The following is a 64,368-nucleotide window of genomic DNA, read 5'->3' as shown; positions in this document are numbered from 1 at the left end:
GAAAAGTAACCAATAGCACCGGTTGGAGCTGCCCCACCAAATTTCTAGGATCACTAAATATCTTCCCTGGAAAGACTTTAAAAGTCAAACTGAGTGTGTGTGAAACAAGAAGAGCTTTGTTAGAGGGGATGGGGAAACCAGCACCCAGCTGGGGAGAGCTCAGCAATAACAGCTCACCTATCTGTAGTTATGAATAATAAGTAAACACCCAGTCCCGCCCCTTAGTGTCTCCAGCTGTGTCCTCTGATTCAGTTCCCCACCCACAACCACTGAACAGATGCCCTTTCAGCAGTGGTTTCCTCCACTGCTGCTCCCCACTCATAGTTTGGTGTCAGCTATTAGTCTCGTCCCAGAGCCTGGCATCAGACAGGACTGTCCCCTATTCTTTGAGAAATACCAGCTGGGCCAGCCCCCAGGCTCCACCACCCCACCCAGCTCTGGTGATTTCAGCCTCCTTTGCATGGGATAGGGGAGGGCTGCCCACCTTCTGCCGCTTTGGCAAAGGGCCACTTTGGTGCAGCCTCCCAATGAAGAGTTTTCTGACTGCAAATCTGACACCCCTCACCCCATGCCTCTGGAGATCACAGCACCATGATGGACATAAACTGCAGGAACCTGGCCAGGCACGAGTCATGGCCCCAGTTTAAAACCATCCTCACCCAGCCATGCAGGCAGGACGCGGACACCTGGACCTCGCTGTGCAGGGCTGGGCAGCTGGGACTCGGACCCTGGACCCTACCGAATGCAGCGGGGACTAGATTTTTTTAGCACATAACTGCACTGTAACTCTATGCTAATTGGGCCGCATGAGGCCCGCAGGTTGAGAACCACTGCGTTAGGGTGAGACACTGCTTGATTCAAATATTGCTTTGTCTAAGTTAGAATAGTATAAGGGCCCTACCGTCAATCAAACCCCGCCCCCGCCCCTTGACCCCTTAAGCCCCGCCCCTTGACCTCTTTGTCCCTCCCATCTATCAGCAGAAGTCCCGCCCTATGGGGGTATTACTTCTGGGGTCACGGTGCCACCTGACCGGAAGCAAGGTGTGTCATGTGACCCCTCTAAGAACTCCTCCTACCACCCTGTACCAATCAGGTGGGGTTTCGTCCTGATAGGACCGCCCTGAGAGGAGGTTTTGACCAATCACGGTGACTCCTGGGGTGGGGTGACCGGTCCGGAACTGGGTCATGTGACTCCTCTAAGAACTCCCCCCACCACCCTCTACCAATCAAGAGGGGTTTCATCCCAACAGGACGGCCCCGAGTGGAGATTTTGACCAACCAGGGTGACTTCCGGGTTGGGGTGACCCCTCCGGAAGTGGGTCATGTGACCCCACTAAGAACTCCTCCCAAGGCCCTCTGCCAATCAGAGTGCAGCACCATTACCCCATGAGTCCCAGCACCGGACAGAGGAGGTGGCCATCTCTTACCAAGTACACGTGTTTTCAAAATCACGGAAAGGCTGCTGAGAGGAAACATTGACTCCTTCACCACCGCCATGAGAACTTCGGACTTTGTTTTAGCCCCGAGGGTCTTTGACCATCCGCAGAGAAAGCGCTACATCAGCAACAGATCCGAGGAGGAGGAGGGAGCGACCGAGGGGAGCTCTTTGGCCCAGCCGTTGTTGGATACGCCGGAACTCGACCCCAAAACCGTCGTGAGACATCCCGATGAGCATGGCGGTCTCTCTTTGTCCAACCCCTCAGAGATGAAAGGTGATTGCGGCTCGGGGGAGTCACCAGTGGGCAAGGGGAATGGAAAAGATGGTGCTCAGGTAAAATGAATTATTAAGAAGCGACGGTTGAGGAGGGGTGGGTAATGGGTTAGGAACCAGGGGCTGTGTAAATTAAAAAACAAGCTGTGGGGGTGCTTACACGTTTTCTTTTCTGAAAATCTCTCAACAGCTTGACAATGCCTTTCTAGAGGACCCGGAGGCCCTTGACAGCGTTGCATCAAGCAGTGAAGATGAACCGGGCCCACCATGTTTTTGCTCAACACTGATACAAATTGTTGAAGAGAACTCTGAGGATGATGGCTATGAGGAGTTTAGGAGGCGGCTTGGTATAGAACTAACTGAGCCAGTGCCACGACGTGAGCGTAAAAAATTCATGCGGACTATTGTATGTGTTGCTGTTTATGCTGTCCTTAAACACTGCCTTAGGGAAAAGCTTTTTGAAGATTGTGAGGGCTGTGTCATAGGGTACGTCTATACTTACCTCCGGGTCCGGCGGTAAGCAATCGATCTTCTGGGATCGATCCCGGAAGTGCTCACCGTCGATGCCTGTACTCCTGCTCTGCGAGAGGAGTATGCAGAGTCGACGGGGGAGCCTGCCTGCCGCGTGTGGACCTGCGGTAAGTTCGAACTAAGATAGTTCGACTTCAGCTATAACGTAGCTGAAGTTGCGTATCTTAGTTGGAAGTGGGGGGTTAGTATGGACCAGCCCATAGATGCGCCAGGACAACGGCACCATGACTGTGTAACTTGGACTTCAGTGGATATAAACTGCAAGCTCCGGAGCCTGTGTGCTGAGCTGTGTTTGGAAAGCTTATTAAACACTGTTATTGCCATAGGTTATGCTATGCAATGTCTGTGCCTAACCCAAGAACATTTAGCGCAAGGGATGACTTTGATAAATCCTGTGCAATTCAGTGGAGATCCTGACCATGTTTTACAGAAAATGACCAAACCGGAAGATGTCTGCTTACAGCGTTATATTGACCGTCTAGTTCGCACAAAAAGTTACAGAACCCTGCTTAAGAAAAAGAATATTTGTAAGAAATCTAAAAGGATTAAGTTAGAGAATGGTGAGGGGACAAACATGCGATATAAAACTTGGTAGCTGTAAATTAAAAAAAAAAAAGGGGGGGGGGTTGTGGCTATCTGTGTTTTGTTAGAAGGCCTGCCTTTGGCCCTTAAGTGAGCTAAAAAGTTCTAATGAAGCATCTTGGTTTGTTTTCAAGGAGCTGTATGTTTTTTAAATAAAAATAAATAAATTGTTTGTGAGAATTAGCTCTTGTGTTTTTGTGTGTGTAAAAGAGACCCATTTATAGCAAAAAGCTGAAATGTATGTTGTGGTAGGGGGGAAAAAAATCCTAAAAATGTGCTTACAATAAAACAAACAGGGCTAGCTCAGACATGTGTTTGAGTACAATAGAGTTAATATGGAGACATACCTATCTCATAGAGCTGCCTTCACTAGCAGGACCAAATATTGATCTTGCCCTAGATCCTTAAGTGGTCCCCTCAAGGATTGAACTCACAACCCTAGGCTTAGCAGGCCAATGCTCAAACCACCAAGCTATCCTTAGTCTGTTAAACTGAATGGGTTTAACCACACACACCCCTCACTGAATAGCCAGGGTGACTGCAATTATTTACCCTTGTTGCTATAGGGTTATATTTGATGGGAACTCCACTGGCCATCACCTACAGTCCTCAGCTTAAACCTCTCCAACGCATCATCAGTGATCTACAACCCATCCTGGACAATGATCCCTCACTTTCATAGACCTTGGGAGGCAGGCCAGTCCTCGCGCACAGACAACCCGCCAACCTTAAGCATATTCTCACCAGCAACCACGCACTGCACCATAACAACTCTAACTCAGGAACCAACCTATGCAACAAACCTCGATGCCAACTCTGCCCACATATCTACACCAGCAACACCATCACAGGACCTAACCAGATCAGCTACATCATCACCGGCTCATTCACCTGTACGTCCACCAATGTTATATATGCCATCATATGCCAGCAATGCCCCTCTGCTATGTACATTGGCCAAACTGGACAGTCACTACGCAAGAGGATAAATGGACACAAGTCAGATATCAGGAATGGCAATATACAAAAACCTGTAGAAGAACACTTCAACCTCCCTGGCCACACAATAGCAGATGTAAAGGTAGCCATCGCAAAAAAACTTCAGGACCAGACTCCAAAGAGAAACTGCTGAGCTCCAGTTCATTTGCAAATTTGACACCATCAGATCAGGATTAAACAAAGACTGTGAATGGCTTTCCAACTACAGAAGCAGTTCCTCCTCCCTTGGTGTTCACACCTCAACTGCTAGCAGAGCACCTCACCCTCCCTGATTGAACTAACCTCGTTATCTCCATACTGATTTATACCTGCCTCTGGAGATTTCCATTACTTGCATCTGAAGAAGTGAGGTCCATGAAAGCTTATGCTCCCAATACTTCTGTTAGTCTTAAAGGTGCCACAGGCCCCTCTGTTGCTTTTTACAGATTCAGACAAACACAGCTACCCCTCTGATATTTGATGGGAGTGCACCCATAGTAACGGGGGATGGATGGTGAGTTCTGATTAATATGAAATGAAATAAAACCTCAGGAATTCCTAGATGCTATTGGACAGTTTAAATATAACCCCTGGGGTTGGTAGAGCACTATTGGACAGTTTAAAGGACCCAGGAGTTGGTAGAACGCTATTCGACTGTTTAAATATGGCCCAGGAGTTGGTTGAATGCTATGGGTCATTCTTTCTAGGAAACAACCCTACCACCAAACTTTAAGCATGAACGAAACATGTTTTAAAAAGCAACCAAGCCCCAAGACATTCATTGATATCTGCAAAGGCCCCCCACTTGGAGAATGGGTACTGTTTAATACTGTAAGAAAGCCACAAATGTATTTTAACTTGTCGGGGGGTGGGGGGGAGAAGAAGGAAAAAAAAAACCCTGTTGCGCAGACAACATGATTCCCCCACTCCAGATTACAAAAGGGTATGCTATGGGAGGGTTGCCTAAATCCTTAAGGATCTATTATTTCAGAGCTGTGGTGATTAAATTAATCTGTTAGCAACTGTGTTGAAGTCTGTTTGAAACAATGGGCCAAGATGGTATAAAAACCTCAGGTATGCTGGAGCTTGTCCTTTTCAACAGAAAACTTTCTTAGATAGCTGCTGGACTGCAAAAAGAGGTAAGACTTGCTGTCTTTAACTCTGAAACTATATATTATATAATGCCACTCTTTGCCCATGCTGTCTTAGTAAATAATGGTGCCTATGTTTATTGCAATGTGAGCTGTTTAACATGGAACCAGTAACTTTAAACTGCATTTCACCACCAGGCCAAGGTAAAAACTATTTTAACTATAGCTGTGCTCAATACTGTTGAATTAAAAAAAAGTATTACACAGGTTGTATAGGGATTTGGTGGTAATACTAACTAACATTTTTGCTTGTTCTTGAACCTGAAGGCCCAAACACACATGGGGGGAGGGAGGGAACAGAACAAGCATGTGCCTGCAACACTTTATCCCATAGTGAAAGGTAACTTTTTTGCAACTGGCTTTTAAATTAGGGTTACCATCCGTCCATATTTCCCCGGACATGTCCGGCTTTTATGTCTGTAAATAGCCGTCCGGGAGGAATTGGTAACAAGGTTAAAATGTCCAGGGGGTTTTTCTCCCTTGCCTCCCTCCCTCCCTCCCTCCTTCCATGCACAGTGCGGCTGCTGATTGGTTGGCTGGGCTGATTGAGCCGCTCCCATTGGCCTCCAGCAGCCAGAGCCCTCCCCTGCTCCCCCTCCCTCTGTCTGCAGCCCTGTGTAATGCACAAACCGACCCACCGGACAATATGTTTTGCCTACATGTGGAGCCAGAATGGTAAGGGGAGTCCGGGGGGGCAGTCAGGGAGCGGGGGAGTGTTGGATGGGTCCCCGGCCTCCACCTGCCACCCCCCCTCCACGCGTCCCCCCCCGTGCGCTCCCCCCTCCCTGCCTGCCTCTCTCTTACTGCTTGTACTGCCAGAGCCAGCAGTAACTGCTGTCTGCTGCCCCCGGGTCCTAGCATCCCCCATCCTCTAATGGGAAGACAGGCTGCCCTTACCCTGCCCTTCCACCCTAGCCCTGAGCCTCTCCAACGCCCCAAACCCCTCAGCCCCAGCCCTCATCCCCCCACACCCTAATCCTCTGCCCCAGCCCTGAGCCTCCTCCTGCATCATGAACCCCTGTGACGATGCGGTTCTGGCAGGACCCAACTGAGAGTGCCAATTCAGGACAAATTGCTAAAACAGGGCAGTCACAGCCCAAGGCTGGGATTTTTCCACCTCTAAGGCAAACCAAACCAGCCAGACTAAGAAGACTTCGGTCTCACCCCACTGGCTAACCACAAGTCTCACAAGCAATTCCCTTAGACACTCCAGTTTCCCAGTATCACCACCAGTGCCACTCGTTATGGGGATGAATGGTTATGAAAACCAATACCCCAGAGAAAGAAAAAGGTTCTCCTGATCCCATAGGACCAAGCCCCAGACCCAGGTCAATATACAAATCCGATCTTACCCACAAATCACGCTGTTGCCAATCCTTTAGAATCTAAAGGTTTATTTATAAAAGAAAAAAGATAGAGATGAGAGCTAGAATTGGTTAAATGGAATCAATTACATACAGTAATGGCAAAGTTCTTGGTTCAGGCTTGCAGCAGCGATAGAATAAACAGCAGGTTCAAATCAAGTCTCTGGAACATCCTCAGCTGGGACGGGTCATCAGTCCTTTGTTCAGCGTTTCAGTTGTAGCAAAGTCCTTCCAGAAGTAAGAAGCAGGATTGAAGACAAAAAGGAGATGAGGCATCAGCCTTTTTATAGTTTTTTCCAGGTGTAAGAACACCTCTTTGTTCTTACTGTAGAAAATTACAGCAAAATGGAGTCTGAAGTCACATGGGCAAGTTCCTGCATACTTTGCTGAGTTACAAGGCATCTCTCCATGGGTCAGTTGTATAGCTGATGGTCCTTAATGGGCCATCAAGTAGGCTAGACAGAGTTAACACCCACCTGTCTGGGAGGTTTCCCAGAAGCACAGCATAAGTTTGAAATACAGACAGTACAGAGCCAATATTTATAACTTCAACTACAAAATGATACACATCTAGGCAGCATAATCATAACCAGCAAACCATAACCTTGTCTTAGACACCTCATTTGACCCCCCATTTATACAAGATTTGGTGCCACTAAGGGACCTTGGTTGCAACCATGTTCTATATGGTCCCAGATTATATCAATAATGTCACAACCCCTCATCCCCAGCCCCAGCCAGAGCCCTCATCCCCCCACACCCTAATCCTCTGCTCCATCCCTGAGCCCCCTCCTGCATCATGAACCCCTCATCCTCAGACCCACAGCCCTCACCCTTGCATCCCCTCCTATCCCCAAACTCCCTCCCAAATCCCCTCCCCCCCTTCCCACACACCCCCTCCTGCCCTCAGACTCCCTCCCAAATCCTGCACCCCCTCCCTTTGCACCGCCTCTCACCCCCAAACTCTATCCCAGAGCCTGCACCCCTCACTCCCTCCTGCACACCCACCCCCAGCCCAGGACCTGCACCCCAGACCTCCTCCCCCCACCCAACCCCCCTCCCAGAGCCTTACGCAGGTGGGGGGGTGTTCTGGGAACCACCAAAATTTCTACAACCCTGCCACCCATGTAAGTGGATAAGGGTCGGGGCAGTCAGGGGACAGGTAGGGTTCTAGGGGGGCAGTTAGAGTGGGGGGTTCTCAGCAGGGGGCAGTCAGGGGACAAGAAGCAGGGGGGTTGGGGTTCTGAGGGGGGCAGGGGGTGGGAAGTGGGAGGGAGTGGATGGGGGTGGGGCAGGGCTTCCCCCCCGTGTCCTCTTTTTTTGATTGTGGAAATATGGTAACCTTATTTTAAATTCATGTGGGTTTTTGAAAAGTATATGGCTGCAAACTTGGTTTGGTGTGTTTTATAAAGCTGCTATTTTGCGTGTGTGTGAGAGAGAGGGGCCTGTGCAAGGCATAGGTTTTTTTTTTTTTTTTTTTTTTTTTAAGGTACTTGGTTTGTTTCAAACTAACAGGGTTTTTTAATGTGCATAATGTGATGTGTTTTTAAAAATGGGGTTTGAGGCAATTGGGGAGGGGGAATGCTACTAACTAACACAAAGGCCCTAAACACACATGGCTGGGAGACAGAACAACCATGTGGCTTTTAAATGCATGTGGGTTTATTGAAAAGTATTTGGTTGCAAACTGTGGGTTTTAAACTGCTGGTATGTGTGTTTCAAAAGAACAAGGGTTTCTGTGCAAAATGGATTTTAAAAGCAGTTTTGGTTTTTATTCTGCAAAATGAGATGTATTTAAAAACCTGTTTATTGTACAGCCTGAAATGGATTATTTTGTTGCAAAACTATGACTTTTTAAATAGAAAAACACCCTAATGAATGAATAGATATAGATATATCGATAGATATAGATGTAAGCAGAGTCAGGATAAGCTCTACCCTGACATCTGGTGGTGAATTATGGCGAGGGTGGAAAAGAACTTCAGGGGCTAATCTTATTTGCATAGGCACACCCACCCGCCTAGCCTGGGACAACAACAACTGAAAGTGGTTACTTTGGCTGGTGTGGGATTACCAGTTTCTCTGTTATTGGGGCAGGAAGAATAAAGTGTTGTTACCCTGATTCTGTGAATCAAGGCCAGTGGAACTGTTGTATGACAGAGGGAGTCACCAGTAACTAAGTAGCACTCGCTAGACAAGGGGCATGGGTTACAAAACCCAGTGAATTGAGAGAGGTATGTGTACCTGGTGGTATGTCTGCCTCCCCCCTTTAAGGGCCTGGCACACTAATTGTACTACCCCCCTCCCCTCTCTGTTGAATAGGAGAGCTAAGTTTGCTTCCATTAGGAGTCTAGCTAGAAGTTGCTGAACTGAATTCACTTTGGGTTAATGATGCATCAGCACTGGGGCATCCTGTGTGTGCTTCCCCCCCACCCCTGATTTCTGCCCAGGCTGGGGAAAGGGGTAAAACTCTGCAGATAAGCTTTTGAATTCTGGAGCGGCACTGACCAGGGACAGAGACTTTGGGGTTGTTGGACTTTGGGGTGATTGGACTTAAGACCCTGAGGGGAAAAGGACACTGCCAAACTTACTTGAAGGTGGGTCTTTTGCTCATGGTTTGTGTTATGAATCCTGTTTGTGGTGTTTCTCCAACATAATGCCACATTGTTTCCTTCCTTTATTAAAAGGCTTTTGCTACACTCAGACTCCATGCTTGTGAGAGGGGAAGTATTGCCTCCTAGAGGCGCCCAGGGGGGTGGTATGTAATTGTCCCAGGTCACTGGGTGGGGGCTCGAGCCAGTTTTGCATTGCGTTATTGAAACGGAACTCCTAGATATTGAACCCGGCCCTTGTTGCTGCCAACTCAGAGGGGCAGAAGGGTTTATATATATATATATATATATATATATATATATAATATTATATAATATATATATGTTTTATATAATAATGTTGTTTGCTCCACAGTACAGTCAAAACATGAGAGATCCTTAGACCAGAGGGAAAACAAGCTCAAAAGAAAAAGGAAAGAGACAGCTGAAAAGGAAAATTCACCATCATCAGTGACTGATGGATGGATGAAGCCCAGTAAATATATTTTGCTTATTGGTTTGGTTGTTCTATGAGGTTTTGTATTTTAAGTAAATACATAGGTGTGGGTGAGAAAGATGGTAAAGTTCAGTTTTGTAAACTGTTGTTGTTTTTTTCCCCCTCATAGGCCTGGGCAACTTTTCTGACAATGCTGTAGTCAGAGCTACAAGAACACCTCCTCCAGAACTGCCAAAGAACCAGGAATCTGCTTTGAGACCTTTAACAACGCAAAACAGCACAAGAGTGCAGCTGAAGCATCCGGGCAGTCCAAACCTCATATACGTCAAACCCAAGGACAAAACAAAAGACTCTGGTAAAAAACAACCATGCCACCACAACTCCAGTTCCTCAGAGGCCACCACCACACCAAGCCCTGCGGAAACTGTGAGCGAAAATACCCACATTCACAAACCCAGAGCATGCGCTCTAGGGGCTGCGTATAAAAAAACAAGGACTAAAAGCTTCTGCAATGATGAGATATCGCAATCACACAACCAGAACTCCAGTTCCTCAGCAGCCACCACCACACCAAGCCCTGAGGAAACTGTGAGCAAAAATGCCCATATTCACAAACCCGGAGCATGAGCTCTAGGGATTGTGAATAAAAAAACCAAGAACTGACAAACCATTCTCCCAAAATCATAAGCTTGTCACAGCTCCCCCATATTCTAGTATTTGGGAAGAGTTTGATGCTTCCCTCAGAAAAGTGATGGATGCTGTATCCTCAGGGAGTCTAAAATAATGGGATTCTAGAAAGAAATGGGAAAAATATGATGCTTTGTTCAGAATCATGCTGAAAGACAGGAGGGCTGGAAAGGGTGGCTCTGAACAGGCATGACTAGTTGTGGAAAGGGGCCTGGGTAAAAGGGGCACCCTCCAGGGTACACATCAGCTCATGTGTAAACAAAAAGGGGGGACAGTGCTTGGGGGATAAACAGATAGCTGCCAAAAAGTTCCAGGCCAGGGTCATTGTAAAAATTTTAAAAAGGGCTAAAGAGGTAATGAGGGGGAAAAAACAGAGATGCCCCCTACTGGAGGCTCTCAAACTGGCTTGTCTGAAAATGGGGAGTCGGAATCAGACTCTGGTTTAGCAAACTCCCCAGAGGGCTCTCTAGATGGGTCCCGTTCTACTCCCAATGACCCTCATGAAGGCACCTCAGAGTCTGACCCTCAAATAGCATCTGATGTAGAAGATGCCACTAATGATCCCATAGAGGAACCCCCAAGTAACCCCAAAAATGCCGAGGTGTATATGGAGAGAGTGAGAAGTTGGCAATGTGAATTATCTAGATTTGGGGGGTCGGTGTATTGTGAGGAATTTCGTTTTGTCAATCTTGAGCAAATAAATTCAGCTCAGCAGGTTGTTGAAGCCATACACAGGGGAATGCAGTTAGTGCTCAATGACGTTAACGATGACATCATAACTGATGATTATGTTCAGTTACGTTTAGAGAGCCGTAATTTAACTAACCCTTTGTTTTCGGTCAGAAGAACTAGGGATGATGTCTGCTGAGGATTTCTTAAATCAGACCTGAAAGCCGCTACAGAGCAATAGAGAGTTGCATGTCGATGGGACATTGCGCCTTGTTATGACAGTTGTAAAAAACAGGGGTGGGGGTGCTCGTAGAGTTTTAAATTCTATCCTTAGTAGTTAAATTAGTCATAAAAAGAGACAATGTTTAGTAGACCTGACTTACACCGGTACCAAACTGGGTTTTGTGGATGGGCTCTTGGCCGTCATGTCTAATCGTAAACCTACGGACGCGGAATTGTTAGCGGAGGCGAGAAAGTTGCATGAGAAACTGGGGTGGTCCGATCAAAAAAGGGTTATGCTCAGTGACGTAGCAAAGTTTGAACAGCATTTAGGAGTTAACATACAGGTGGTGCTGTATACATCGAAAGGTGGCTGGGTTTTTTTTAAAACGGGGGGCACAGTGTACCCCAAGACTTATTTTATCCTGTTGCACGATGAGCATTACTATGGGGTTCTGGATGTAAAAAAGTTGTTCGGAGTGAAAAATTATTGTGAGTTTTGCCACACGGTGAGTTTTGCCACGACCACTCTTGCAGGTATCATTGTCGCCTCTGCTTGAGCATAATGTGCTCATACAGCGTGGGCATGCAGCTGCGGTGTCCTAGCTGTAGACTGTATTGTCGGTCCAAAGAGTGTTTAGACAGACATATTGACTGTGCATCAAAAAACCAAGTTGAATGCCTGTCTAAAACTTTGTGCAATAAGTGTCAGTCTTACGTGGACAAGCGGCATAGGTGTAAAGGGAGGCGGTGTAAGCAGTGTCAGGGTTTGATCGTTGGTGATGTAGACAGTCACCTCTGTTTTATGGACAACCTTAGAAAGCCCGAATCTTCAGAAAAGTATATTTTTTATGATTTCGAATGCACGCAGGAGACCGGGTTGCACAGTCCCAATTACATTTTTTGCTATGTCCCTAAAGCCAGAAAACTCCTGGTAATTTAAGGGCGATGAGTGTCTTTCTGTGTTTGCCAATAAAGGTCTTAACAAAGAATTTCGGGACTACACATTCCTAGCACACAATTCTAAAAGTTATGATGCGTACTTCATTGTTAGACAGTTACTGAAGGAAAAGATGTGCCTAGAACTGGTCACTCAGGGTAGTAAACTAACGTGCGTGGAAGTTAAGGCCCTGGGCATTCATTTTATAGACTCTTTAAACTTCTTGCCCATGAAGCTTAGCAAGCTACCGCAGGCGATGGGGTTTGAAGGGTGCAAAGCGTATTTTCCACATTTTTTTTAACATGTTAGAAAATCAAAATTACGTGGGGCCTATGCCCGGTATGGAGCACTATGGTGTAGAAAGCATGATGCCCAGAGAAAAAGCAGAGTTTCTCGACTGGTATCGGGACCACAGCTCTGAGGCATTTGACTTGCAGAAAGAGCTCGCATATTACTGTCAGCAGGATGACAAAATTTTGAGACAGGCCTGTATCCTATACAGAAAAGAGATTATGAAAATGACGGAGAAGGGAGATGTAGTAGAGAGAGAACCTGGTAAATTCACCGAGATAAAACTGTGTATAGATCTATTCCAGTACATAACACTGGCATCTGTCTGCATGGCTATGTACAGGTTTATGTTTTTGGAGCCTAACACGGTAGCTCGTCTCCCTCCAGACAACTATCACAGGCAGAAAAAGAGATATTCGACCCCATCTAGTCAGTGGCTGTTGTATATCTCTCATAAAAAAAATATACAAATACGGCATGCTTTACAGGGTGGGGAACTACAGGTAGGCCCCAACTTTTTAGACGGTTATGCCGATGTTGATGGGGTACGCACAGCCTTTGAGTTTAACGGGTGTTTTTTCCACGGCTGTGTCACCTGTTTTTGTGAAAAAGCACAAAACCCTATGACGGGGACATCTTTTGGGTTTCTTTATTACAAGATGCAGCTCAAGACCAACTATCTGAAACGACTTGGTTTTGTAGTGAGGACTCGTTGGGAGCACGAGTGAGAGGTGATGAAAGAAACAGACAGGGAGCTTGCAGCCTTTTTAAACCGAGCCCAGTTACCCCAGGCTCTCATGCCTAGGGAATGCTCTTTTTGGGGGGAGGACAAATGCTATCCACCTATATTACAAGCCTAATCCCGGGGAAGAAATCCATTATTATGATTTTACCAGCCTGTACCCTTTCGTAAACAAAACCAAAGAATACCCTATCGGACACCCCAATATAGTTTATGACAAATTTGGACCCCTTGCAAATTATTTTGGAATCGCAAAAGTTAAAGTGTACCCTCCGCGAGGCTTCTTTTTCCCATTGTTACCTGTCAGAGTGGGTGGCAAGCTTATGTGCCCACTATGCCGAACCTGTGCGGAAACCGAGCACATGCACCCAAACTGACGAGGAGCAGGCCATCCTGGGGACTTGGTGCACAGTGGAATTGAACGCGGCCATAGCGAAGGGGTACACAGTGGCTAAAATCTATGAAATCTGGCATTTTAATGAAAAATCTGATAAATTCTTTTCAGAGTACATAAAATTACACCTCCACCAGAATCAAGAGGCTTCAGGGTATCCCAGTTGGTGCACAGATGAGGAAAAACAAAATAAGTACATTAGCGATTTCTATCAGAAAGAAGGCGTGCGTTTACGCCAACATGAGATCAGATGAAACCCTGATAAACGCCAAATCGCTAAACTGTTTTTAAATTCTCTGTGGGGTAAATTCGGCCAAAGAACCAACCTACCCAACACCAGCATCGTGAGAGACCCTGACGAACTCTTGCAGTACCTGTTTTCCCCCAATTATGAGGTTTCATCCTGCGAGTTTATCGATAATGAAACAGCATGCGTGTCTTGGAAGCATGCAAAAGAACGGTACTCTGTCTCTGTCAATACCAATATTTTCATAGCCTGTTTCACCACCACTTATGCCCGCTTAGAAATTATACAGCCTCCTAAACGGTTTGCAAGAGCGGTGCCCTGTACCGCGACACTGACTCGGTGATATTTGTGAAAAGGGAGGTTGACTGGAATTCCCCTCTGGGGGATTATTTAGGGGACCTCACGAGCGAGATCCCGCCAGATCAACACATCACCTAGTTTGTGTCGGCAGGCCCGAAAACCTATGGGTATAAGCTGTTTGGTGGAAAGGCCTGTATGAAAGTCAAAGGTATTACCCTAAACGTAGCAAACTGTGAAAAGATCAACTTTGACAGTTTGAAAGATCTAGTCCTGGACTATTGCACGGGTCTGCAAGAAAACACCTCAAAAAAGATAGAGGTGCAGCAGCCCTCTATCGTAAGAAACAAAAACCAGTGGCAAATAAAGACAAAAACCCTTTAAAAAAAAGTGGTTTACAACAAGAGGATCCTAGGAGAAGGTTTTAAAACCCTGCCCTACAGCTTTTGGGAAAAAAATGGATACGAGGTGGAAGCACCCCTTTTCTGCAATTCTCGTGGGGCCTAGCAACTGCGGGAAAAGTTACTTTATAAAAAACATGTTGGATAATGCCAAACAAACACTGTCTGTTATGCCTGAGAATATCATGTAGTGTTACAAAAACAACAAGGAGTCTGGTGGCACCTTAAAGACTAACAGATTTATTTGGACATAAGCTTTCGTGAGTAAAAACCTCACTTCAGTTGTTGGAACCTCTGTATAAAGAACTGCTCTGTAAATATCCCTTTATCAATTTTGTGGAGGGGCTGCCTGATGCTTTTGACAATGACAGTTTGTTTCCTACTAATAAAGTAAATATGATTATTGTAGATGATCTGATGAACTCTGCTTGTGAAAGCAATGAAATCGAGAAAGCCTTTACCAAGTACGTGTATCACAGAAACCTGAGCATTATGTATATAGTTCAAAACGTATTTTGTCAGGGAAAAAAGAGTCGCACGATTAACCTAAACACAAAGTACATTGTTCTTTTCAAAAAACCCAGGGATAAATTACAAATTGCTACGCTCACTCAGCAAATGTACCCTGGTAAAGCTCAATTCTTTCTAGAAGCTTTTGAGGATGCTACCAAAAGACCTTATGGCTACCTGGTGGTGGATTTAAATGCTTCCACACCAGAAGCTTATAGACTAAGAACTGGTCTTTTCCCTCCAGACTGGCCAGCGGTTTATACTTTAAAAAGAACAACAGCCGGGTATAAAAAGAGATGACTTATTGGCAGACCCCTTTTTAACAGCCGGGGCTGCTGACCGAAAACGTGTCTAGCTGCGTGAAGAGAAACCTGGGCCTTTTAAAATTACTTAGCAAATTGTCCCCACAGCAAAGGAGGGCTATACTGTGTTCGGCCTCTGACGATCTAGTAGCGGCCATCTCAGAAATAGCGCTCAATACCTTAAAAGGAAGCGTACCTTTAACACAGAATCAAGTGCGTGTGCTGAAAAAGAAACGCACACTTATAAAAACTGTGTAATAAAAGGGTTTCACTTAAAAGAAAAAAGCATCTGGTGAACCAGTCTGGGGGGTTTATCGGACCTCTGTTAAGTTTTGCTATCCCTCTGATAATGGGGCTTTTAACTAATCGATAATGGAGTATGCAGAAAAAATGTTCCTGGTGCCCAGCCACCAGTTGGAGCAATTAAGGGCTCCCCCTCCGGCAGAGGAAAATATCAGAACAACTGCAACTCGCTTACTGGATGCTGAAATGAAGTCTGTTCTTCAAAGAACTGACTTGACTGAATACGAAAAGGCTAAACTTTACGGCGCCATGCTTCAAAGGTACCTAATGTACGTGAAGCAGAGCGATGAGGATAAAGGGAAAATAAGTTTGTTTCTACCAGAACAGGAACAAAGTGTGACTGCCAAACCCCCAGAAACACCAAAGAACTCAGACTCTGTTGCTCAGGAGGTGGTGGATAACGTGAATAAGTGTTATAAGAAAAATGCAATAGTATTGCTAAATAAACTGGGCCAGGATAAAAATCTCTCTTCATGGAACGATAAAGGGTCTTTTGTGTACAAAGGCTCTGTGGTTAATGGTTCTAACATGCTCGACTTAGTCAGGGCCGTCACCCAGACTCGCTCTGTTCCTAGCAGACATGTACCTAAAGGATGGGATGTATTTATGAATGCCATGGCGGAACTGAACATACCATCTTCCGTCATGGGTAATGCGGCCAACAGAGATCTTTTGGAACACCTCAAGGCCTCGACTGCTGACACCGGGGTGGATCGAGAAACCGTGACCCCTTTTTTGCCATCTAAAAAACGAAAATTGGCTAAAAGAGTTGAATGGCTCAGTGTGTAATGTTTTTCACATTCTAATTTAAAAAAAAAAAACTGGTATTTTTTTGTTTAAATAAAAAAATTCCATACTTTTTCTCAATTGGTCATTGTTTTGTTTTGTTTTTAAAAAAAACACCAAACATCAATTGTCTTTAAACCCCTCACCTGGGGTGCTTTATTGGGTAACATGGCTATGAAAATCATTGCAAGATACACATGTCTGGGCTTGTTAAAACATGCTTTGAGCAAGGCTAGGCATGCCCAAGAATTTAAATTTATTTTTTACAAAATTCATCACCATCCGATCATTTTGCACTAAGTCATTAGAATACAATTTTAAAATCCGGTCAAAAGATAAACCCTTGCTACAATGATGTAAAAAAAACATACAGTGATAGCTGCAGACGACGGAGTGGCGGTCTTGTAATTGTCTATTGTGAAACACCATGTCTGTGGCATTTTTGTTTAAAAATTTCATAATGCTTTTAGGAAACAACACACTGTTCGGGGGGTGCCCATAGGATTCAAAAACCTCTCCACTGTTACACTCCACCAGATACAAGGCAAGCCAGTGTTCACCCGGTTGGTTGTGTGGATGCGTGTTCACTACCAAACCTAGGGGTCTCTGATACAGCTTGCCTCCAGGGAGCCAATCACAAGGGAATACATCTAAGTGTAACCCTTCTGCCAGGCCAAGTTGATAGCAGCAAGGGCTGGGTTCAGTACATAGGGGTCCCTTCCCAACAGCATGGCACAGAACCAGCTCGAGCCCTCACCCAGTGACCTGGGAAAATCTTACACACACCCCTGGGCGCCTAGAAGAGGCAATACTTCCCCTCTCACAAGCACAGAGCCTTGGTGTAGCAGAAAATGTTTAATAACATGAGGTAAATGACATAGCATTTAATTGGGAAAACACCACAACTAGAGTTCATAGACCAAACGATGAGTGAAGACCCACCCCAGCAGATTGGGCCGTGTCCTTTCCCGTTGGTTCTTGAAACCAGCAACCCAAGAATCACCAAAGTCCCAAAAGTCCAACAACCCCAAAGTCTCTTGGGTCCAGCAACCCAAGAATCACCAAAGTCCCAAAAGTCCAACAACCCCAAAGTATCTTGGGTCCAGCAACCCAAGAATCACCAAAGTCCCAAAAGTCCAACAACCCCCCATAGTCTCTGTCCCTGGTCAGTGCAGCCCCAGAGTTTGGGGGGGGGGGTGCACAGGGTGTTAAGGGGCACCTTACGTGATCCGAGGCTGACCGGCTGCCTCTCTGTGGGGTTCCGCCGCAGACTTCACCACAAGCCGCTCCACTCCACCAGCTGTCCCGTGAGCCGCTCCTGCCGTCCCAGAAACTGCTCTGCCAGCTGCTCCGCTTTGCTCTGCTCCACTCACTGACCTGTGAGCCGCTCAGCTCCGCTCCACTTCAACCGTCCCTTGGGCCGCTCTAACCATCCCCACAAGGCTCCACTCTGCTAGCTGCTCCTCCAGCTGCTGTGCTCTGCTCACCGACCTGTGAGCCACTCGGGTCCACTCTGCTAGCTGCTCCACCAGCCGCTTAACAATATAGCTTCAGGCTTCCCCACTAGTTAACACAGCCTCAATGATCTCAGCTCTTAGTAACTTTAGCTCTTTTGTGATTTCAGCTAGTAGTAGGGGAGCCCCAATGCTGGTGCACTATTGGCCCACTATGAACTCAGCTCAGCAGTCTCTAACTAGACTTCTAATAGAATCAAAGTTAGCTCTGACATCCAACCGTGGAGAGAGAGAAGGAAGAGCAAGAGCAGCAGCAATAATTGGGGTTTCAGGCTCACAAAAGGCACCCACACCCCCAGACACAAATATCTGCCCCCACCTCTCTCAATTCACTAGGTTTTGTAACCCATGCCCCTTGTCAAGCAAGTGCTACTTAGGTAATGGTGAGTCCTTCTGTCATACAACAGTTCCACTGGCCTTGATTCACAGAATCAGGGTAACAAAACTTTATTCTCCCTGCCCCAATAACAGAGAAACTGGGGATCCCACACTAGCCGAAGAAACCACTTTCAGTTGCTGTTGTTTCATGCCAGGCGAGTGGGTGTGCCAATGCAAACGAGATCAGCCCCTGGAGTTCTTTTCCACACTCACCATAATTCACCACCAGATGTCAGGGTAGAGCTCATCCTGACTCTGCTTACATAAGAAATTCTTTTTTGTGTAAGGGTCCGTTGATAAGACACGTGAGAGCTGCACGGTGTCCATGTTCACATGTAGTCAAACAGAGCGTTTCTCCTCTGATTAATCTCTATGACATTGTCAAAAAGCTCATACACAATCATATTGATGGTAACCGTTAAAGCCTTCCCAAAAAGTATTTCTGCTCTCAGGTGCCTGGTTTTAATCAGGGAATAGTGATTGGCGCATTCCTGGTGTGACGAACTGGGACTGTTCTTGCTGGGGTGTGGGAATGCTGACAGGGGAGTGTGACTAGGATGGTCTGCATCGGAGGATGGGAGTCGGCCTGAGGGAACATACCTGAGCTTGTAACATGAGAACCCAGGAGGGGGTGGGAGGTCAGGTGACTCCGGGGCCCGGGAAACTGAACAAAGGCTGTGGGAGGGGTCGCTGAAAGCAGAGGGCTGGAAGCAGGCTGGAGAGATGGCTGGGAGGCAGAGATGGCTCTGACCCCCCAAGGGGGGTGGGCTGGCATGCCCTGGGACCCCAAGCTGGACCTAACTGAGGGGGGCCCTGTTGTCTGTGCCTGCAAGACCTGTCTTGGACTGTATTCCTGTCATCCAAATAAACCTTCTGCTTTACTGGCTGGCTGAGAGTCATGGTGAATCGCAGGAAGCCGGGGGTGCAGGGCCCTGAGTCCCCCAATACTCCGTGACACCTGGTCAGGAGACAGGTCAAAGGCAAACAAGGTGTAACCCTGTGCAAACTCCTCACGGTCGATTAACAGAGAACAATCTTTCATGTGTTTACCAGCCATCTGTACCAAATTCATGTATTCTCTCACACAGCATCCTGCCTTGAAGTTCGGTTGCAGAGGCTTGGTCGGTATCTGTTCACCATCCACATACAAGGCCACAAAATTAATATCGTAATGTTTAAAATGAAAGGGATTTTTAGCATAACTTCCGCTAAAGGCATCGTTATCCACAAACCCTAAGACAAGCATTTTGGGTAACTGTCCCAAGAACAGGTTCTCCTGTTTACTGACCCTGCTGCCCGCGGGGATGGTGAACACTTTCATTCCCACACGGTCCATGGGGTATTTAACATTAGCGGTGAGCAGGGCCTCCGCATGCCCCAGACGGACGCCCGGGGCCACCCGTACTTTCTTCACAAAAAGGGACGCTGATACAATGCGCAGTTTAAAGCCTTCAGCCGCACTGCCCATTAAACAGAAAGCATCTTTACTGCGTGTCAGTTTAATTTTCACATCCACTCCGTTTAACAAAAAGTTTTTTTTGAAAAAACAGGCCACTGTGTAGATGGCCCAGCAGCTCTACCGTTCTGCTCTGGGCCGTCGGCTTTGCACGCCTCACAAACCCTAGATTCCCTCCATCCAACTCTGTTTCTTCATGTTGTCCAGCAGTATCTTTGTAAAACAGGCCAGCGGAAAATTGCGTGGCGAGGGTGTCGTCACTGTAATTGAGCACCGATTCTATAAAGGCCCTGTAAGGGTAACAGTCGTTGCTTTGGCTTATGAGGCGGTCTCCCAGCATAACATCAGAGCTCCATATGAAGACACAAGTGACATAAGCAGTACATTAATAGAATTACAGAACCCCGCCACCCGGAGAGGAATAACCATAATAAATGAGCATACCCCAAAGTAACAGGCACATCTGGTAACAATGCTCTCCTTCAGCGGATACCATCACACCGAGATCCATGGGCCCCATCACACTGTTCAGAGCCCCCTGTACTTTCAGGATTGTCCCAGGCTAGGGATCTGGAGATAGCAAAGCAGCTGCTGCTGATTAATTTCATACAATTTTACAGCTCAGTGCCATGTTGGCTATGGTTAAAATAGAAAAGGCTTCTGTTTAAAACCAATTTTTCTAAGTGCTCTGAAATCCCCATGCTTCCTTGGATAGTCTTGAAATTTGGGGTGCCTCCTGCGGGTCTGATATAGGGTTACCAACCCACATTTGAGACCATTTGAACAAGAGGTTCCTGAACTACAGCCACCTGCCATCTGAAAAAACAGCTTTTCTTCAAGTTCACATCTTTTACCAAATATTTTTGTGCACACATGTCCAGGGCCAGTGCTACCATTTAGGCAAACTAGGCGGTTGCCTAGGGCGCCAAGATTTGGAGGTGCCAAAAAGCAGTGCCCCCAATTTTTTTTACATCATTCCTACGTCCCCTCCCCGAGTGTGTGGTCGCTGCTCCACTTCTCCCACCTCCCAGGCTTGCAGCACCAATCAGCTGTTTGGTGCCGCAAGCCTGGGCGGGGAGGAGAATTAGACTGGGGGGCGGCGTGCTCGGGGAGGAGGCAGAGCAGAGGTGAGCTGCGGTGGGGAGCTGGTGCATGGCTCCCCGGGGGGTAGCTGCCGCAAGGGGGGTGCCTCAGGGTGGGGGGCAGAGCTGCCTCGGGGGGGGGCGCCTCAGGTTGGAGAGGGGGTAGGGAGCTGCCGCAGGGTTTGGGGGGGCACAAAGTGTAAGTTTCGCCTAGGGCATGAAACTTCCTTCCACCGGCTCTGCACCTGCCTTCAAAAATGCTAATGCCTTAATGGGATGGGAAGGAGAGAGTGAGGTGGAAATTCTGGTGGGAAGACAGGGGATGGGGGCTGTAAGTTGCAGGAGATGGTGGAGGAGGGGAAATGTAATTACACATGTATTATACATGTAATAAATAGCCACCAAGTTTTTGGGTCATAGGCCAACTACATGCTCCAAACATTACAAAGCACGAGCATTATCCCCATTCCACTGTTACCAAGTGTGCGTGGTGAAGGGGGGGAAGCAATGCCCCGATACACCCATAACACACCTACTCACACTCTATCGTTGCACTGTATTGAACAGGGACTCCCTACCCTTACCCTGAACACAAACACCAAGGGCTGGTCTACACTACAGAGGTAGATTGAGCCACTGAAAAATCCCCACTCCGAAAGGATGTAGTTACACCGCCCTAAGACCCCATGCAGACAAAACTAGGAGAGCGTAAGAACTGTCGCTGCAGCGTTTTCAGTGTAGACACGGCTTGATCCTGCTCCACATCACATCTGCTCAATTTCACAATCCCTTCAACCTCATCCCCCTGAGGTACATGATGCCATCTAACACTACACTGTCATTTACCTTTCATTCGTGCCCACCTCACTGATGACAATCCCCCTGGCAAGAAGACCCCATGCCCCATTAGTGACACAACGTGCACAACTCAGTGTTATAATGAGGTGAAATGGATCTCTCAGGATACCCGGGCACCTTTCCTTTGATCACACACCTGGTGGCAGAAAGAGACTCTCTGTGCCAAGTGGAACAGCCCCCTGAAACCACCTTGTCTCAGTTACAGCTCTGCTGAGTTGCTCCAACTAACCCCTCCCCCATTCAATAGAGCGACACCTAACACGCTGAGGACAGCTGGAGCCCAGGGGCTCTTGGCAGCTCCAGGGGCAGAGTTAAGGACCATTGGCAGGCACCTTAACTCCTCATTGCTTGGTTTTCAGATGGGAGAGTTTTGCTGGGCTCGACATTGTAGAAGGGTGCGCAGAAACTCTGAGCAATCTTAACTCCACGGTTTGCCAGTGACTTAGCACTGACTGCCTGGCATACAAGGGAGCAGGAGATGTGTTCACAACTCTGCTACAGCTTGGAACAAAGTCACAGCATGCGTGGGAGATGACTGTGTTTGTGAGAACCCGAGACTCAGCATCCCAGGAAGTCACACGGGAACACAGAGACAAAAGGAAGGAGACCCAAGACAGATCCCACAGAGCTGGGGGTATTGAGGCAGTTGTTGCTGCCAACACAACCTCTGCCTTCAGCTCAGCTTTGCCAAGCCAACCTGAGGATTCTCTGATGCTGGATTCCAGCTGAATAATAAATGTGACACCATGTTGCTGCAGATACAGATTGCATTGATCCCGACAGGTAACAAATTGTGACAGCCCCATGCCAAGGAGTTTCCATCTTGTCATAGGTAGAAACCTGCCCAGCCCAGACCCCATGGCTGCGCCCCAATGCTGATAGGGACGAGGTGAGATCCCGGCCACGGGCATGGGTATAACGAGGAAAGAGTGTCCCAGGGCACACAACCCTTGGGGGACAGGACTGGGAGAGACACAGTGTTGAGGCAAAGACGAAGCCAAGGAGAGGGGCCCAGACTGAGGGCTCCCAACACAACCCTCAATCAAAGCAATAGACAGAGCAAGCTAGGAAGGAGTTGCAGTGGGAGAGCCCAGGGCTGGGACAGCAGGAGCTGTGGGTCGGAATCAGGATAGAGGGGCACCAGCAGAACTGGTTTGCCTATGTCCCACTCCTGGCTGTGCTCATGTTTCCTCAGAATTCTACTCCGCTGGCCCCAGGAAATCATCTCATCTCTCCCTGCCCATGGAAGGAGTGCCTTGTAACTGCAGGGACGTGGCTGTCCCCAGCTCCGGGCCAGGCACAGACTCTGTTAATGGTTCATTCACTCAGGGATAAGAGGCTGGAGCAGCCCCTGGCAGAGAGACTGTCCAGGTAAGTGGGAGATACTGGGGCCACCTGAGTCCTGCACAGACCAGCCCTGGCATGCTAGGGCCACAGAGACATGGATAGGACAAACTGGGAGGAGTGGTAGATACGCTGGAGGGTAGGGATAGGATACAGAGGGACCTAGACAAATTATAGGATTGGGCTAAAAGAAAAGAAATCTGATGAGGTTCAACAAGGACAAGGGCAGAGTCCTGCACTTAGGACAAAAGAATCCCATGCACTGCTGCAGATTAGGGACCGAGTGGCTAGGCAGCATTTCTGCAGAAAAGGACCCAGGGGTTACAGTGGATGAGAAGCTGGATTTGAGTCAACAGTGTGCCCTTGTTGCCAGGAAGGCTAACAGCATTTTGAGCTGTATAAGTAGGAGCGTTGCCAGCAGATCAAGGGACGTGATCATTCCCCTCTATTCAGCATTGGTGAGTACTGTGTCCAGTTTTGGGACCCACCCTACAAGAAGGATGTGGAAAAATAGAAAAGAGTCCAGCGGAGGGCAACAAAAATGATTAGGGGGCTAGAGCACATGATTTAGGAGGAGAGGCTAAAGGTACTGGGATTATTTAATCTGCAGAAGAGAAGAAATGAGGGGGGATTTGATAGCTGCTTTCAAGTACCTGAATGGGGGTTCCAAAGAGGATTGATCTAGGCTGTTCTCAGTGGTACCAGATGACAGAACAAGGAGTAATGGTCTCAAGTTACAGTGGGGAAGGTTTAGGTTGGATATTAGGAAAAACGTTTTCACTAGGAGGGTGGTGAAGCACTGGAATGGGTTACCTAGGGAAGTGGTAGAATCTCCTTCCTTAGAGGTTTTTAAGGTCAGGCTTGACAAAGCCCTGGCTGGGATGATTTAGTTGGTGTTGGTCCTGCTTTGAGCAAGGGGGTTGGACTAGATGACCTGCTGAGGTCTCTTCCAACCCCTATATTCTATGATTCTATGATTCTATTGTAGGATCTATGGTGAAGAATGGGGAAGCACCCAGACTGGTATGTTATTGCAAGGTCTTGACTTTCACAAACACAGCTTAGCAAATTGTGGGAAAAAATGTTGTGAAGCTTTGTTGTGTCTTACAAGAGATATTGGACTCAGCTGAGGTACCACTCAGCTGACTCCTGCCACTCCTTGAGCTCTGGGAACACTTTTGCAAATTCTCATCAAAAGTGATTTTTAGATTGAAAAGCTGAAACATTAACTGCAAGGAAGTGCTGATACTTAGGAGGAGAGGAAAATCCATAGGAAATGCTGCACTGAGAATATAACCGTTGGGGTGGTTATTGTAGGGTCTCTGGTGGGTACAGGTGTTGTAACCAGAGTGGTTTGTTATTGTAGGTCTACCCACAGCATTTGTTATTTTGGCAGGGCTGGAAGGTTTCAGACACCCCTCATGTCACCAGGGAGGTGGGGCTAGTGGGGAAGATCACAAGAAACTGATGGGTCTCTCGCCCACAGGGTATCCCCAGTGCCATCCCTGCTGGAATCTGCCGAGGGCCCATCCACACCACAGATGCTGATCCTGAGCTGCTCCGCCAAGCTGCAGCTGCTGGAGGAGACACTACAGAGGCGCTTCCCCGATACATTGCTGGTGACAAGGACCCATCTTTTTTGCCATGTGCCACTTCCTGGGACGGGGATGGGAGCAGGGCACAAAGTTCTCTCTCCCCAGAGTGATGAGGTGGAGATTGGGCTGGCTGAGGGCAAGCCTTAACCCCTGGGTCAAGGGCTAGCTGGGGGGGCAGGCCCCTCCCACAGGTGCTGGCTGCTCTCCCAGCCGCCCCTCCCCATTCACATCTCCTGTCTCCCAAACTCCAAACCCAGCAAATTCCTACTGCTCACCCAGTGTAGCTGGCGGGACCTCCCCAGCCTGTCACAGGGCAAATTGGCTCCATATCAAACAGTTACAGCACAGGCAGGCTCTGTGCCAGCCAGTCACTGCATGGACAGGCTCCGTGCCAGCCAATCAAAGACCTGGGTAGCTCTGGCTCCCTCCATGATTCCATGCCATCACATGGCTCAAGTGTGTGGGGGGGTCACCAGCCCCTTTGTCCCCCCTCCTCGCTCAGGGTCTCCCCTGCAATACCAGGCCAGGACCCACAAATGAGTCAGACCCCTAAATCAGGAGAGTAAACCTGGGGTGGTGGTTAGAGATAGGCCCCACCCCGGCCCTCGTCCCTCAGACTCCCTTCCCCATATCTCTCCCCTCCACATCCCTGCCCCCTCCTTGCCCCTCACCCCAACCCCTAGCATCCCCCACATCCCCCACTCGCTCCCCAATCGCCTCTCCTTGCTGCTCCTCACATTCCCCCACCCCCCATCTCTGGTACCCAGAGTCTGGGGCACCCATCTTCCCTGGCCTCAGCTCCCTGAAATCATTGACTTGACTAAGGGCAGCCTGTGGTGTCAGCTAGGTTACCATACGTCCTCTTTTTCCCGGACATGTCCGGCTTTTTGGCACTCAAACCCCCGTCCGGGGGGAATTGCCAAAAAGCCGAACATGTCCGGGAAAATGGCGGCTCTGCTCCTCCCCTGACTCTTCGGCTCTGTTTAAGAGCCGAGCTGCCCGAGCGCTACCGGCTTCAGGCAGCCCCCTTACCTCCGGACCCCAGCCGCCGGCTGGGCACTTCCCCTCCCGGGCTCCGGCGGCGCAGGGTCCGGAGGCATGGGGGCTGCCCGAAGCCGGTAGCGCTGGGGCAGCTCGGCTCTTAAACAGAGCCGAAGAGTCAGGGGAGGAGCAGAGCCTCCGGCCGCGGCCATTATGATCATCTAGTCTGACCTCCTGCATGATGCAGGCCACAAAGCCATCCCAACCCTTTCCCTTGACTCTGCTGTTGAAGTCCCCAAATCCTGTGGTTTAGAGACTTCAAGTAGCAGAGAATCCTCCAGCTAGTGACCTCTGCCCCATGCTGCGGAGGAAGGCGAAAAACCTCCAGGGCCTCTGCCAATCTACCCTGGAGGAAAATTCCTTCCCGACCCCAAATATGGCGATCAGTAGAACCCCGAGCATGTAGACAAGATTCTCCAGCCAGACCCTCATTGGCCATTGATACTATTTACCAGCGATGGCACGCTGTTCATTTGACTAAAATCATGTTATCCCATTAAACCATTCCCTCCATAAACTTATCTAGCTTAATCTTAAAACCAGACAGGTCCTTCGTCCCCACCGTTTCCCTCGGAAGGCTGTTCCAATATTTCACCCCTCTGACGGTCAGAAACCTTCGTCTAATTTCAAGCCTAAACTTCCCCATGGCCAGTTTATATCCATTCGTTCTCGTGTCCACATTAGTACTGAGCTGAAATAATTCCTCTCCTTCCCTGGTATTTATTCTTCTGATATATTTAAAGAGAGCAATCATATCCCCCCTCAGCCTTCGTTTGGTTAGGCTAAACAACCCGAGCTCCTCGAGTCTCCTTTCATCCGACAGGTTTTCCATTCCTCTGATCATCCTAGTGGCCCTTCTCTGTACCCGTTCCAGTTTGAGTTCATCCTTTTTAAACATGGGAGACCAGAACTGCACACAGTACTCCAAATGAGGTCTCACCAGTGCCTTGTACAACGGAAGCAGCACCTCCTTATCCCTACTAGATATACCTCGCCTAATGCATCCCAAGACCGCATTGGCTTTTTTCACTGCCACGTCACATTGTCGACTCATAGTCATCCTGCGGTCTACCAGGACTCCGAGGTCTTTCTCCTCCTCTGTTACTTCTAACTGATGCGTCCCCAGCTTGTAACTAAAATTGTTGTTAGTCATCCCTAAATGCATCACCTTACACTTTTCACTATTAAATTTCATCCTATTTCTGTTACTCCAATTTACAAGGTCATTCAAGTCTCCCTCCAGAATATCCCGATCCTCCTCCAAATTGGCAATACCTCCCAACTTTGTGTCACCCGCAAACTTTATCAGCCCACTCCTACAATTGGTTCCGAGGTCAGTAATAAATAGATTAAATGAAATCAGTCCCAAAACTGAACCATGAGGAACTCCACTAGTGACCTCCCTCCAACCTGACAGTTCACCTTTCAATACGACCCGCTGCAGTCTCCCCATTAACCAGTTCCTTATCCACCTCTGGATTTTCATATCGATCCCCATCTTTTCCAATTTAACCAATAATTGCTCGTGCGGTACAGTATCAAACGCTTTACTGAAATCAAGGTATATTAGATCCACCGCATTTCCCTTATCTAATAAGTCTGTTACTTTCTCAAAGAAGGAGATCAGATTGGTTTGGCACGATCTGCCTTTGGTAAAACCATGTTGTAATTTGTCGCAATTGCCATTGACCTCAAGGTCCTTAACTACTTTCTCCTTCAGAATTTTCTCCAGGACCTTGCACACTACAGATGTTAAACTGACAGGCCTGTAGTTACCCGGGTCACTTTTTTTCCCTTTCTTGAAAATAGGAACCACATTAGCTATTCTCCAGTCCAACGGTACCACCCCCGAGTTTAAAGATTCATTAAAAATTATCGCTAAGGGGCCTGCTATTTCTCGTGCCAGTTCCTTCAATATTCTTGGATGAAGATCATCCGGTCCGCCCGACTTAGTCCTGTTAAGGTGTTCAAGTTTGGTTTCTACCTCGGATATGGTAATTCCCCCTCCTGTATCCCCTTCTGTCACGCTACCAATATTCCTAATCCCTTCATTGGCCTCATTGAACACCGATGCAAAATATTCATTTAGATATTGTGCCATGCCTAGATTATCCTTAATCTCCACTCCAGCTATAGTCTTCAGCGGTCCCACTTCTTCTTTCTTTGCTTTCTTCCTATTTATATGGCTATAAAACCTCTTACTATTGGTTTTAATTCCCCTCGCAAGGTCCAACTCTACATGGCTTTTGGCCTTTCTCACTCCATCTCTACATGCTCTGACCTCAATAAGGTAAGTTTCCTTACTGATCCCTCCCCTCTTCCACTCTTTGTACGCTTTCTGTTTTTTCCTAATCGCCCCTTTGAGATGGTCGCTCATCCAGCTCGGTCTAAATCTCTTGCTTACTAACCGTTTTCCCTTTTTCGGGATACAGGCCTCCGACAGCTCCTGCAGCTTTAACTTAAAATAATCCCAGGCATCTTCTGCCTTTAGATCCATTAATATGTTTGCCCAATCCACTTCCCTTACCAGTCCTCTTAATTTATTAAAATTAGCCTTTTTAAAATTGTAAACCCTAGTCTTCGATTTAATTCTGTTAATCCTTCCATTTAGTTTAAACCGAATTAGCTCATGATCACTTGAGCCAAGGTTGTCCCCCACAACCATTTCCTCAACGAGGTCCTCACTACTCACCAAAACCAAATCCAAAATGGCCTCCCCCCTCGTCGGTTCAGCTACTACTTGATGAAGGAATTGATCAGCAAGCACATCTAGGAACATCTGAGCTCTATTATTGCTACTAGCATTTGTTCCCCAATCTATATCTGGGAAGTTAAAGTCCCCCATAATTACACAGTTCTTATTAGTATTTACTTCCCTAAACACATTAAATAGTTCTTTATCCATATCCTGGGTAGATCCCGGCGGTCTATAGCACACCCCAAGCACTATCCCAGGGGAGGCTCTAGTAGTTCTTTTACCCAGTGTGAGTATTGCCCAGACGGACTCTGTCTTATCCATTCCATCAGTTATTATTTCTTTACAGCTTACCTCATTATTGACATACAATGCCACCCCCCCACCTTTACCTTTGTTCCGGTCGTTCCTAAACAGCACATACCCTTCCATACCTGTACTCCAGTCATGACTACCGTTCCACCACGTTTCAGTTATTCCTACGATATCCGGTTTCATTTCTCGGACCAGGAGCTCCAATTCCTCCATTTTGTTACCTAGGCTTCTCGCATTGGTGTATAAACATCCTAATGTATGCCGTTTAGCCTGTCTCCCATTAGTTATGCAATTTGTTATGGACCCCTTACTGTTCATCCCCCCTCTCCTTCTTATGTCCAATCCAATCCCCCCGGCTATATCTCTTCTTATCTCATCACTCACCTTTTCAATGTTGGAATCTGGCGTGGAGATTAACTGTACATCTCCCAACCGTCTCCCCCAACTTCCTAGTTTAAAGCTCTTTTGATGAGATGAGCCAGCCTCCCTCCCAGAAGTCTATTTCCTTCCCTACTCAGGTGAAGTCCATCCCGTGAGAACAGCTGTCTGTCCCCGAAAGCCTCCCAGTGGCCATACATCCCAAAGCCCTCCTTATAGCACCACTCCCTTAGCCAACTATTTATCCTCACAATCCTGTCAGCCCTTTGCTGCCCTTCTCTAGGAACAGGCAGAATCCCACTAAAGATGATCTGAGCCTCGATTTCCTTGAGCGTCTTCCCCAGCCTGGCATAATCTCCCTTGATTCTCTCTAACGAGAACCTAGCCGTGTCATTCATTCCTACATGAAGGATTATCAAGGGGTTCTTACCTGCTCCTTTTAGTATCCTTTTCAACCGCAGGTCCACATCCCGGATCTTTGCGCCCGGTAGACAGCACACCCTTCTGTTCTCTGGGTCCGCCCTGGTCACAGGCCTGTCTAACCTCCTCAGTAAGGAGTCCCCAATCACGTAAACCTGCCGTCGCCTGGCGACAGTGCGATCTACTAATCTATCCTCTCTTCCCTCTAGTCGAAACCCGTGTCCGTTCCTATTTTCCCTCATACTCCCCCTTGTGCCATCCTGTATCCTTCCGGGCCCAGATTTGGTGCTGTCTCCTTCAACTCCTCCCCTCTCTCTATTGGACTAGCCGCTCTTCTCTTCTTCCTCACCCTCCCACCTTCAGTTACCACCTGCTGCCCCCCTCCTTGTTATCCAAACACCCAAACCTGTTCCTGAGTTCTATTTCCCCTTCACTAGCCCTCCTTTTCCTTGGCCTGCTTCTCACGGTCACATGCTTCCACTGCCCTTGTTCTCCCCCTAAAATTCCCCCCTCACAGTCCTCAGCCTCTGCTTCCACCTGCACCCCTGAGCATTCCCCTTCTGCCCCTCCTTGCCTTTCCTCCATTAGCTGCTCGAACCCCCTTCTAAACTCCACCAGGGTATCTACCTGCATCTCCAACCCCTTAATCTTTTCTTCCAGTAACTGTATTAGGCGGCACTTCATGCAAACATACCTCTGTTCAGGCTCACCCGCTAGAACCATATACATACCGCAGCTTCCACATGCAATCATCTGTATTCTGTCCACTGCTCCTTGGCTCATGGCTGCTGCAGTCTCTGCACACAGCACCTGGGGACACAGAGCACACAACACACCGCGCCCTCCTGCCTCCCCTTCCGCCTCCCCCTGTAAATTCCCACTCAAACTCCCCTGTTAGCATCCCTGTTTGCCGGCTCCTGTGCCGCTGCCTGGCTGGGCGGCCGCTTTTATAGGCCCCCTACTCAGCCAAGCTCCGCCCCCTAATCAGGGCTCGGCGTCCCTCCCAGCACCCTGTGGAGGGTCCTCTTTTTTTATTTGCTGGATATGGTAACCCTAGTGTCAGCCCCATTGACAGAGATGGGAGAGGGAGGCCATGTTGGAGAAGGGCAAAAACTTCATCTAATGTGCAGACGATCACGAGATGCTGAAACCCCCCAATAAATACTGGGTGGCTCCAAACAGAGTTGTGGGAGTGGGAATTGCTGCCCCTCCCCCAGCTCTGACCCCCACCACCTGCATGTCTCTGGCAGGTCTATGGCACTGTGAAGACCATAAACCGGGGGAACCCAGCTGTGCAGGAGGTTCTGGTGGATTCATGGCCCGAATTCAAAGTCTTCCTCACCCGGCCGGGCAGAGAGGTGACGCCCCGCAGCCACCACACTGCACCTGGGAAACTGGATGGCTCCGAAGGATGTAGAATGGGACCCGAGGCCTTTCCTTACTAGGGGACCCCAGGACGGGGGCCAGATTGGCCCAGGGAGGAGACAGGGACTGGGATTCGGGGCCCTTCCTCTTCAGGGGACCACAGGGTGGAGCCAAGCTGGCTTGGGGGCTGGGAATGGGACACACAGCCCTTCCCTTCTAGGGGGGCCCAGGGCAGGGATCAGGCTGGCTCGGGGGAGAGAGGGCAGGCAGATCAGTCATTCCATTGGGAATTCTCCAGTCTTGGCTGTATGTCTCCCCCTACAGGTGGCATCGGATGACTCTGATTTCTATACCAACACATACATGGTGTATTATCGGGACCTAGGTGCCTACCGGACCCTGCTGGCCAGTGCGGGTGCTGTCAACTGGGGACAGACCTTCCGCATCCTTGGTAACATTTGCCCCAAAGCATCTGGGAATGTTGCACAGCAACTGAACATATATGTCCTGTCTGGGCCAAATTCCAGGATCCCGCCCTACAATGCCAGCCCCAAAGCTCTCTGCTCCCCTCAGGCTGCAAGACTGCTCCCATGAGCCCTATGCAGGGCAAGAATATATGGGGTAGCCCCTTGCCAGTGCTGGGCTGGGGTCAGCTCACCTGACCACACCCTCTTCCCTGAGGGCTGGGGCTGGGGGTTTGGAAACTCAGACTCCTGCCCCTTTCGCCAGGCTAGGCACCCCACACGTATGGGCCCTTTTGTCACCACCATTCAGTCCCTTTCCCCACTGCTCATAGCCCATCACTGCCCCTGCAGGGCTCCAGGATGGAGTGTATGAAGTCTCCAAGGACATCGCTGAGGCTAAGAGGATCAAGCTGGAGGTTTTCCGCTACTTCACCTGTTTTCACCCAGATCCCAGCTCCATGCCTGAGATCCGGTCAGTGTCTGCCTGTCTGTCACTGGGCCCCACAGTAGGTGTGGTAAGGAAGGAGGCAGCCTAAGAGGTGGGGGCATTGGCCAACCTGGCACTGGGATTAGGGTGACCAGACAGCAAGCATGAAAAATTGGGATGGGGGTGGGGGGTAATAGGCACCTATATAAGACAAAGCCCCAAATATCAGAACTGTCCCTATAAAATCAGGACATCTGGTCACCCTAACCGGGATGCCAAAGATCTGGCCGACTATTCCTTATGCAGGGCCAAGGGCATTGGGATCCTGTTGCCACCAGCAGAATCTCAGTGGGATTGTCACTGAGCCCGACCTCCTTCAGGGACCCTGCAGGGACTGCGAATCGTAGCCATCGGGTGGGGCCAGCCACGGGGAGGGAGGTCCCGCTTCAGCTCCTGCACAGGGCCCCCACCCTCTGCCAGGAAACCCTGATGCAAAAGGATTCTGTGTCACCAATGGGGCCTCATCCATGGCCCCTGGGGACCAGGCACTCCTTCAATCAGCCATCAGACCTGGCAAGGCTTGGGCAGTGAGACACCGTGCTCCCCCAATCCCTGCACCACATCTCACCTGGTCCAGGATGGAGAGGAACCTTCCCTGCCCACCACCTGTTCAGGCCTGGGCTTTTCACCCAGAGAGGGGCAGATACCCCGGGGGCACTTTAGGGATGGGGAATGAGACACTCTGTTCTAATGAGAAGAGATATTAGACAGATATTAGACAGCTTCGCCACCGTATTGGTAAGAGGGAAAAGACCCTGTATCCCATTCCCCACCCCCTGAGCCAGCGGATCCCCCTGTTCTGGGCCAGATCAGAGCTAGCGCCCCATAGGGGGAAAGGCCCTGTTTCCCATTTCCCATCCCCCAAGCAAGGCAGCTTCCTCACCTCTCCCCTTGACTCCATCATCCCCCTCTCCTGAGTCCCACAAGTTTGGCTAGGTCTGGAGCCCATCTTACAATGACCTTCATGGGAATCCCCCCCTGCCCTGGGGGGGAAGCCCAGTCTGATTGACTGCCTCTCCCACACCCCTGCTGGGGGAAGAGCATCCAATCAGAGCTGCTGCAGTAAGTCCTTTCTCCTCCCTCTCCCTGAGGTAACATGACACCTTCACATGGGATGGATAGGGGAAGAGGGAGCAGAATTTGTTCAGTATCTCAGGGTGGTTCCACTCCCTCCTTCCCTGCCCCTCTTGTGAGCAATGGGACAGCATGGTGTCCCTGTTCACCCCTTCCCTGGGACACACAGCCTGGGAAGGGCAGAGGGGAGCCTGCTGCAGCCCCCACAGGGCTGGGAGGGGTGGGAGAACACCCGGAGGTGCAGAGGGGAAGCTGGGAGGGGGTTGGTGCGGGGCTGGAGACAGAGTTGATGCGTGCCTGTGTGGTGGCAAAACTGATGGGGCAGACTGATTTGCTGGGCAGCAGATGGACAGATATGGGGATAGGAGCTTCTGCAGTGATGCCCATCTCACCCTAATAAATCTGGGAGTGTTGGCAATACTGATCATGTCACATCCAGGGGTTGGGGACCAGGGAAGTTCAGCTGTCAAGGGAGACCAGCAATCACAGTGTCATAGTTTTAAAAAACCTCATGATCTTAAGGCCATCTCATAAGTCTGAAGTGTCACTCTCATCACTGACCTTTGGGGCTTGGCCCTGCTGCTCTCAGCTCCCTCCAGGCTGGACCCGGACATGAGGGTCTCGTCCCTGGATGTCTCCCACGCCGACCTGCTGAATGAGACATGGGTCTTTGGGGGGAACAAGAAAAGCAAGAAGTACCTGGCCAGCTTGATCCGCCACTTCCCCAGTGTCTGCCTGCTGGATGCTGCTGGTCACCCGGTCAGCTGGATTGCTTCAGACCTGTTTGGTGCCATGGGGCCTGGCTACACTCTGCCCCAGCACCGGGGATGCTGACTAATTTGATAGCCAAGCGGTTGCATGCACTAGGCTATCCCAGCTACGGCTATGTGGCCGTGGAGAACTACCCCATGCAGAGGTTGCAGGAGAGGCAGGGCTTCCAGCGCCAGCCCAGCCTGTGCTACTTCATTCTTCAAAACACAGCACTGGCAAAAGCCCCCACATTAACCCCCAGCCCAGCACTAGGCACAGCCCCTGTGTGAGTCCACAACCAGGGTAGGGGAGTCTGGGGATCATTGTTGGCCAAGTGGAATCAGTAACATCTCCCAGCTCTAGCCTCAAATGGGGCTTGCTCCCCCCCCCCACCCCCACGGGCCTTGCCCTCCCCCACAGCCCTATACCCACCTTTAGAGGGTCTGTCCTACTCTCCCAAGCCCATAACTTGCCCCCCTTGATGGATCCTACCACCGCAGACCCATACACTCAGCACCCTTGTCTCACTTCCCCTACACTATCCCATCCCATTTTCTCTTCCAGACACTCCAGCAATAGCTCAATGATCTTCCACCCAATCTAGCTACATGCTCACCTGCCTCCTGCATCCACTCTGCTCCTCCTCCTCTGCTTTCCCTGGGACATCCTGCTCAGCGTATTGTATCTCTAACTCCTCCACAGCCAGTGTGTCACCCTCCCCTGACCCTACCAGAGACATCTTCCCCGGATATCTCTATCCCCCACTTCCCTGGGGCTTGTCATGTCTTTTGCTGTTGCACCCTGCTCTCATCAGCTCTTTTCCCATCTCCTGGACAATACAAGCCAGGGCAGCTTTTAGCGGGGCAGGAGGGGCTGGGAAATAAGCCCCCATTCAGCAACATCTTCTTGAGCACAGCGTGCCTGGCATGATGCTTCTAACCCATGATGGATCTGGCTGTTCCCCATTGATACTAACCAGCCCGAGAGTGTTCCCATGCCAAGGACTCCCTCAAGGGCCAGTCTGTCTCAGTAACTCAAGGGTTAAATACCTCCCGGGGATCTTGATTATCCTCAATCCAAACTTCACTATCCCCAAGGACTCCCGGCCTGAGGTCACATCCAAAAGCAATCCAGATGTGTTAAATTCAGTACCACACAGCCAAGACACCCAAATCCCCTTAACTCCACCCACCGGCATTGACCGATTGCAGGAAGTGTTTCTGGCTTCCTGATCCCAGCTGCAATTAAACTGATTGTTGAAGACACCTTTGAGTATTTCCCCTTTGCAGTGGCAATCCCTGGCATGGCTGGGACCATGCGGGCGAGGGGGAAGGTAGAAATACAACTAGGGCCACACAACTGTTTCCCATTTTTCAACCCACTTTTCAAATGAAACTTTCCCAAAAAAGATTCTGCTCATTCCCAGTGTCGGCTTTGTGTCCAGGCATTGAGGGCCTGAAAACCAAAGTGTTCTGGGTGCGTAATCCAGTCTGCGGAGTGCTGTCCACAAGAACAAGGGTCAGGTCAAATATCTAGAGCTTCCTTTGGAAAACTAACCAATAGCACCAGTTGGAGCCGCCCCACCAAATTTCTAGGATCACTAAATATCTTCCCTGGGGAGATATTAAGAGGCAAACTGAGAGTGTGTGACACAAGAAGAGCTTTGTTAGCAGGGATGGGGAAACCAGCAGCCAGCTGGGGAGAGCTCAGCAATAACAGCTCACCTATCTGTAGTTATGAATAATAAGTAAACACCCAGTCCTGCCCCTTAGGGTATGTCTACACTACGAAAGTAGTTCAATTTTACTTAAAGCGAATTTGTGGAACCGATATTACAAAGTCGAACGTGTGTATCCACACTAAGGACAGTAATTCGACTTTGTGAGTCCACACTAACGGGGCAAGTGTCGACATTGGAAGTGGTGCACTGCGGGCAGCTATCCCACAGTTCCCGCAGTCCCCGCTGCCCATTGGAATTCTGGGTCGATCCCCCAATGCCTGCTGGGGTAAAAAATGTGTCGAGGGTGGTTTTGGGTAACTGTCATCATTCAACCGTCACTCCCGCCCTCCCTCCGTGAAAGCGCTGGCAGGCAATCAGTTCGCGCACTTTTCTGGTGATTGACAGCGCGGACACCACAGCACCGCGAGCATGGAGCCTGCTGCGATCATCGCTGCAGTTATGGCCGTTGTCAACACCTCGCACCTTATCATCCACCTTTTTCAGAAGCAGATGCTGAGAAATCGGGCAAAGAGGCTACGGCAGCGCGGTGAGGACATTAAGTCTGAGAGGGGCACAGACCTCTCACAAAGCACGGGACCCCGCGCCATGAACATCATGGTGGCAATGGGTCATGTTGATGCTGTGGATCGGCGATTCTGGGCCCGGGAAACAAGTACAGACTGGTGGGACCGCATAGTGCTGCAGGTCTGGGATGAATCACAGTGGCTGCGAAACTTTCGGATGCGTAAGGGAACTTTCCTGGAACTTTGTGAGTTGCTGTCCCCTGCCCTGAAGCGCAAGGACACCTGGATGCGAGCAGCCCTGACTGTCCAGAAGTGAATGGCCATAGCCCTCTGGAAGCTTGCAACGCCAGACAGCTACCGGTCAGTAGCGAACCAATTTGGAGTGGGCAAATCTACCGTGGGGGTTGCTGTGATGCAAGTAGCCAACGCAATCGTTGAGCTACTGCTCTCAAAGGTAGTGACCCTGGGAAACGTGCAGGTGATCATAGATGGCTTCGCTGCGATGGGATTCCCAAACTTCGGTGGGGCTATAGATGGAACTCACATCCCTATCCTGGGATCGGCCCACCAGGCCAGCCAGTACATTAACTGAAAGGGCTACTTTTCAATGGTGCTGCAAGCACTGGTGGACCATAGGGGACGTTTTACCAACATCAACGTCGGATGGCGGGCAAGGTTCATGATGCTCGCATTTTCAGGAACTCTGGTCTGTTTAGATGGCTGCAGGAAGGTATTTACTTCCCAGACCACAAAATGACTGTTGGGGATGTGGAGATGCCTATAGTGATCCTCGGGGACCCAGCCTACACACTAATGCCCTGGCTCATGAAGCACTATACAGGCGCCCTGGACAGTGAAAAAGAACTCTTCAACTACCAGCTGAGCAAGTGCAGAATGGTGGTGTAGTGTGTTTTTGGACATCTGAAGGGGAGATGGAGAAGCTTACTGACTTGCTCTGATCTCAGCGAAACCAATATCCCCATTGTTATTGCAGCTTGCTGTGTGCTCCACAATCTCTATGAGAGCAAGGGGGAGATGTTTATGGCGGGGTGGGAGGTTGAGGCAAATTGCCTGGCTGCTGATTACATCCAGCCAGACAGCGGGCGATTAGAAGAGCCCAGTGGGACGCACTGTGCATTCGGGAAGCTTTGAAAGCTAGGTTCCAGAGTGAGCAGGGTAACCTGTGACTATTAAGTTTGTTTAAACAGAAGCTGAACCTGCCCCCCTTTCTTTACCCAGTTAATGTTGACTATCCTCTCCAGTTACCAACCCCCTTCCCCCTCTTCCAACACACCTTTAAAAATCAAATAAATGAAACTTTGTTCATTAACACCGTTTTCTTTATTAAGGATTTCATGGTAAACTGTTGAAACTGGGATGCAGACTGTGGTGGGGAGCGGGTGTAGTGATGGAAAGGACACTTCTAAACTCGAGGAATGACAGGCTCCTGCTCCTAGAGCAGTCCGCAGTGGTGGACTGGTTGTTTCAACGGAGGCTGCCACCCCTCCTTTTCGGGACTCTGTGTGTGGGGGCTATGTGACTTTGTGGCGGGGGAGGACGGTTACAGATCCCCTGCTGCATGGCTCTGTCATCCAGGCTAAGGACCGCTGCATAAGATCTGTAACCGCCCTCCCCCGCCACAAACTCACATAGCCCCCCCACACAGAACATGAAAACCACCTCCCAGACTGACCAGGGTGCCTAGTGACTGCAATGTGTGTGTGACCTTCTGCTGAACCTGCCCCCGTGTCTGTACCCTGGTAAAGGTGACTGTGCTCTCCAATTACCAACCCCCTTCCCCCCTTCAAACACACTCTTCTCTAAAAGAACATGACGGAAACAGTAATTAACGGAAACTTATTTTTTATTAACAACTACATAGTTAGGGGATGAAACTGGGACGGGGGCTTGGGTGAGGTGCTTTTGGAGTGAAGGAAAGGACTTATCAAATCTTTGGGAATGAGAGCCTTCTGCTACTTGAGCAGTCTGCAGGGGTGGAGTGACTGTTTTCACAGCCCCTGCCGCCCCTCCTTCTTGGGACTTTGGGTGAGGGGGGGATGGGACTTTGTGGCGGGGGAGGGTGGTTAGAGATAGAATGCAGCGGGGCTCTGTCCTCCTGCCTCCGGTCCTGCAGAACATCTACAAGGTGCCGGAGCATGTCCGTTTGCTCCCTCATTAGTCCAAGAAGCGTTTGAGTCGCCTGCTGGTCTTCCTGCCGCCACCTGTCCTCCCATTTGCTGTGTGATCGCTAGTATTGCGATATGTTCTCCCTCCACTGGGTCTGCTGTGCCGCCTTGGCTCGGGAGCAGCCCATAAGTTCTAAGAACATCTCGTCCTGTGTCCTTTTCTTTCGTCGCCTGATCTGCGCCAGCCTCTGGGAGGGGGATGCTAGGGTAGCTCGGGAGACACTCGCAGCTGTGGGATGGGAAAAAGGGAGTGAATTCCTCACAAAGATACAGTTTTGCAAACAATGAATATAGTCTTTCTCTATGAACAAGACCATGCACAGTACCTATCACATGTGCACTCAGTACAAGGTCGAATTTTTGGCCTTCCCATTGAGTGCCTGGGGTCTTGCTGTACAGATCACACAAGCGGGGCCGGACAACGGAATTCGGCTAGCAGGAGGACATGGTAAGCCGTAGACTTTTGGCCGCTTAAAGCTTAATTTATACCAGTGCCCTCCTTTCATGTTCCAAGCAACACTCCTAGCGTTGGCCAGTTCCTGCTGCCGGCAATCCGACCAGCATGAACTCTGCCCCTGTCCCACCCACCTCGCGGCTTTCCCCGGGAAAGATCCCTGCATGCTGCCCCTGTCCCGCCTCCACCACGTGGCTATAAACCGCCAGTTACAGTTATGTAAAGGAACAGGCAATCAGTCCCAATACTAACATTCTCCTAATTCAAAGCAGGTCACCATGAGTGATATCACTTTGATGAGGATTTTGGAAACAGAGAAAGACCGCATGCTGCGTGAATGCCAGCAAACACCAGGGCCGTATGCCACCATGCTTTGCGAGGCAATGATCCTGGAGTACTTGCTGCTAGCCTGGCACGGAAAAGTTTCCTACAATGGAGGACACAATAAGGCCACTCTCCCCAGGAACCTGATGCAAAGGCTTTCACAATACCTCCAGGAGAGCTTCGTGGAGATGTCCCAGGAGGATTTCTAGCACATACCAGCCTCATGGGGGGGAGGGCTACCAAATTCAGACTCCATTTTGGTCAGTATCAGGGGATTTTAAAAATTGTAAACTTCATGGTTCCAGATATTTGAATCTGAAATTTCACGGTGTTGAAATCATGGGGGTTCCCGACCCAAAATGCAGCTGTGGGGCCAGGTTGCAAGGCTATTCTAGAGGGGGTCCCAGCATTGCCACCCTTAGTTCTGAGCACTGCTGGCAGCAGCACTGCCTTCAGAGCTGGGTGGCCGGAGAGCAGCAGCTGCTGGCCGGGAGCCCAGCTCTGAAGGCAGCGTTGCCACAGCAGCAGCACAGAAGTGAGGGTGGCATAGTATGAGAGGGGTCATCACTTTTTTGGGTGAGGAAGGGCTGATCTTAGGGGTGGGCAACAGCCCATGGTGTCATGGTCAGGGAGGTGATATGCTCCCTGTCACAGAGTCCCCGGGCGATGCTCTGGAACTGCTCCCCACAAAGCCAGTCAGGACTTTGGGGAGCCTCCTCTCCCTCGGAGCAGACCGTCTTAAGGGCAAGAAGCTCACACAGCTTCACCTCCTGGGTCTTTCCTGGGAGCATTCAGCATATGCCCCTCCGTGCGCTTCCCACAGCAAGTCCGCCCAGGTGTGGTCCTGGGGAATGATTAGGGGTCTGGAGCACATGACTTATGAGGAGAGGCTGAGGGAACTGGGATTGTTTAGTCTCCAGAAGAGAAGAATGAGGGGGGATTTGATAGCAGCCTTCAACTACCTGAAGGGGGGTTCCAAAGAGGATGGAGCTCGGCTGTTCTCAGTGGTGGCAGATGACAGAACAAGGAGCAATGGTCTCAAGTTGCAGTGGGGGAGGTCCAGGTTGGATATTAGGAAACACTATTTCACTAGGAGGGTGGTGAAGCACTGGAATGCGTTACCTAGGGAGATGGTGGAGTCTCCTTCCTTGGAGGTTTTTAAGCCCTGGTTTGACAAAGCCCTGGCTGGGATGATTTAGTTGGGAATTGGTCCTGCTTTGAGCAGGGGGTTGGACTAGATGACCTCTTAAGGTCCCTTCCAACCCTGATATTCTATGATTCTAGCTGCAGTCTGCTCTCTGGTCAGGATGCCAGGGTAGAGACACAAGTATTCAGCAGGGAGCCCAGCTGCAAGCCCTAATCAGGGCTGGCTCAGAGGAACACGCTGAGCTGAGTGCTGACAGCTGAACTGAGCCACAGAAGGGCTATATAAACCCTGAACAAACCTCAGAGAAGGCTTGACTGGGAGGAGACAGGAAGGTAGTATTACTGTCACCTTACCAAAGGGGGAAGCCTTTGGGACAGGAGACCCTGGGGAGGGTCTGGGAGGAGCACTAGCTGTGGGGAGACGGGGGAAATGCACGAATGTTGTAAATAAAGAGTCGATACTTGGGTGATCCAGCACAAGACGGCATGGAAGGCTCTTTATTATACCAGCCTAAACACAGGGTGCAGGCATAAAAGTGGGAGAGCCAGCAAAGAACCCTGTGACTCTCCCCCTACATTCAGCCATCCCAAAGTTCCTTAAACCTCTGAGTGCTGGGACTGGAGCCAGGGAGGGACAGGGCTGGGGGCTCCCAGGCTGGGGGCTCCTACCACATACTGAGCTCCAGCTGCTACTCCCAGTCAGGCTGGGGAAGGACGGGTCTTCCTCTTCCCCTGCTTGGGCCGCACCCTGGACCAGGTCAGACCCATCTCTAGGATTATCTGTTGGTGGCAGGAAGCTCTGTGACTCTCTGCTCATAAGGCAGCACTGCCGCCAGCAGCTGCATGAAACTATGTGGAAATTCCATGACTCCCCTACAATAGCCAGATTTCCTGGGGTAGACCAGCTTTCACAGTCTCTAATGCATTTTTCACAGCCTCCTGGGGTGGAACTTACCCTAAGTCCTATAAACATAACACCCTGCAACGCAGCTCCCCTTTGCTGCCCCCTTCCTTAGCTTGTAGACATCCTACCAACTGTAACAATCTCCCAACCAATAAAGCTATATGCCAGCCACAGCACACACGCCAGTATCAATGTGGTTCAATGACTATAAGTTCATATCCAACCCTCAGGATAAGTCTGAGAACAGACCATTCTTGCTGTTACAACCTGAGTCTGTCAAAGGGTTTTTCATCTTATTATTTGAGGGACTGGGGGAAATGTAATTGCAGGATGGCAGAAGACTCAGAAGGAGCTCAAACTATTAACAAATAAATAAATGCCATATGTGAATGTTTGCTGGGAGGGGGAATTAGGAGGCGGGGGGAATAGGGGTAAAGGGGATTGGGGCTGCAGCAAAGGGAGGGGGATTATGAGGAGATCAGAGGGGTTGGGGGTTCAGGTGAGGGATATTGGGTTCAGGTGATGTGATGGCAGGAGGGAGGCTGAGTGGGTGTCAGTCACGCCCACATTCTTCCCTCCCATATGTGCCCTGGGATCGGGCAGTACTGTCCCTCTGAGGGTGGCTGGAGGCATAATGTGAGCAGAATCTGGGGTTCTCCCCCTTTAGGGGGCTCTGAAGTCCTCTCCTTGCCCCTGTGCATGTGCTGGGATTTGGGGGGACCATCTCTCTGAGGGTGTCTGAGCCCATCTTCCTGCCCCTTGGTGTGTGCCAAGATTTGGGGGTCCACACCCCTTTATATGGTGTCTGGCCCCTCTAATGGCTTCCCCTCCTGTGTGCTGGGATCTCGGGACCCTGCCCCACTAGGGGATATCTGACATTCTTTCCCTGCCCCGCATGGGAGCCGGCATCTAGGGAAGCCCTGTCCCTCTGGCGGGGAGCTGTGTGCAGCCATCCCAGGAGCATGCACCAAAACCACACCACTAGATCCGGATGAGGAACTAAGAACAAGAAATCTTGGTGCATAACACAAGCTCCCAAGCACTGACCAGGGGAGTGGGGCTGAGAACACCCACTGAGATGAATGGAGCTATTGTCCCAGGCTATATCATCTCAATGGGTGCTCTCCTACAGCGCATACCATCACACCGAGATCCATGGGCCCTATCACAACTGCACAAGTCAATGCATAACGTGCACAATTCAGTGCTATAATGAGGTGAAATGGATCTCTCAGGGTACCCAGGCACCTTTCCTTTGATCACACACCTGGGGGCAGAAAGAGGGACTCACTTCCGCCAAGTGGAACAGCCCCCTGAAACCATCTTGTCTTAGTCACAGTTCTGCCAAGCTGCTCCAGCTAACCCCTCCCCTGTTCAGTAGAGCGACACCTACACGCTGAGGACAGCTGGAGCCCAGGGGCTCTTGGCAGCTCCAGGGCACGGTTAAGGACCAGGGGCAGGCACCTTAACTCTTCATTGCTTGGTTTTCAGATGGGAGAGTTTTGCTGGGTTCGACATTGTGGAACGGTGCATGGAACCTTTGGGCAATGTTAACTCCATAGTTTGCCAGTGACTTAGCACTGACTGCCTGGCACACAAGGGAACAGGAGATGTGGACACAGCTCTGCTACAGCTTGGAACAAAGTCACAGCGTGCGAGAGAGGCGACTGTGTTTGTGAGAACTCCAGAGACTCAGCATCCCAGGAAGTCACACGGGAACACAGAGACAAAAGGAGGGAGAGCCAAGATGGATCCCACAAAGCTGGGGGTATTGAGGCAGTTGTTGCTGTCAACACAACCTCTGCCTTTAGCTCAGCTTTGCCAAGCCAACCTGAGGATTCTCTGATGCTGGATTCCAGCTGAATAATAAATGTGACGCCATGTTGCTGCAGATACAGATTGCATTGCTCCCAGCAGATAACGAACCATGACAGCCCCATGCCAAGGGGTTTCCATCTTGTCATAGGTAGAAACCTGCCCCAGGATAAAGGGGCACCAGCAGAACTGGTTTGCCCATGTCCCACCCCAGGCTGTGCTCATGTTTCCTCAGAATTCTACTCCGCTGGCCCCAGGAAATCATCTCACCTCTCCCTGCCCATGGAAGGAGTGCCTTGTAACTGCAGGGATGCGGCTGCCCCCAGCTCCGGGCCAGGCACAGACTCTGTTAATGGTTCATTCACTCAGGGATAAGAGGCTGGAGCAGCCCCTGATGGAGAGCGAGACCCAGCGGGGATAGGACCAGCTGCTGCCAGGCAAGGACCTCACTGCCTCACGGACACCTTGTCTCTCTATCTTCACAGCGGTTGCCGCTTAACCTGGCAGAGAGACTGTCCAGGTAAGTGGGAGCTACTGGGGCCACCTGAGTCCTGCACAGACCCGCCGTGGCATGGCTGGGGCCACAGACACACAGACAGGACAAACTGGGAGGAGTGGTAGATTCACTGGAGGGCAGGGATAGGATACAGAGGGACCTACACAAATTAGAGGACTGGGCTAAAAGAAATCTGATGAGGTTCAACAAGGACAAGGGCAGAGTCCTGCACTTAGGACAAAAGAATCCCATGCACTGCTACAGATTAGGCTAGGGTGGCTAGGGAGCAGTTCTGCAGAAAAGGACCTAACGGTTACAGTGGATGAAAAGCTGGATATGAGTCAACAGTGTGCCCTTGTTGCCAAGAAGGCTAACAGCATTTTGGGCTGTATAAGTGGGAGCATTGCCAGCAGATCAAGGGACATGATCATTCCCCTCTAGTCGGCATTGGTGAGGCCTCATCTGAAGTACTGTGTCCAGTTTTGGGCCCCACACTGTAAGAAGGATGTTGAAAAATTGGAAAGAGTCCAGCAGAGGGCAACAAAAATGATTAGGGGACTGGAGCACATGGCTTATGAGATGAGGCTGGGGGAACTGGGATTAGTTAGTCTGCAGAAGAGAAGAATGAGGGAAGATTTGATAGTTGCTTTCAAGTACCTGAAGGAGGGTTCCAAAGAGGATGGATCTAGACTGTTCTCAGTGGTACCAGATGACAGAATGAGTAATGGTCTCAAGTTGCAGTGGGGGAGGTTTCGGTTGGATATTAGGAAAAACGTTTTCACTAGGAATGGGTTACCCAGAGAGGTGGGAGAATCTCCTTCCTTAGAGGTTTTTAAGGTCAGGCTTGACAAAGCCCTGGCTGGGATGATTTAGTTGGGGATTGGTCCTGCTTTGATCAGGGGGTTGGACTAGATGACCTCCTGAGGTACCCTTCCAACCCTGATATTCTATGATTCTATTGTAGGTTCTATGGTGAGTAAGGGAGAAGCACCCAGACTGGTATGTTATTGTAGGGTCTTGACTCTCACAAACACAGCTTAGCAAATTGGGGAAAATGTTGTGAAGATTTGTTGCCCCTTACAAGAGAAATTGGACTCAGTTGAGGTACTGATCTGCCACTCCTTGAGCTCTGGGAACACTTTTGCAAATTCTCATCAAAAGTGATTTTTAGATTGAAAAGCTGAAACATTAACTGCAAGGAAGTGCTGATACTTAGGAGGAGAGGAAAATCCACAGGAAATGCTGCACTGAGAATATAACCATTGGGGTGGTTATTGTAGGGTCTCTGGTGGCTACAATGTTGTAAGCAGAATGGTTTGTTATTGTAGGTCTACCCACAGCATTTGTTATTTTGGCAGGGCTGGATGATTGCAGACACCCCTCCTGTCTCCAGGGAGGTGGGGTAGGGGGGAAGGTCACAGGGAACTGATGGGTATCTCCACCACAGGGCATCCCCAGTGCCATCCCTGCTGGAATCTGCCGAGGGCCCATCCACACCACAGATGCTGATCCTGAGCTGCTCCTCCAAGCTGCGGCTGCTAGAGGGGACACTACAGAGGGGCTTCCCCAATACATTGCCGGTGACAAGAACCCATCTTTTTTCCCATGTGCCACTTCCTGGGACGGGGATGGGAGCAGGGCAGAAAGTTCTCTCTCCCCGGGGTGATGGGGTGGAGATTGGGCTGGCTGGGGTCAAGACCCTACTCCCAGGTGCTGGCTGCTCTCCCAGCCACCCCCTCCCCACTCACATCTCCTGTCTCCCAATGTCCAAACCCAACAAATTCCTGCTGCTCATCCAGCATAGCCGGCGGGACCTCCCCAGCCGGTCACAGGGCAGATTGGCTCCATATCAAACAGTTACACCACAGGCAGGCTCTGTGCCAGCCAATCACTGCATGGCCAGGCTCCGTGCCAGCCAATCAAAGACCTGGGTAGCTGTGACTCCCTCCATGATTCCATGCCATCACATGGCTCAAGTGTGTGGGGGGTCACCAGCCCCTTTGTCCCCCCTCGTCCTAAATCAGGAGAGTAAACCTGGGGTGGTGGTTAGAGACAGGCCCCGCCCCGGCCCTCGTCCCTCAGACTCCCTTCCCCATATCTCTCCCCTCCACATCCCTGCCCCCTCCTTGCCCCTCACCCCAACCCCTAGCATACCCCACATCCCCCACTCGCTCCCCAATCGCCTCTCCTTGCTGCTCCTCACATTCCCCTGCCCCCCATCTCTGGTACCCAGAGTCTGGGGCAGCCATCTTCCCTGGCCTCAGCCCCCTGAAATCATTGTGAGGTGGTGGCCATGTTGACTAAGGGCAGCCTGTGGTGTCAGCCCCATTGGCAGGGATGGGAGAGGGAGGCCATGTTGGAGAAGGGCAAAAACCTCACATAATGTGCAGACGATCACGAGATGCTGAAACCCCCCAATAAATACTGGGTGGCTCCAAACAGAGTTGTGGGAGTGGGAATTGCTGCCCCTCCCCCAGCTCTGACCCCCACCACCTCTATGTCTTTGGCAGGTCTATGGCACTGTGATGGCCATAAACCGGGGGAACCCAGCTGCGCAGGAGGTGCTGGTGGATTCATGGCCTGACTTCAAAGTCGTCCTCACCCGGCCGCGCAGAGAGGTGAAGCCCCTCAGCCACCGCACTGCACCTTGGGAACTGGATGGCTCGGGAGGATGTAGAATGGGACCCGAGGCCTTTCCTCACTGGGGGACCCCAGGACAGGGAGCCAGATTGGCTCCGGGAGGAGACCGGTGCTGGGATTTGGTGCCCTTCCCCCCTAAGGGGGCCCAGGGCAGGGACCAGGCTGGCTCGGGGGAGAGGGGGCAAGCAGATCAGTCATTCCATTGGGAATTCTCCAGTCTTGGCTGTATGTCTTCCCCTACAGGTGGCATCGGATGACTCTGATTTCTACACCAACACATACACAGTGTACTACCGGGACCTAGGTGCCCACCGGGCGCTTCTGGGCAGTGCGGATGCTGTCAACTGGGGACAGACCTTCTGCATCCTTGGTAACATGTGCCCCAAAGCATCTGGGAGAGTCGCACAGCAACTGAACATATAGGTCCTGTCTGGGCCAAACCCCAGGATCCCGCCCTACAATGCCAGCCCCAAAGCTCTTTGCTCCCCTCAGGCTGCAAGGCTGCTCCCATGAGCCCTATGCAGGGCAGGAACATATAGGGTAGCCCCTTGCCAGTGCTGGGCTGGGGTCAGCTCATCTGACCACACCCTCTTCCCTGAGGGCTGGGGCTGGGGGTTTGGAAGCTCAGATTCCTGTCCCTCCCAACCCATGTGCCAGGCTGGGCTCTCCACACATATGGGCCCTTTTGTCACCACCATTCAGTCCCTTTCCCCACTGTTCATGGCCCATCGCTGCCCTCTGCAGGGCTCCAGGATGGAGCGTATGAAGTCTCCAAGGACATCGCCGAGGCTAAGGGGATCAAGCTGGAGGTGCTCCGCTACTTCACCTATTTTCACCCAGATCCCAGCTCCATGCCTGAGATCAGGTTAGTGTCTGCCTGTGTCACAGGGCCCCACAGGGGGCATCATACGGAAGGAGGCAGCCTAAGGGGTGGGGGCATTGGCCAGCATGGCACTGGGATTAGGGTGACCAGACAGCAAGCATGAAAAATTGGGACAGGGGGTGGGGGGTAATAGGCACCTATATAAGACAAAGCCCCAAATATCAGAACTGTAAAATCAGGACATCTGTTCACCCTAACTAGGATGCCCAAGATCTGGCTGGCTATTCCTTATACAGGGCCAAGGGCATTGGGGTCCTGTTGCCACCAGCAGAATCTCAGTGGGATTGGCACTGAGCCCAACCTCCTTCAGGGACATTGCAGGGACTGGGAAGCGTAGCCATCGGGTGGGTCAGCCATGGGGAGGGAGATCCCTCTTCAGCGCCTGCACAGGGCCCCCAGCCTCTGCCAGGAAACCCTGATGCAAATGGCTTCTGTGCCACCAATGGCACCCCATCCATGGACCCTGGGGACCAGGCACTCCTTCAATCAGCCATCAGACCTGGCAGGGCTTGGGCAGCGAGAGAGCGGGCTCCCCCCCATCCCTGCACCACATCTCACCTGGCCCAGGATGGAGAAGAACCTTCCCTGTCCACAGCCTGTTCAGACCTCGGCTTCTCACCCAGGACCCATACCCCAAGCTCTGAGCGCTGACCTTTGGGGCTTGACCCTGCTGCTCTCTGCCCCCCTAGGCTGGACCTGGCCATGAGGCTCTCGTCCCTGGATGTCTCCCACGCCGACCTGCTGAATGAGACATGGGCCTTTGGGGGGAACGAGAAAAGCAGGAAGTACCTGGCCAGCGTGATCCGCCACTTCCCCAGTGTCTGCCTGCTGGATGCTGCTGGCCACCTGGTCAGCTGGGCCGCTTCATACCCGTTTGGTGCCATAGGGCTTTCCTACACTCTGCCCCAGCACCGGCAGCGCGGCTACATGGGGATGCTGAATAATTTGATAGCCAAGCGGTTGCACGCACTAGGCTATCCCAGCTACGGCTATGTGGCTATGGAGAACTACCCCATGCAGAGGTTGCAGGAGAGGCAGGGCTTCCAGCGCCAGCCCAACCTGTGCTACTTCATTCTTCATAACCCAGCAGCGGCAAAAGCCCCCACATTAACCCCCAGCCCAGCACAAGGCACAGCCCCCACATGAGTCCCCAGCCCAACCGCCCAGGGGACCTGACAAGGGAGCGGGGCAGGGGAGTATGGGGATCATTGTTAGCCAAGTGAAATCAGTAACATCTCCCAGCTCTAGCCTCACATTGGGCCTGCGACCCCCAAGCCCCACAGGCCTTGCCCTCCCGCACAGTCCTATACCCACCTTTAAAGGGTCTGTCCTACTCTTCCGAGCCCATAACCTGCCCTTCTTGATGGCCCCTACCACCCCAGACCCATACACACAGCACCCCTGTCCCACTTCCCTACACTGCCCCATCCCGGTTCCTCTTCCAGACACTCCAGCAACGGCTCAATGATCTTCCACCCAATCTAGCTACATGATCACCTGCCTCCTGCATCTGCTCTGCTCCTCCTCCCGTTTTCCCTGGGACATCCTGCTCAGCGTATTGCATCTCTACCTCCTCCACACAGTGTGTCACCCTCCCCCGACTCTACCAGAGACATCTTCCCCGGATCTCTCTCTCCCCTGTTCCCTGGGGCTTGTCACGTCTCTTGCTGTTGCACCCTGCTCTCATCAGCTCTTTCCCCATCTCCTGGACTATACAAGCCGGGGCAGCTTTAAGTGGGGTGGGAGGGGCTGGGCAATAGGTCCCCATTCAGCAATATCTCCTTGAGCACAGCGTGCTCTAACCCATGATGCTTCTAACCTATGATGGATCTGGCTGTTCCCCATTGATACTAACCAGCCCGAGAGTGTTCCCATGCCAAGGACTCCCTCAAGGGCCAGTCTGTCTCAGTAACTTAAGGGTTAAATACCTCCCAGGGATCTTGATTATCCTCAGTCCAAACTTCACTATCCCCAAGGACTCCCGGCCTGAGGTCACATCCAAAAGCAATACAGATGTGTTAAATTCAGCACCACACAGCCAAGACACCCAAATCCCCTTAACTCCACCCACCGGCATTGACCGATTGCAGGAAGTGTTTCTGGCTTCCTGATCCCAGCTGCAATTAAATTTATTGCTGAAGACACCTTTGAGTATTTCCCCTTTACAGCGGCATTCCCTGGCATGGCTGGGACCATGCGGGGGAGGGAGAAGGTAGAATTACAGCTAGGGCCACACAGCAGTTTCCCATTTTTCAACCCACTTTTCAAATGAAATTTTCCCAAAAAAGGTTCTGCTTGTTCTCAGTGTTGGCTTTGTGTCCAGACACTGAGGGCCTGAAAACCAAAGTGTTCTGGGTGCGTAACCTGGTCTGCGGGATGGTGTCCACAGCAGCGAGGGTCAGGTCAAATATCTAGAGCTTCCTTTGGAAAACTAATCAATAGCACCAATTGGAGCTGCCCCACCAAATTTCTAGGATCACTAAACATCTTCCCTGGGGGGACTTTAAGAGACAAACTGAGTGTGTGTGAAACAAGAAGAGCTTTGTTAGAGGGGACGGGGAAACCAGCACCCAACTGGGGAGAGCTCAACAATAACAACTCACCTATCTGCAGCGGCGTATTATCGCCTAGGCCGACAAATCTGAGCACCCATGGAGAAGCTCCCCTGCTCCAGCTCGCCTCCTCCGCGAGCGCTGCCACGTCCTATTTCTCTTCCCTCCCTCCCAGCGCTTGCACCATGAAACAGCTGTTTCGCGGGGCAGGGAGGGAGGGGGAGGAGGGGGAACGCCGCGCGCTGGGGGAAGAGGCGGGGCCGGGGCGGGGATTTGGGGAAGGGAACCAATAGGGGCAGGGAGGGGGCGGAGTTTGGGGAAGGGGTTGGAATGGGGGGTAGGAAAAGGGTGGAGTATGGGTGGGGCCAAGGGCAGGCAAGGGGGCAATTATTTCAGGGCCTAGGGGCGGCAAAATCATTAATCCACCACTGCCTATCTGCACTGATGAATAATAAGTAAACACCCAGTCCTGCCCCTTAGTGTCTCCAGCTGTGTCCTCTGATTCAGTTCCCCACCCACAACCACCAAACGAGACGTGGCCCCATGTGGGGACTGAGCATAGCCTGCGGTACCTGGCGAACCTGATTTGCAGATTCTTCAGCTTCTTCCCCCGGATGCCACCAGCCACCCTGTTAGCTGAAGCCTCATGAACCCCTTTGGTACCATACCTCATGACTACACCCTGCCTCAGCCCCGTAGGTGCGGCTACATGCGGGTGCTCAGCACCACGACAGCCAAGCGGACGCATGCACAATGCTGCCCCATCTTTGGCCGCGTGGCCCTGGACAACCTCCCCATACAGAGGCTGCAGGACAGCCAGGGCTTCCAGCTCCAGCCCAGCCTGTGTCATCATTTTCCACACCCCAGAGCCAGTGACAGCTCCTGCCTGAGCCCCCTGACCCAGCACCAGCCACCACTTCCTACTTAAGTCCCCTTCCCCAGCAACCTCCATGGGGCAGGGCTGAGGGCCAATAGGGTGGCCAGGGCAGCGCATTGGGCCCTATGGGACTAGAAACATCTCGCGTCTCTCCAGCACATACCAGTCTCAGGGGTGGGGCCCTACCAAATTCTCGCTCTGTTTTGGTCAATTTCGTGGTTTTAGGATTTTTAATATTGTAATTTTCACGGTTTCAGATATTTTAAATCTGAAGTTTCATGGTGTTGACACTGTGGTGTCCCGACCCAAATCGAGGTTGGTGGGGGGAACCAGGGGGGTGTGGTATTGCCACCGGAGCTCTGAAGACAGCGCTGTCACCAGCAGCAGTGCAGGACTAAGCATGGCAATCCCGCGGCCCCTCCCCCTCCAATAGCCAGATTTCATGGCAGTGAAGTTGGTAGGACCCTTCTCATGGGGCCAGCCACTGCAGCCCCATAACCAGTCTCCTTGGATGGAACTTGCCCATAGCCCTATAGACATAGCACCCCACAACCCAGATCCCCTTTGCTGCCCCCTTCCTTGGGCTGTTTCAGACTTCCTAGCCCCATATAATGAAGCTACACGCCAACCACAGCTCCCAGTGCCAGTGTAGGTCAAAGCGGGGGTGTTACAGTATCAAGGAGGTTGAAGGCTGAAAGTTCAAAGCCAACCCTTGGCAGAAGTCGGAGAAGGACCCATGCCTTCTGCTACAACCAGCCTCAGCCACAGGGTTTTTAAACTTATTATTTGGGGGCATGGGGGGGAATGTAATTGCAGGATAACAGAAGATTCAGAAGGTGCTTAAAATAGTTACATATAAATAAATGACCTCTGTGAATGCTTGCTAGGAGGGGAAATAGGGATAGAGGAGTTTGGGACTTCAGCAAAGGGAGGAGGATTATGGGGAGGTCAGAGGTTCGGGTTCAGGTGAGGGGGTGGGATATTGGTACGGCTGATATGATGGTGGGAGGGAGGGTGAGTGAGTGAGTGGGTGTCAGGCACCCCCACATTCTTCCCTCCCATATGTGCCCTGGGATTGGGAGGACCTTTCCCTTTGCGGGTGTCTGAGCCCCACCTCTCTGCCCCCTCACGTGAGCCAGAATCTGGGGGGCCCTCCCTCTTTAGGAGGCTCTGAGCCCCTCTCCCTGCCCCTGTCACTCTGGGGGTGTCTGAGCCCTTTGTGTGTGCCAGGATCTGGGGTTCCTGCCCCTTTATAGGGGTGTCTGACCCCATTCCTTGCCTCCCCACATGTGTGTTGGGATCTGGGGGACCCTGTGCCACTTGGGTGAGCTGAGCCCTTCTCCTGCCTCCCCTTGTTGAAGCCAGGGGACCCTGCCCTTCTAGACAATAGCTGAGCTCCTTCCCCTGCTCCCACAACACTAGATCAGGTGAGGAACTAAGCACGGGCAGGCTTGGTATATAGCACAGGCTCCCAAGCACTTACTGAGGGAAGAGGGCTAGATGAATGGAGCTATCGGTCCAGGCTGTATTATCTCAATGGGCACTCTCCTTCAGTTGATACCATCACACTGAGATCCATAGGATCCACAATATCAAAGCAGCTGCTACTGGTTAATTTCATACAATTTTACAGCTGAGCACCAGGTCAGCTACAATTAAATTTGAGAAGACTTGTTTAAAAGCAGATTGTTCTAGGTTCTCTAGCATCCCCATGGTTACTTGGATTGTCTTGAAATTTCGGGTGCCTCTTGGGGGACATAGGCTTAGTGACCCACATTTTAGATCATTTGATCAAGGGGTTCCTGAATTACAACCACCCACCCAAAAACAGCTTTTCTTCAAGTTCACAGCTTCTACCAATGGATTTTGTGCACCCCTGCCTTTGAAAATGCTGATGGCTTAATGGAATTGGAAGGGGAGGGTGAGCTGGAAATGCTGGGGGTGGGGATACTAAATGTTGCAGGGTATGGTGGGGAGGGAGAAGGAGAGACACACACCAGTCTTTTTACACATGTAACAAATAACCACCACATTTTTGGGTCATACACCAACTACACACTCCAAAAGTTACAAAGCACGAGCATTATCCCCATTCCACTATTGCGTAATGTGCATGGGGAGGGGGGTAGAAATGCCCAGATACACCCATAACACACCTACTCACACACTGTCATTGCACTGTACTGAACAGGGGCTTCAACTACCTTCAACTACCTGAAGGAGGGTTCCAAAGAGGATGGAGCTCGGCTGTTCTCAGTGGTGGCAGATGACAGAACAAGGAGCAACAGTCTCAAGTCGCAGTGGGGGAGGTCTAGGTTGGATATTAGGAAAAACCATTTCACTAGGAGCGTGGTGAAGCACTGGAATGGATTACCAAGGAATGTGGTGGAATCTCCTTCCTTAGAGGTTTTTAAGGCCCAGCTTGACAAAGCCCTGGCTGGGATTATTTAGTTGGGGTTGATCCTGCTTTGAGCAGGGGGTTGGACTAGATGACCTCCCGAGATCTCTTCCAAACCTAATCTTCTATGATTCCCTACACTTGCCCGGCATGTAGACACTAAGGGCGAGTTTACACTACAAAGACAGATCAAGCCAGTGAAAAATCCCCACCCTGGAGCGACGTTGTTACACCGACCCAAGTCCCCGTGCAGACAGCGCTAGGACAGTGGAAGAACTGTGGAAGACATGGCTGGAGCCTGCTCCACATCACATCTGCTCAATTGTACAACCCCTTCAACCTCATCCCCTTCAGGTACGTGATGCCATCTGACACTACACTGTCATTTACCTTTCATTCGTGCCCACTTCACTGATGACAGTCCCCAGGCAGGAAGACCCCGTGCCCCATTAGTGACACAACGTGCACAAGTCAGCGCTGGAATGAGGTAAACTGGATCTCTCAGGGTACCCAGGCACCTTTCCTTTGATCATACACCTGGGGGCAGGAAGAAGGGCTCACTGTCACTGAGGGGAACAGCCCCCAAAACCACCTCGATTCAGTCACAGCTCTGCCGAGCTGGTCCAGCTAATCCCTCCCCCATTCAGTACAGCAACACATAACGCGCTGAGGACAGCTGGAGCCCAGGGGTTCCTGGCAGCTCCAGGGGCAGAGATAAGGACCCCGGGCAGGTACCTTAACTCCTCATTGCTTGGTTTTCAGACGTGAGAGTTTTGGTGGGCTCGACATTGTGGAAGGGCACGTGGAACATTAACGCTGCGGTTTGCCAGTGACTTAGCACTGACCGCCTGGTACACAAGGGAGCAGGAGAGGTGGACACAGCTCTGCTGCAGCTTGGAACAAAGTCACAGGCTGCTAGGAGGCGAACCCCGGGAAATCACACAGGAAAAACAGACAAAAGGAGGGAGAGCCAAGACGGATCCCATAGAGTTGGGGGTATTGAGGCAGTTGTTGCTGCCAACACGACCGCTGCCTTCAGCTCGGCTTTGCCAAACCAACCTGAGAACTCTCTGATGCAGGATTCCAGTTAAGTAACAAATGTGATGCTGAGTTGCTGCAGATATGGATTGCATTGGTCCCAGCAGGTAACGAACTGTGACAGCCCCTTGTCAAGGAGATTCCATCAGAAGTAGAAACCTGCTACTCCTCAATGTCAATAGGGACCAATATGAGATCCCCGCCAGAGCATGGGCAAAAGAGGCACAGAGCCTCCGAGGACACACATGCCTCGGGGGACAAGGCTGGGGGAGACACAGAGCAGAGGAAAGCAGAAAGCGAAAGAGAGGGACCCAGACTGGGGGCTCCTAGTGTAGAACCAATGTGAATGAAATTGTTTTTAAGTTATCCACTGTACCATTGCAAAACTTCTGTTACTACATTGTAACTTTCATTACACTTGCCATTTTGCTACATTGTAACTTTCATTACACTTGCCATTTTGCCTACATTGTAACTTCTGTGCCATATTGTAATTCAAACCCCATTTTAAAATGCTTACTCCATTTTGTAAGGGCTTGCTGCAACCTTCATTTTTGCAAACCCTGCTGTAACCTTATTAGTCTAGTTAAGATGTGTGAATGAGGGATGTATGGGTGATAGAATCAACCTCCAGCACCAGCCCGTCCTGATGAGATAAAGTTCAAATACCAACGGCTGAAGAACTAGACAACAGCCCTAACTCAAGCAAGAAGCATCCACCTTAAAAAGAAACAACAGAAGGAAGATCAAAGCCAGGTCCCAGGCTGACAGTCACGCCTGCAATTGACGGGTGATCAAGTCAAACCCAGAGGCGGCGTGACACAGCGAGACCTAGAGACTTTGAATCCAAAAACTCCTATAAAAAAGGAAGGGTGAGATGAGAGACTTTGGGTAACGTTCTGCTATCAACATCAAGGAGCATCGGTGCGCGCCCGACAGAGACCCGGCTCCCCCTCGTGCTCAGCTCTCCTGGCCAGTTAGCTGTCACGAGCTACGATCCCAAGCTGCGAACTCAAACTACACTCAGGACTGGTAACTATCCAGCAGCTGCAGAACATTTTGGTGTGTGTGTGTGTGTGTGTGTGTGTGTGTGTGTATGTGTATAAGCATTGAGGTATTTGTTAATAGTTACAGATTAATAATAAATGTGGCATCTTTGCCTTGACCCCTAAAACGATCCTGTATAAGTTTGTGGGACAACACTAGCACAACCCTGAGTCAAAGGAATAAACAGAAACTGACAGTTAGGAAGGAATTGCTAAGCGGGAGCCCACGCCTGGGACAGCAGATGGTATGGTTCGGCATTGAGGGGCATCAGCAGAGCTGGAGGGGGAGGCCCGGGCTGGGACAGCAGGGGTTGTGGGTCTGGATTGAGGGGCACGAGCAGAGCTGGTTTGCCCATGCCCCACTCCTGGCAGTGCTCATGTTTCCTCACAATTCTACTCCGCTGGCCCCCGGAAACCCTTTCACCCCTCCCTGCGCAGGGAAGGAACCTAGTGGTGCCTTGTGACTGCAGGGACCTGGCTGCCCCAGCTCTGGGCCAGCCACAGACTCTGTTAATTCATAGATTCAAGGACTGGAAGGGACCTCAAGAGGTCAAGTCCAGTCCCCTGCCCTCGTGGCAGGACCAAATACTGTCCAGACCATCCCTGATAGACATTTATCTAACCCACTCTTAACTATCTCCAGAGATGGAGATTCCACATCCTCCCTAGGCAATTTATTCCAGTGTTTAACCACCCTGACAGTTAGGAACTTTTTCCTAATGTCCAACTAAACCTCCCTCGCTGCAGTTTAAGCCCATTGCTTCTGGTTCTATCCTTAGAGGCTAAGGTGAACAAGTTTTCTCCCTCCTCCTTATGACACCCTTTTAGATACCTGAAAACTGCTATCATATCCCCTCTCAGTCTTCTCTTTTCCAAACTAAAAAACCCAATTCTTTCAGCCTTCCTTCATAGGTCATGTTCTCAAGACCGTTAATCATTCTTATTGCTCTTCTCTGGACCCTCTCCAATTTCTCCACATCTTTCTTGAAATGTGGTGCCCAGAATTGGACACAATACTCCAGTTGAGGCCTAACCAGTGCAGAGTAGAGCGGAAGAATGACTTCTCGTGTCTTGCTCACAACACACCTGTTAATACAGCCCAGACTCATGTTTGCTTTTTTTGCAACAGCATCATATTGTTGACTCATATTTAGCTTGTGGTCCACTATAACCCCTAGATCCCTTTCTGCCGTACTCCTTCCTAGACAGTCTCTTCCCATTCTGTATGTGTGAAACTGATTTTTCCTTCCTAAGTGGAGCACTTTGCATTTGTCTTTGTTAAACTTCATCCTGTTTACCTCAGACCATTTCTCCAATTTGTCCAGATCATTTTGAATTATGACCCTGTCCTCCAAATCAGTTGCAATCCCTCCCAGTTTGGTATCATCTGCAAACTTAATAAGCGTACTTTCTATGCCAATATCTAAGTCGTTGATGAAGATATTGAACAGAGCTGGTCCCAAAACAGAACTCCTGCAGAACCCCACTTGTTATGCCCTTCCAGTAGGATTGGGAACCATTAACAACAACTCTCTGAGTACGGTTATCCAGCCAGTTATGCACCCCCCTTATAGTAGCCCCATCTAAATTGTATTTGCCTAGTTTATCAATAAGAATATCATGTGAGACCCTTTGAAAAACTGCCAACTCTCCTCAGTTGTTTTCCCCCTCAGTCTTGATTCCCATGGGACCTTACCTATCAGCTCTCTGAGCTTACCAAAATCCGCCTTTCTGAAATCCATTGTCTCTATTTTGCTGTACTCTCTTCTACTCTTCCTTAGAATTGCAAACTCTATGATTTCATGATCACTTTCACCTAAGTTGCCTTCTATTTTCAAATTCTCAACGAGTTCCTTCCTATTTGTTAAATTCAAGTCTAGAACAGCTTCCCCCCAGTAGCTTTTTCAACCTTCTGAAATAAAAAGTTGTCTGCAATGCAGTCCAAGAATTTATTGGATAGTCTGTGCCCCGCTGTGTTATTTTCCCAACATATATTTGGATAGTTGAAGTCCCCCATCAGCACCAAATCTTGGGCTTTGGATGATTTTGTTAGTTGTTTAAAAAAAGCCTCTTCCACCTGGTTAGGTGGCCTGTAGTAGACTCCTAGCATGACATCACCCTTGTTTTTTACCCCTTTTAGCCTAACCCAGAGACTCTCAATACTCCCGGCTCCTATGTCCATCTCTACCTCAGTCCAAGTGTGTACATTTTTAATATATAAGGCAACACCTCCTCCCTTTTTCCCCTGTCTACCTTTCCTGAGCAAGCTGTACCCATCCACACCAACATTCCAATCATGTGTATTATCCCACCAAGTTTCAGTGATGCGAACAATGTCATAGTTGTATTTATTTATTAGCACTTCCAGTTCTTCCTGCTTATTCCCCATACTTCTCACATTTGTATATAGGCATCTAAGATACTGGTTTGATCTTGCCTCCCAGTTTTGCCCTGACCCTCCTTTCTCTCTGCCATTATAGCCCTCGCTCCCTCTTGTTTCCGACCCATCTCCCAGGTCTCCATGTTCCCCACTTATCTGTGGGCTTTGCTCACCTGTCCCCGTCGAACCTAGCTTAAAGCCCTCCTCACTAGGTTAGCCAGCCTGTGTCCAAATAGGGTCTTTCCCCTCCTCAAAAGGTGAACACCATCTCTGCCTAGCAGTCCTTCCTCAAATAGCATCCCGTGGTCGAGGAAGCCAAAGCCCTCCTGACAACACCATCTTCGCAACCAGGCATTCACCTCCATGATGCATCTGTCTCTGCCCAGGCCCCTACCTTTGACAGGAAGAATCGAAGAGAATACCACCTGCGCTCCAAACTCCTTCACCCATTCTCCCAGAGCCCTGTAGTCACTCTTGATCTGCTCAGTGTCACACCTCGCAATATCATTTGTGCCCACATAGATGAGTAGCATGGGGTAGTAGTCAGAGGGCTGGATAATCCTCGACAATGCCTCCGTAACATTTCAGATACGGGTCCCCGGCAGGCAGCATACCTCCCAAGATGAAATGTCATGGCGACAGTTGGGTGCCTCCTCTCCCTCAGCAGAGAGTCTCCGACCACCACTACCCTATGTTTCCTATTTGCAGTGGTGGCAGCAGACCTCCCAGCCTTAGGGGTACGAGGCTTCTCCTCCTTTACTGTAGGGTGTGATTCTTTCTCTCCTGTATCAAGAAGAGCATAATGGTTACCTATTACCACGGCGGGAGGGTTCGGAGCAGGGATGGAGCACTGCCTGCTGCCAGAAGTAACCAGCTTCCAGTGTCCACCCTGAGCCATCTCCTCCTCCACCAGTGGTGTATCAGCAGTCCTGTGTACTGGGACAGCTACCTCAGCTGTCTCCACATGGACACTCTCCAGGAATTGCTCGTGGATTCAGATGCTCCTCAACCTAGCCACCTCCTCCTGTAGCTCTCCCACTACATGGTTCATTCACTCAGGGATAAGAGGGTGGAGCAGGCTCCAAGGGAGAGACCCAACAGGGTCAGGACCAGTTGCTGCCAGACAGGGACCTCACTGCCTCTTGGACACCCTGTCTCCCTATCTTCCCAGAGGCTGCCCCTTACCCTGGCACAGAGATGGCTCAGGTGCGTGGGAGGTACTGGGGCCACCTGAGTCCTGCACAGACCAGCCCTGGCATGGCGGGAACCAGCCAGCCAGACAGGGATTGCTACTGTAGGATCTTTGGTGAGCACAGAGCCTGCACACTGACTGGTTTGTTATTGTAGGGTCTCTGGAGAGCACAGGGGCTGCACCCAGACTGCTTTGTTATTGCAGGGTGGGAGGTTACACACACCCTGTCTGCTTTTGGGGTGACGTGGTGACAGACACAGGTAACTGATGGGTTTCTCTCCTCCACCTGGGCAGGTGCCCCCCACTCCACACCCGCTGGAAGCTGCCAAGGCCCCATCTCAACAGAAATGCTGCTCCTCAGCTGCTCCTCCAAGCTGCGGCTGCTGGAGGAGACACTACGGAGGCGCCTGCCTGAGACATTGCAGGTGACATGGCTGTGCCTAGCCACACTGCCCGCAGCCCAGGGCCAAGACTCAACCCTCCCCACCCCCATCCATGGGGCAGAGAGCAGGTGAAGGTCCCTCTGACTCCCCTGGGAGATGGGTTAGAGATCAGGCCGGAAGGGCAGGGCCCTCCCCCGAAGATGCTGGCTGCTCTCCCAGCCACCCCTCCCTCACCCCTCATGTCTCCCAAAGTCCAAACCCAGCACCAATTCCTGCTGCTCACCCAGCGTAGCCGGTGGGACCTTCCCAGCCAATCACAGGGAAAGTTGGCTTCATATCAGCCAATCACACCACGGGCGGGCACCGTGCCAGCCAATCACTCCGTGGGCAGGCTCCGTGACAGCAAATCAGAGAGCTAGATAGCTCTGGCTCCCTCCATGGCTCCATGCCCACCACATGGCTTAAGTGTGTGTGGGGGGGGGTCACCAGCCTCTTTGACCCCTGTCCCCCACACTCAGGAACTCCCCTGTGAAACCAGCTCAGGGGCCACAAAACAACTCAGGGGTCAGACCCCAAAATTAGGACAATAAACCGGGGAGGGGGGGAGAGACAAGCCCCCCAGCCCTCACGCCCCATAGGCCCTGCCCCATATTGCCTCCCAACACTCATGCCCTCCACATCCCAACTCCCTCCCTCTCACCCCCAACCCTAGTGTCACCCCACATCCCCCAATCTCTTCTCCTTGCTGCTCCCCAGAGCCTGGGGCAGCCATCTTCCTGGCCTAGGCCCATGAAATCATTGTGAGGTGGTGGCCATCTTGGCTAAGGGCAGCTTGTGGTGTCAGCCACATTGGCAGGGCCAGGAGAGGCCAGACATTTTGGAGAAGGGCAAAAAACACCCTAAGAAGGTGCTGAAAACCACGAGATGCTGAAACCACACAATAAACATGTGGAGGCTCCTGACATAGTTGTGCGAGTAGGAATTGCTGTCCCTCCTCCAGCTCTGATCCCTAACACCCTTGTATCTCTGGCAGGTTCACGGCATTGTGATGAACATAAACCGCGGGAACCCGGCTGGACATGAGGTGCTGGTGGATACATGGCCCAAGTTCAAAGCTGTCCTCACCTGGCCACGCAGAGAGGTGCTGCCCCTTAGCCATTGCGTTGCACCTGGGGGACTGGCTGGCTCGGGGGGGAAGGGGGGGAGATTGGGATTTGGGGCCTTTCCAGGCTGGCTTGGGGGTGGGGGGGTGGGAAGGCAAATCGGTCATTCCATTGGGAGTTCCCCACTCTGCTTCATGTCTCCCCTGGCAGGTGGCATCGGACGACTCTGATTTCTACACCAACAAGTACACAGCGTTCTACCGGGACCCGGGCGCCTACCAGGCCCTGCTGGGCAGCACCATCAACTGGGGCCAGGCCTTCTCTATCCACAGTAACATGGGAGTCCAGCTGGAAGCGTCCCGCTACTTCACTTACCTCCACCCAGATCCCAGCACCATGCCCAAGGTCCGGTCAGTGTCTGCCTGCGTCACAGGGCCCAACAGGGGGTGTGGTAGGGAAGGGGACAGCCTGAGAGGCTGGGGTATTGGCCAGCATGGCACTGGGATACCCACACTCTGGCTGGCTATTCCCCATGGAGGGCCTGGGGCACTGGGGTCCTGTTTCCACCAACAGAAACCCAGTGAAATTGGCACTGTGCCCAACCTCCCTCAGGGACCCTGCCAGCACTGGGGAGCGTAGCCATTGGGTGGAGCCAGCCATGGGGAGGGCCCTGTTCAGTTGCTGCACAGGGCCCCAGCCTCTGCCAGAAAACCCTGATGCAAATGGTTTCTGTGCCACCAATGCAGCCCCATCCACAGTGCCTGGGGAAGGGCACTCCTGCAAATAGCTATCAGCCCTGGCAGGGCTTTGGCAGTGAGCGACTCTGCTCATCCTGTCCCTTCACCACATCTCTCCTGGCCCAGGATGGAGAGGAACCTTCCCCATCCACAGCCTGTTCACACCTCAGCTCCTCACCCAGAACCCTGGAAGGGGCAGATAACCCGGGGGCGCTTTGTAGAAGGGGCATCTCTACCGGGAAGGGAAATGAGACATTAGGCAAAGCTGCCACTATGTGGGTTAGTGTCCCATTCCCCACCCCCTGAGCCAGCCAACTCCCCACTCCACTTGGCTACTGCATCCCCTTTTCCTGAGTCCCATGAGTTTGGCTGGGTCTCACAATGACCTTCATGGGAATTTCCCTCTGCCGGTGGGGGAAGCCCCCTCTGATTGGCTGCCTCTCAGAGCTGCTGCAGTAAGAGTTCCCTGCCCCTGCCCCTCCCTGCAGTAATGTGACACCCATGTCTTGGGGCGGGGATGGGGAAGGGAGAGGCAGCAGGAATTGCTCAGCATCTCAGGGTGACATCGCTTCCACTCCCCATCCCTTGCTGTGAGCAATGGGGACAGGACAGTGCCTGGGCTTCCTCCTTCCCTGGGACACCTGGCCTGGGAGAGGGGAGCTCGCTGCAGCCCCCACAGGTCTGGGAGGGGTGGAACAACACCACAAGGTGCGGGGGGGGGGTGCTGCGGGGGCTGGGGACAGAGTTGATGGGTGACTGTGGGACAGAACTGATGGGGCAGAATGAGTTGCTGTAAGGGAGATGGAGAGATGTGGGGCTAGGAGCTTCTACAGTGGGGCCCATATCACCATAATAAATCTGGGAATGCTGGCAACACCCCGGGGTGGGAGGAGTTCAATTATCAAGGGACACCAGCAATCACAGTGTAATCTTTAAAAAAGCCTCATGATCTTAGAGCTAACCTCATGATTCTGGGTTCTGACTCCTAATCACTGACCCTTGGAGCTTGGCCCTGCTGCTCTCTGCCTGGCCAGACTGGACCCGGCTATGAGGCTGTCATCCCTGGATGTCTCCCACGCCGTCCTGCTGAATGAGACGTGGACCTTTGTGGGGGAATGAGAAGAGCAGGAGGTACCTGGCCAACCTGATCCGCCGCTTCCCCAATATCTGCCACCTGGACGCTGCTGGACGCCCCGTCAGTTGGGCCATTTCAGACCCGTTTGGCCTTATGAGGCATGGCTACACCCTGCCCCAGCACCGGTGCTACATATAGGTGCTGATGAATGTCATGGCCAAGCAGATGCATGCACGGGGCTATCCCAGCTACAGCTACGTGGCCATGGAGAACTACCCCATGCAGAGGCTGCAGGAGAGGCAGGGCTTCCAGCGCCAGCCCAGCTGTGCCACTTCATCCTCCACAATGCAGCACTGCATAGAACCCCCACCCCCAGAGCAGCACCGAGCACAACCCCCGCATGAGACCCCAGCCCAGTCACCCGGGGGGACCTGTCAGGCTGGAACTAAGGGAAGCCAAGGGAAGGGGGTGTAGGAGTCTGGGGATTAGTGTTACACCCAGTGGAACCAGTAACATCTCCCAGCACCAGCCTCACATGAGGCCTGCTATGCCCAGCCCCATACCCAGGAAGCCAGTCTGTCCTACTCTCCTGAGCACCATAACCTGCCCTCCTTGGTGGACTCTATGCCCCCAGACCCATACACACAGCACCCCCGTCCCACTTCCCCTACACTACCCCATTCCAATTCCTCTTCCAGACACTCCATCAACGGCTCAACGATCTTCCACCCAATCAAGTTACATGCTCACTGGTCTCCTGCATCTACTCTGCTCTGTCTCCCCTATTTTCCCTGGGAGATCCTGCTCAGCATATTGCATCTCTAACTTCTCCATAGTCAGTGTGTCACCCAGGGGTGAAACTAACTTAAAGGACTTACCCGTATGCCGGAGTCCTCAGCGGGGGCGTGGCCTCAACCGGAAGAGGTGTGGCCTTTCAAAATTTAAAGGCCCTGGGGCTCCAGTTGTGGCTGGGAGCCCCAGGGCCTTTAAATCACCCCGGAGCTACCAGCTGCAGGAAGGCCCGGGGCTCAGGGGCTAATTAAAAGACCTGGGGTTCCAGCCGCCATGGAGCTCCAGGCTCTTTAAATCACCGCGGGAGCCCTGCTGCCGCTACTCTGGGGCAGCAGGGGTCCAGCGGGGATTTAAAGGGCCCGGTGCTCCTGCCACTGCGAGGTAGCGGCGGCAGGGCTCCAGAGGCAATTTAAAGGGCCCGGGGCTCCCCACAGTGGCAGGAGCACCAGGCCCTTTAAATCCGGTAGCCGGGCTGAGTTGCAGGAGATCCGGGGCTCCGGCAGTGATTTAAAAGTCCAGAGGCTCTGGCCACTGCAGGGAGCCTGGGCCCTTTAAAGTGCTGCTGGAGCTCCGGCAGAGGGGCTTGGGCAGCACTTTAAAGGGCCCGGGCTCCCCGCAGTGGGTGGAGCCCTGGGCCCTTTAAATCACCGCTGGAGAAGCTGGTCCAGTCCGGCACGGCGTACCGGCTCTTGCCAGTACACCATACCGTACCGGCGTACTTTCACCTCTGGTGTCATCCTCCCCATACCCTGCCAGAGACATCTCCCCCGGATCTCCCTCTCTCCCACTTCCCTGGGGCTTGTCACGTTTCTCACCATTGCAGTCTGCGCTCATCAGCTCTTTTCCTCTCTCCTGGACAATACAAACCACAGCAGCTGTAAATGGGGCAGGAGGGGCTGTGCCATAGATCCCCATTCAGCAACATCTCCTTGAGCACAAAGTGCCGGGCATGATGTTTCTAACACACAATGCATCTGGCTGTTCCACGTTGATACTAACCAGCCCGAAGGTGTTCCCATGCCAAGGGCTCCCTCAAGGGCCAGTCTGTCTCAGTAACTCAAGGGTTAAATACCTCCTGGGGATGTTGATTATCCTCAAACCAAACTTCACTATCCCCAAAGATTCCCAGCCTGAGGTCACACTCAAAAGCAATCCAGATGTGTTAAATTGAGCACTACACAGCCACGACACCCAAATCCCCTTAACTCTGCCCACCAACATGGACCAATAGCAGGAAGCATTTTGGGCTTTGTGATCCCAGATGTGATTAAACTGATTGTTGAAGACACCTTTGAGTATTTCCCCTTTGCGGTGCCACTCCCTGGCACGGCTGGGACCATGCAGGTGAGGGGAATGGCAGAATTACAGCTAGGGCCACACAGCAGTTTCCCATTTTTCAACCAGATTTTCAAATGAAATTTTCCTAAAAAAGCTTCTGCTTGTTCCCAGAAAATGTTGGCTTTGTGTCAAAATACCGAGGGTCTGAAAACCAGCATTTTGGGTGCATAACCCAGTCTGCGGGGTGGTGTCTGCAACAATTACGGTCAGGGTCAAATATCAAGGGCTTCCTTTTGAAAAGTAATCAATACCATCGGTTGGAGCCACCCCACAACTTTCTGAGACCACTAAATATCTTCCCTGGGGGAACTTTAAGAGCAAACACTTCCTCGCTTACAAGCGCGGAATGTGTGTGAAACAAGAAGAGATTTGTTAGTGGGGATGGGGAAACCAGCACCCAACTGGGGAGAGTACAGCAATAACAACTCACCTCTCTGTAGTTGTTAATAATAAGTAAACACCCAGTCCTGCCCCTTAGTGTCTCCTCTTTGGCAAAAGGCCACTTTGGTGCAGCCTCCCAATGAAGAGTTTTCTGACTTTGCAAAATCTTTATCAGACTCACTCCGTGCTGCGGCAGACAAACCCAGAGCACACCCCTGCTGGAAAAGACAAATTCCCCCTTCTCTCTTCCATGCTCCACTACCTACTGGCTGCAGCTTTGCTTAGGGTGACCCCTCGTCCAGGGCACAGTCAGTACAGTTGGTGTGCTCCACTGCCACACAAGGCAGCTAACAACATTTCACTGCTCCAACAGCCAAAACTGACATGAACTTTAACTACAACAACCCAACGTTGATGGTGAGGGGTCCCAGAGCTTCTCCTGCCTCCATCCAGAGCCCAGCATCATGCCAGAGATCAGGTCAGCATCTGCCCACACCACACAGCTCCTGTAGGGTGGGAGCCCAGGGCAGCCTGAGGGTCACTCAAGATCTAGCCAGCTGTCTCTGTCCTTCACCCCATGCCAGGGCCTATGCACAGAGGTCTTTATGGCATCAA

The 64,368-nt window shown here is 51.1% G+C and overlaps 1 protein-coding gene and 2 pseudogenes across 1 annotated transcript; all 3 read left to right on the top strand.

The window, feature by feature from the left end:
* Positions 1-22,797: 22,797 nt before the first annotated feature.
* LOC117876566 lies at positions 22,798-33,659 on the top strand (annotated as a pseudogene).
* Positions 33,660-42,928: 9,269 nt separating this feature from the next.
* Positions 42,929-47,607, top strand: LOC117876565 (glycine N-acyltransferase-like protein 3). The gene is made up of 6 exons (XM_034768824.1): positions 42,929-42,962; positions 44,386-44,518; positions 45,449-45,556; positions 45,822-45,948; positions 46,323-46,443; positions 47,151-47,607. Exons 2-6 carry the CDS (start codon positions 44,441-44,443, stop codon positions 47,605-47,607), a joined length of 891 nt encoding a protein of 296 aa, XP_034624715.1. The 5' UTR covers positions 42,929-42,962; positions 44,386-44,440.
* A 10,669-nt stretch (positions 47,608-58,276) lies between these two features.
* Positions 58,277-61,646, top strand: LOC117876010 (annotated as a pseudogene).
* The last annotated feature ends 2,722 nt before the right edge of the window (positions 61,647-64,368 follow it).

This window comes from Trachemys scripta, chromosome 4 (genome assembly GCF_013100865.1).
Source record: "Trachemys scripta elegans isolate TJP31775 chromosome 4, CAS_Tse_1.0, whole genome shotgun sequence".
In the NCBI taxonomy this organism is placed as follows: Eukaryota; Metazoa; Chordata; order Testudines; family Emydidae; genus Trachemys; species Trachemys scripta.
The sequence above is the reverse complement of the archived record's forward strand: the minus strand, read 5'-3'. Positions and strand labels throughout refer to the sequence as shown.

Coding starts and splice junctions, on each gene's coding strand:
- LOC117876565 (XM_034768824.1), top strand. CDS start 44,441: ATGCTGATCCTGAGCTGCTCCTCCAAGCTGCGGCTGCTAGAGGGGACA. Junction 45,557..45,821: donor TCACCCGGCCGCGCAGAGAG/GTGAAGCCCCTC, acceptor CTTCCCCTACAG/GTGGCATCGGATGACTCTGA. Junction 46,444..47,150: donor AGCTCCATGCCTGAGATCAG/GTTAGTGTCTGC, acceptor CTGCCCCCCTAG/GCTGGACCTGGCCATGAGGC.